The sequence below is a fragment of the Orcinus orca genome, chromosome X, assembly GCF_937001465.1.
Source record: "Orcinus orca chromosome X, mOrcOrc1.1, whole genome shotgun sequence".
Lineage (NCBI taxonomy): Eukaryota > Metazoa > Chordata > Mammalia > Artiodactyla > Delphinidae > Orcinus > Orcinus orca.
The window spans coordinates 1,807,545-1,870,496 of NC_064580.1; the positions used below are offsets into that span (position 1 = coordinate 1,807,545).

At 47.6% G+C, this 62,952-nt stretch overlaps 1 protein-coding gene and 1 long non-coding RNA gene across 5 annotated transcripts in view; both read right to left on the bottom strand.

Moving 5' to 3' along the window:
* Positions 1-10,416, bottom strand: part of LOC117199740 (uncharacterized) — a 17,350-nt gene extending 6,934 nt beyond the window's left edge. Inside the window, exons 1-3 of the long non-coding RNA XR_007474877.1 lie at positions 9,917-10,416; positions 7,341-7,455; positions 4,049-4,171 (exon numbers count right to left, since the gene is read on the bottom strand). This is a non-coding gene — a long non-coding RNA (uncharacterized LOC117199740). The remainder of the gene's footprint in view (positions 1-4,048; positions 4,172-7,340; positions 7,456-9,916) is intronic.
* Positions 10,417-30,984: 20,568 nt separating this feature from the next.
* Positions 30,985-60,455, bottom strand: MXRA5 (matrix remodeling associated 5). Of its 4 annotated transcripts, none has more exons than XM_049704875.1 (7): positions 59,809-60,455; positions 57,140-57,355; positions 51,937-52,066; positions 51,306-51,696; positions 42,644-47,635; positions 38,377-39,322; positions 30,985-34,688 (listed from the first exon to the last, which is right to left on the bottom strand). In XM_049704875.1, the coding sequence occupies exons 1-7, from the start codon at positions 59,853-59,855 to the stop codon at positions 32,780-32,782; spliced, it is 8,631 nt and encodes a 2,876-aa protein (XP_049560832.1). In that variant the 5' UTR covers positions 59,856-60,455; the 3' UTR covers positions 30,985-32,779. The 4 variants fall into 4 exon arrangements, with proteins under 4 accessions (XP_049560832.1, XP_004265480.3, XP_049560833.1 ...); XM_004265432.3 differs by having other exon boundaries at positions 38,377-39,277; positions 59,809-60,454; XM_049704876.1 differs by lacking the exon at positions 59,809-60,455 and adding an exon at positions 58,501-59,767.
* Positions 60,456-62,952: the final 2,497 nt, after the last annotated feature.

Sequence of the window (62,952 nt, forward strand, 5' to 3'; positions counted from 1 at the left end):
AAATAGAAGTCTAGGGTGGGACCCTGTTCCCTGCCTGAGTTTCACCGTCTAGTCCATAACGGATACTAAACTATGTGTGAAGTGAAAGAACGTTTAATTCAGGGAGGGATCTGGTGTGTCGCTCATCATAAACCCACCCATTTTCATGGTTTAGGTTTTTCCCAAGGCCGATATGGCTCCGTTGGCTTGTGTTAAAGCTGCCTTTACGATATGCGTTCTGACCTTCATATACTTTCAACGATTGGAGGGAAGAAAGAGGACGTGTGTCTGTGACATCTCTGTGAGTGTGGCCACGTGTCAGCTCCCTGCTCGGAGGTACCATGGGGCCAGCATCCCGCCAGGGATAAAATGACCCCTGGAAGCAGGGCGTGAGTGTCTGATTCAATGGGAATGACAACAGTTTTTCCTCTCTGCTTCGTGCTAAATTTAGCGATTGTGTTGTTTCACGTTGCCCCCCAGGGAAGCGAAGTCATGTTTATTTTGGATTCACACCTCCGAGCAATGACCTTTCCAATCCTTTCCAATCCAGTTGCTAATGTTTCTGACCTAATGACATTGTCCTACCCCCAGAGAAAAGCCAGTGAACGCCAGAATACGTGTACATGACAAGGCACAGATTCAAAGCAAGAATACGATGGTGACAGCGGAGGTCCTGAAGAGAAGAAAGGACCCTTATTCTTCAGTGTCTTAGAATCTAGCTGGAAAAAGAGGCATTTCTGCAACCGGCAAGTAATCAAAGAACACAAGTGCGGTAAGAGAGGTTATAAACATTCACCGTGGGAGTTAGGAGGACAGAGAAGTTCATCCTGATGTGGGGGGATTACCAGACATTTCAAGGAAGAGCTTGCACTAACTAAGCCTCTACGGTTGGGTTTTAAAATTTCAATAATATGAGAAGGCTGGAGATTCTTCAAACTGGGACTAGAGAGGGGAGATGCAGAGGCCAGCGTGGTGGATTCGAGACCAAGCAGAGACGGAACTGACGTGAGGAACCGGGGCTGGTTTGCAGGACGTGAAATGTCTGCTCAGATCGGGGATGCCTCTCTTTAGGGACAGGGGGTTATTGGGTGAGATGAGGGCTTTGGGTCATTTCTCTGCTGTGGAGGCTGCAGCTGATATAGAGAAGAGACCTGACCTGGTGAGGACGTGGTCCCCTGTCCTGTTTGGTCTACGGGTCCCGGTTGAAAACTGCGCGTGCGCTACTTGAAAACATTGCCTTTGATGGTCAGGAAACTTGCTGTTAGTTGACGCTCGGCTGGTTGCTCATGGACGTGGCCAGAAAACTCCTGTCTAGGTTTTGTTTGCACGTAAATCCCTGAAGGCTGCGTGGAGTCAGGCTCTTGCACGTGCCTCGAAAGAATGAAACATGATCGGAAGTGGACCATGGAATCCTTTCACCTCTTCCCCGCCGAGTTCCGGAACCCATTAAAAAAGCAACAACTCAAGTTCTTTGCTTTGAAATATTTTGTTCCACGACCCATAACCGATGGTGAAAAGGATTCCGGCACCAAGAGCACTAGAATCTTCTATACCACGTGGCTGCCCTTGGGGGGATCCCCCTTTAACCGTTTTCCCCGTCCGTGGCATTCTACCAGCGCTCTGAGACCCTGGGCTGCGGGATTTTATCGTTCTGTTCAAGCCATGTGAGAGAGCCGGGTGGGAACTGCGGTTTCTCCCTCCCCGGAATCTCAGGGGAGAGCGAATTGCAAACTTCTCCAGAAAGGAAAGAGCAAGGCCCTGGGACACATCACGAAAATCTGGTTCCAAAGACAAACCGATGTTAATGGGGTCCTCACTGGGGAGGTTAATCCTCCCTCCTCTGTCCCAGATAAAAATCAGTGAAGTCGGGCAAAAATCGTTCTTGGTCCTGTGCCTTCTTTTTTCCTGTGAAATGTAGGGGAGCCAGAAACGTCTTAAATTAGCACAATATGTGTGCCTCTCTGCCTCGGCGGGGTTTCAGCAGCCTGCATTCCTACTGATGCAGTGATAAGGAACTCTCTCTCTAGGGTAAGAGCAAGCAGTGTGTTCGGTGAGGTCCCACAAACGAGGCCATACCAAGTATGCTTCAAGAACTGGCAATAAGTGTCTTTAGACATATGACTGTATTTATGTTTCTTAGTAATTTTAGGCTTTTCGCTTTTTTTTTTTTGTCTCGGGCTCCAGGCACTCCTTGACTTGCGGCCACAGAGGGATTCTAAATCTCTGCCTCCGTCTTCCCGGGGCTTCTCCTCTGTGTCTGTGTCTCTCCTCTTCTGTGTCTTAGAAGGACCTTGTCATTGGATGTAGGGCCGCCTTCCTCCAGGAGGACCTCATCTCAGACCCTTCACTTCAGCACCTCTGCAGAGACTCTGGTTCCTAAAAAGGTCCCTCCCGTTCCCAGGTCCCTGGTGTCAGGGTGTTCATTTGTCTCTCTGTGGCCACCATTCAACCCACTGTACTCTGGTTGCTCACTAAGGGAGGTGCATACCGGCTGCCCGGTGCTTTGACAGGTTGCGAGCTTTGGGGATACGAGGGCATCTTCCCATTCAAAGCTCCACCCGTTCTAAGGAACTTAGCTCTTACTGAACTCTCTCCTTTGATCTTCTCCCAAGGATGTGTTTAAATGACGTGAAGTCTTACTATTTCTGCTTTCTTTCCTTTTTCTCACACTGGGGCGTCTACGCTACTGCTGATTCCCCGAGGAGTAGGTCACACATTGTCAGAGTCGATTATATCACCACCAGCACTGTTTTTTCACCAATGCCCTTGTACTGAAACCAAACAATAATAACAGCAGCACAAGCAACGATGACATGTCAGCTTGTCTTAAATCTAGATGACGTTCCCCACTTGCCAAAATCATCCACTTACGGTCACTGCAAGGTTAGAGTAGGAAATGGGTGTCTAAGAGTTTTTTATAAAGATTTGCACCTTGGTAGCACTAGATATTTGCCCAGAGTATAAAGTAATTCAACTGAAGGACCATAGGTCTAAATTTCAGAGCTGGGAAGGCCCAAATAATTGCCCAGTTCTTATACGGAGTCCTAGCTCTTCCTAAGGTGGCGGAAGAGGGAGACGTTTTCGCCAATCTGGACGCTGTTCAGGAGAGGAATTTCCCCCAGAAAACACAGGAGCGTTACCACGTGCTCCTCCAGCAACACCTCTGCCTGCGGTGGGGCTGCGTAGGGCCGTGGCACGTTCCGCGAGCCCTTGTGTTTCTCCGTGCGTGGTCTCTGGGTGGTTGTCCAATTCTGTGCTTAGAAATGATTCTACCCTCTATAAGTTGGTGCAGCCAGTATGGAGAACAGTATGAGGTTCCTTAAAAAAACGAAAACTAGAACTACCATACGACCCAGCAATTCCACTCCTGGACATATACCCTGAGAAAACCATAATTCAAAAAGAGTCATGCACCCCTATGTTCACTGCAGCACCATTTACAATAGCCAGGTCGTGGAAGCAACCTAAGTGTCCATCGACAGATGAATGGATAAAGAAGATGTGGTGCATATATACAATGGAATATTACTCGGCCATAAAGAAGAATGAAACAATGCCATTTGTAGCAACATGGGTGGACCTAGAGATGATCATACTAAGTGAAGTAAGTCAGACAGAGAAAGACAAATACCACATGCTATCACTTGTATGTGGAATCTAAAATATGACACAAATGAACTTATCTACAAAACAGAAATAGAGCTACAGATGTAGAAAACAAACTTATTATTACCGGGGGAAGGGGTGTGGAGGGATAAATTGGGAGATTGGGACTGACATATACACACTACTATATATAAAATAGATAACTAATAAGGACCTACCGTATTGCACAGGGAGCTCTATTCAATGCTCTGTAATGACCTCTATGGGAAAAGAATCTAAGAAAGAGTGGATCTGTGTGTATGTATAACTGACTCACTTTGCCGCACACCTGAAACTAACACAGCATTGTAAGCCCACTCTACTCCAATAAAAACTTTTAAAAAATAGTAAAAAATTAAAATTAAAAAAATGATTCTACCCTCATCCATCCCCTGGAGGACAGAAGGTCAAGGAGTCCATGTACCTTGGATGGAGCGCAGAGTTAAGACTTAGTTGATCTGGGCATGGAACTCTTTCGTGGTGTTTATCCATGTCTCTCTGAGCTGTCCAGCATGATGCTGGTGTATCTGACATACTCCAGGAGCTCCTATAAAATGAGTCAAACCAACAACGAATGAATGCATTTGGCATCACATAACCCAAACCCTTCAAGGCATTGCAGACAGTTCCAAACAGGGCGTTCAGCGTTCACACACGTCAACCCAATGTGTAAACATGTTCCTTGCCAGAAACCAAACATGTGAAAGTGATCACCAGGCACTCTCTCTAAATATATCGACAGTTCCCACCCCTGAGGACAAGTCCAGATTTTACCTTTATCCTTTCCAGACCCTTCTGGCTTGTCGTCTTCACTTTGTGTTAGCTGGGCTTCTACATTTATTGTCTTCGAGAAAAAGGACGGGATTTATGCACGCCGTCTGTCTGCCACGATTCTGAAACGCCGATGATAAGAACGGGTCCGCATGTGTTTCTGGTATAGTTTCCACTGAATGCAGATTTCTACATTCCACCGCGTTCCTTTTCGCTCTAACACACTGCCGTTGAATGAGTTTTTGTGGAATGAATGCCGTTGTAACTAGATTCTGGGAACACACGAGGGTAGGAATTTGGTACGGTACTGCAATGGGATCCTCCCATGTTGCCTGCTGGAAGGGCTTGGGTTTATTTTCTTTTACTTCTCTGGGCATTTGTGTGGCTGTTCTCTCTACTCTTGGGTTGAATCATAAACATCAACTGCACATACAAATTTCAAATCATCCGTTGTACACCAGAAACTCATACAATGTTTTATGTCAATTGTATCTCAGCTTTAAAAAGAGAAATGTCATCTGCTTAATGTTTTGTGTCAACGTATCTCAATTTAAAAAAACCAATACATGTTATGTGCTCCTTTCCTATAATTTTGTGTTTCTCTGCATAGGGGGTGTAGTGGGTTGAATGACGGTCCCTAAAAGGATGTTTCTCTCCTAATCCCCGGAACTCATGAATGGGACCTTAGGACAAAACAGTCTTTGCAGGTGTAATTCAGCTAAAGCTCTTTAGACAAACAAATCATTGTGGATTTTCCAGGTGGCTCTAAATTCAATGACAAACGTCTTTATATGACAGGCACAGAGGACAAGACAGACGGGACAAGGCCATGTGGCCGTGAAGGCAGATGGTGGAGTGACACGGTCACAAGTCAAAAAACATGCCAGCAGGTCTCAGAAGCTGTAGGAGGCAAAGAAGACATTCTACTTCTGGGGTCCCTAGGGGCCGGTGCATTCCTACCCACAGCTTGATTGAAGACGTCTCGCCCCCAGAGCTGTGAGTGGATAAATTCCTGCTGTCTTACATCACCCTGTTTGTGGTCATTTGTTACCACAGCAGCAGGAAACTAACACAGGAGGTGACTGCATTCTTTAGGTTGTGATGATGTCATGCATTCTTCTGTCTGAAACAGACGTTTGGTGAAAGTCAATAGGAATAACGTGACTGCTTCCCTCAAGCATCGTTTGTCATGATGTCGGTGCACGAAGGACCATTCTTTTCCTGTCATGGCTAGTTCACGTGATATTCAGCCATGATTTAGTACAGAAATTCCATGCATTTTGTTTCTCTGCATCCCGCTTCTTCAACAAATGCGACGCCTTTTGCATGCTAGTAAATGCTTCTTGTAAGACTGCATGTAGACCATTAATTTGACTGTGTCACCCAATATTTAACAAGTGCCTACAACGAGCCCAGCTTGGGCACCGGAATTGCAAGGATGTGCAGAATCCGCACGGCCCATGTTGGAGGTCACCGTTCAGGAGAAAGAAAAACTGGGATTTCAGTCAATTCTTGTTATTTGCAGTAGTTAAGTCCTATAAAGCTACCACCGGTGTCCTTAAGGGAAATGCAAGATTAGGTTCCTACAGCCTCTGATTTCATTTTCATCAATGATCAATACCTAACTTTTTTTTTTTTTTTTTTTTTAAATTTTGTCTGTGGGGTTGTGGGATCTCAGTTCCCCGACCAGGGATTGAACCCAGGCCACGGCAGTGAAAGTGCTGAGTCCTAACCACTGGACCGCCAGGGAACGCCCCAATACCTAACCTTGTTTGACGTGTGTTTTTGTTTAAAGACAGCGTATTGAATAGATATTAGTGATTCATCCATGTTGCTTTCACGGCCAACAGTGCTAGATAATCACTCAAGCCCGAACCAAGCTTATGCAACGTGTGGATTTTCTCCATTGGGCACATGGCAGCCTTCTTGTGCTTAGAAACAACAGACAGCTCTTCAACACGATGCGCGGGGCAGTCTTACACAGCAAAATCATAAACAGAAGGCACCCCACTGAGAAAAACATGGCGCTCAGGAGCCCCTGAAAAGGAGACCTGTTTACAATCTAAGAGCTGAAACAAGAAGGTAGAAGTTACCCTCTTCAACCTCAGCCGGAAATGTGTGTATCAGGAGACTCTCTCTCTTTTTTTTTTTTTGGGCTGCCCTCTGTGTGTCGGCCAAGGACAGCAAAAGCACCAGGGGTATTGATCTGGGGATTACAAATCCACTTTAACAAGTAGGTGAATTCACGAACATGGGATCTGTGAATAATAAGGATGCGTTGTGTTTGGAAAGCAACTAGAGAATAGCCATAAAGCTCAGGTCCGTCAACTTTTTTTTTTAATACACATCATTAACTGTTTGGGCCGTTAGTCAATTCTACGCCTTAGGAGTTTTGCTGTGTTGAGCTATTTTGTGAAAAGTGTGTTGTGTGAGAGCCATGGTGTTAAGCGTTTTACATGCCATTTTTTGTTTGTTTGCTTGTTTTTATTTGCTCCACACAAACTCTGTGAAATAGTCGCTACTGGTTTTTTTTGGTTTTTAAAGATGACACCGGAAGGAATTAGGAAACTTGGCTAACCTTGAAAGCGGTTGCTCTGGGACTCGATCCCAGGTCAGACAAACACCCAGAAGTTACTATTAGGGATGAAAGGGTCCCCGACCTCCGTCTGCTTTTCTAGGTTTCCTGTCGGTTTTCCCCCAGTCTCACTTCTGCAAGCCCTCCTGGCGTCCATTTGCTTTGCCCATTCCCTGCCCCTTCTCTCGGACAACACCCTCTTCTCTCGAAGACCGACTCCTACAATTGGAAGTCCCAGCTTCCAAAAATCATTTTGCCCCTGAAACCTTACCAAGTTCCTCCACCCCAGATAAACTTGTCCTCTTTCCTTCTTCCACACGCTTCACTCACACGTTACACGGTCCTCCCCAGTCTCCCTTGTGTCAGTTACCTGTCTGCAGGTGACTCCATTGCAGAGGCAACGATTGTGTTGTGCATGCTTGGATAAGCTCTTCACATATCACAATATACGTGCAGTCCCGCATACTTGTTGCACCGATTGAAACCTAACATCGTAAAGACAGAAACATGCAACATGGGCTCAAAACACTTAATTGCAGGTTTCACATATGTGAAGTCACCTAATCTACGAGTAAGAAGGGTATGATTATGCATCCTGGGAAAACGCCACCAAAGGACTGTTTTTCCACCTGGAGTCATGAAGGCCAGGATGTTGCTGGAGTTGTTACAGACCCTGGGATGGAACACGAGCTCCTTGCGTTGGAATTCTGATGGCACATTTCCTGACTGGGTGACTCGGGGCTACTTAGAACAGTCTCAGAACCAAAAAAGAGAGGTAGCGAGAACCCCTACCTCACCGTTGACCGTAAGGCTTAAAGAGAACAGGTAAGCATCACATGCCTACATTGCCTTTTGTATTACGAGCACTCTGCCCATGTTGGCTGACGCAGCTGTGAGTATCATATTAACAGTGATCGTTTGCCTGGGGGGCACGTATTTTAAAGCTGTCTTATCTTATCTGAAAGGAGGCTCTGATTTCAACTGCTAGGCTAAAAGAAATGAATGTGGTTTTCAAAATTGGCTTTTCATTGGAGTCTCTCAAATGGAACATCTATGTGCTCAGGTAAGTGAGATCCAGGTGTCTCTGCTGGTTCTGACCCGTGACACACACCTGCGTTGATCACCGTCTCCTTGGCTCTGATAGAAGCACGGGATTGTTTTCTCTGTCTCTCGCTGAACCAGAAAAGGGGGATTTAAAGCATTTGGTGGGCGATCTTCCAAGGGGTGTCGAGAGCAAAATGCACACAGCAACATATATCTGCTATTATCTTGTGTGTGGGGGAGCCAGAGGGAGGATATTTTTAGTTTAGTTTAGTTTTGTTGCAATGTGTCATGTTTTTTCAGGGTTGCCCATTTTTTAAATTGTGGTAAAACACACACAACGTACAATGTACCCTCTGAACCATTTTTATATGTACTGTTCAGTATTGTACTGTTAACGCCCAATCCATACATGTGTCCTCTTGCAAACATGAAACTCTATACCCACACATGCCATTTGCTTTCATTTTCACATTTTTTTCATTTTAATTTTTTTAATTGAAGTATAGTTGATTTACAATGTTGTGTTAGTTTCAGCCGTACAGCAAAGTGAGTCAGATGTATATATCTGTACCTATACGTAGATATATTCTTTTTCAGATTCTTTTCAATTCTACGTTATTACAAGATATTGAATGTAGTTGCCTGTGCTCTACAGTAGGTCCTTGTTGCTTATTTATTTTACATATAGTAGTGTGTATATGTTAATCTCAAGCTCCTAATCTATCCCTCCTCCCCCTTTGCAATTTACTTCTAAATGTATGCTTGCTCCTTAAAAAGTGAAAAGAATTATTTTTAATAACTTTTCAGAAAGAAGCGTTTGCTCCTTAGACACGCGGTATATACCGCTCAGAGTATAAATGTGGGCATTGCCGGTAAGGGCTGCGTACTCTAAAATGCCACACACGTCCACCAAATTCTGTGTTAAAATACTGGTCTACCTCACGTGTGACATTCCACAAAGATTCAAAAGCAGAAGATGGCATAGTCACCCCTGTCAAGGAGGAGATGTGGGTGTGTATCTGTAGGCTACAAGGAAGACAAGTTGCTTATTAAACTCTAATTCAAGAACGGGGTGATGGCTAGGACAAGGCAGGGAAGAGGAAGGGCGAAAAAGGGTTGGACCAAGGGATGAATCATATTCTCTGAGTCAGTCTAATTCTGTACACGCCAACGTGAAAATATTTATGGACATTCTCCTGACCTTCTAGCTGGAAACCTTGTATAACCTTTACCCTTAACCTAGCAGAAGTTACAAAAGCCAGCTACCCACCAAAATTACCTCAAATAGACACCCCCTAAGCTCTGATGGAGAGAAAAAAATTCAAATGCTTGTTCAAGCTCTCATCCCCCTTGGTATATAGCGAGGTCTCAGAGAAGTGGAAGATAGGACCGATATTCTTGATAATCTATAAAAAAATGCTGAGGTTCCCAAAATATCTAAGCATACAATAGATCAAGAGGGTTTTTTAAAAAATAGTACATAATTGTATAAAATAAGACTGCAGAAACACACCATATAAGTAAAGCACATTTCCAGAGTTCCAGAAAAACATTCTCAGATCACTCCAACATTTGATTATTGGGTCTGATTACAAAAAGAGTGTAAAAGTTTGTGTAAATTGTTGAAGATTGTAAAGGGCATGAAAACACACAGATATACATGTGCGCACACGTACATAACAATGTTCATAACACATTGTTCGTAACACATAACACGTACATAACGATGTTCATAACACGTTGTTCGTAACACATGTACATAACGATGTTCATAACACGTTGTTCGTAACACATAACACACGTACATAACGATGTTCATAACACGTTGTTCGTAACACATAACACACGTTCATAACAATGTTCATCCTTTAGAGGCCTATTAGGGGAAGGAAAAACACTTACCCTACCTTCTTAGGTTCTATTTCTGGGACCCTGTAAATGAAACTGACAAAAGGCAGATTAGCAGGAGAAAAGGCATACCCATTTCATTTGATATTAATATTCTTAGGTGGCATGGAGACCTTTCTAGAAAGAAGTGAGAACCCCAGAGAAGCAGTTAGGCTTGAGAGATAATATACCTTTTTGACAAAGAACCATACATTTGTAGAGAAGTCACAAGGCGAAAGGAAAGAAGCTTAGAGCTTTAGGGGCGGCAAGATGTGGGAAGGTAAGTATACGGGGGACATGAATAGGAGATAAGGGTTATCTTAGTAAGGTTTGTTATACAGATTCCTTTCGGTGCTGTCTCTGGGGGTGATGAAAGTCTATAATCTTCTCATTCTGCTCTAACACAAAGGGAAATTAATGCCCTCCTTTTTGGCCTACAGGGGGAAGGCAGACAGTTGTTTTATTGTTTTTTTTTTGTTTTGGTTTGTTTTTGTTTGTCTGTCTTGCATCTGCTGTTTCTCAATTGTTTTCAGCTCAAAATAATCCTTAAACTAAACTGGCCTGTTTTGGGGTGGTGTATTCTGGTGGCTTAGAGGTTGGCCTAGGATATAAGATCCAAACACACGAAACGTCTTGTAATGTGAAAAATGGTCAACACGGACTACGAAGGCCGTGTGATTCACAAGGGAAGCAAAGTTACTGGAATTTGGGCCTCGTCCGAAGACATTTCAAATACAGTTTCCTTAACACACCCACTGTCTTAGGTCCCAGATGGTGTACATTCGACGTGATGTGATACATTTGGTGACACAGTACTTTTTCCTGGTCTTACCTTACACTCCTACGTATAGCATTTTATATTTTCCCCAAAGACCTTGTCTTTGATTTTAGTAAAACAGGTGATGTGGTCCCGTAATAGGACCATTGCTGGTACCATATTCTGGGGACTCTCTTGGGTCTTAGACCCTTGAAAGCAACCTTTGCGATGTGTGCTTCATAGCCGGTCCAAGAAGAGACGACAATAAATGTACCTGGAATCAGTGTGGCCATAAAATACCTAGAGGGAACTCTGCGAAGTGCTGGGAACACAACAGTGGGGGAACAGCAGGAACCCTTGACTTGTTTACACAGGTAAGAGGGACATCGTCAAGGGGAAACCGAGCAGGGTGGGTGTGATGCGAGCTTACGGAAGAGGCCCTGCTGCTACCAGACCTCAGAGGATGAACTGGAGCTTACGAGATGGAGTCATGGGGCGAGAAGGTCCGGGACAGAGGAACGTGTGAGATATGCAGCTGGGAGTGACCCTGAGCTGTTCAGAACACAGGGCGAGCTGCAGTGTGCTCGGGGCAGTGGGCAGACACGAGGCAGCTGGGAGGACGAGAAGAGATGAGCTGGGGGCCAGGGCGTGCCAGCCCCAGGGGTGAGCGCTGGGAACTTGTCCTTAGTCAGCAGGGGGCCACCCAAGATGTGACGGTTGTGTTATTGTTACAAAATCGGGAGACATGTCAGCGGGGAATGGCTGTGAAGATCACGATCACGGTGGGGCTTCAGAGCCGTTCATCTGTGTATGGAATGGTGTGTGCATATACATACATGTAAGAATATACATGAGCCTATAGCATCAGCATATATATATGAGAATATGTATAAGAATGTATGAGGAAATATATATGAGAATATATGACAATATATGCAAGAATATATGAGAAAATACATATGAGAATATGTATAAGAATATATGAGGAAATATATACGCGAATATGTATGAGAATATATGACAATATATACAAGAATATATGAGAATATGTATAAGAATATATGAGGAAATATATACGAGAATATGTATGAGAATATATGACAATATATACAAGAATATATGATAAAATACATACGAGAATATATAACAATATATTAGAAAAGCATATGAGCATATATATAGGAATATGGATAAAATATATATGAGAGTATATACACGAGCATATATTTGACAAATATATATATAAGAATATGGGAGAAATGTATATGAGAATATGTATATGACAATATATATAACAATATATATAAAATATATATGAGAATATATATAAAATATGTATGAGAATATATACATGAATATATATATGAGAAAGCTATAAAAGAATATGTGAGGGCTTCCCTGGTGGTGCAGTGGTTGAGAGTCCGCCTGCCGATGCAGGGGACACGGGTTTGTGCCCCGGTCCGGGAAGATCCCACATGCCGCGGAGCGGCTGGGCCCGTGAGCCATGGCCTTTGAGCCTGTGCGTCCAGAGCCTGTGCCCCACAACGGGACAGGCCACAACAGTGAGAGGCCCACATACCGCAAAAAAAAAAAAAAAAAAAAAAAAGAATATGTGAGAAAATATATATGAGAACATGTATGACAACATATAATTTAAAACACATATATGAGAATATATATTACAACATATACATGAGCATATATATGAGAATATAAATGAGAGAATATGTATATTTTTTCTCATTATTCACAGTAGTTATGTTCAGTGAGATCACTGCAGACTCTGAATTAGGGCATACTAAACCATGGCTTCTGGGGAAATACAGACTTAGGGTCTTGTGAGTCTCCAGTTACAATATTTTCATCAGCCGATCCGTAACACACCCTGGTTTTATGTGTTTTTCTTTTTAAAGACACTGTATAGAGTACGTATTTTCATTCATTCATATTGGACTCACAGCCAACAGCGCTGAAACTTCTGCCTGAAGGAAGCTTTTCTAACACAAGCATTTTTTTCCCTAAGACACATCACGACCTTCTCATGCTTCATGAACGCTGGGCAGGTATTTAGTGCTATGCTTGGGGCCCACTTTAAACAGCAAAACTCACCCCAAAAAAAGCACCAAAACATGGGAAAAACAATGCACTCCATAGGCTGCAACAGGGACACTTGTTTTCGGTAAGAGAGATGACACAAGAAGACAGTGTCATCATTTACCCTCAGCTTTGGCCACGCAAGCTTTTCACTACACAGCATGTGGCCACAAACAGCTGTGCAATCAATAGTATTGATCTGGGCATTACAAATGGATGTTAGAGAATAAGTGAACGCACAAATATTGATTTCTTTTTTACTGTAGAGCACAGAGAACAATATTCAATAGCTTGTAATAACCTGTAATGGAAAATAATCTGAAAAATATATATATATCCGAATCACTTTACTATACACTGGAAACTAACACAACATTGTAAATCAACTACACTTCAATGAAAACAAAAGAAGGATAGCTAGGTCTAAATAGTCAATCAGGGGAATAATTGTATATTCTTTTCAATATAAACTTTTATATTTCTCTTCTTAAAATTTGCAAATGTTCCTGTGAACCTCTGTGGGAATAAATAAGGTTAAGTATGTTTATTTCTTAAAAAAAAAAAAAAAAAGAGTCTACCCCAGGAATTCCCTGGCAGTCCAGTGGTTAGGATTCTGCACTCTCACTGCGGTAGACCTGGGTTCAATCCCTGGTTGGGGAAGTAAGACCCCACAAGCTGCATGGTGTGACCAAAAAAAAATGTCTCCCCCCTACAAAAAAAAAAACCAAATATGGAATCCATGAATAATGAGGATGGACTGTGTGTGTGTGTGTGTGTGCGTGTATCTGTGTGAGTTTTGCAGAGAACTAATAGTGAGTTTCAACTTGGACTCTCCCTCCCAAGGACTGTCTTGCCTAGTTTGGGAGTTTCCAGAGGACGATGCAGAAGAGACAGGTAAAAGTGAGGGAAGAAGGATTGAGAACCTACTTGAATTACCTACTGATCTGTCAAGACCAAATTTAAATAGTCCTCCCAGTGTCCTGTGTTTCCCAAGAAGACTCACGTATAGACTGTTCTCTACACAGTGAAAAGAATCTTGACGTTGGCAGGTGTATTCATGGGATTGGTGAAGGGATTTCTGTGTCTGAGTATAGCCCCAGAGTCCTGCAAAGGGCAGGTAGACCAGTTCTACGGGAACAAAGAACTGTCCTCACTCAAAATATCAGATTAAAAGTTAAGCTTCAGGCGAGGTTGGGAGGGTTTGGGCTCATAGCTCCCCTTTTCTGTTTGTCCAAGAGGGTGGGGTTCGGGCGCCTTCCGGGGAATAGTGGTCTTTGCAACAGAGCACTTTTCTCTTCAGGATGGAAATTCCTCCTTGGAGCTCATAGCCTCCTTCCTCCAGGTGACCGAACCCATAGAAGAAGCATTGTCAGGATACCGTATAATATAGTTAGGGTTAAGGCTGGGGTATCGTATGGTATCCCCACTCACTAAACTGAGTCTTTTGCCCGAAAGTGAATGGATTGATTGACTAATCAATTAAGGTGCCTTATTTCTAGCATACTAAACATCTGGATAAGGTAAAAACTTAAAATTTTGTTCTTATAATCTTACCGAAAGTCGGGTCTGGCTGGTTGCCACTCCAAAGCCAATAAAAGGCCAGGTTGGGGGAAAGGAAAGGTTGCTTTATTTTGGAGGCCGGCGATCGGGGGGGGGGGGCAGCGTGGACGCCAGTCCAGAGGCCGATTCCCCCTCTCCTCCACGACAATCAGGGGGCAAGGGCTTTTATAGGCGGACGGAGGGGGCCCCAGGCAGAAACAGCACAGTCAGCTCTGACCGTCGTCTTGAAATTGGCCCTGCGGTGGTCTGACCTGCGACATCTTGACTGTTTTAAGTACAGCTAATCTTCAGTTCCAGGGTTAGTTTGTTTCCACTTCTTTGAGGCCAGTTCTCGGAATTGTGGCAGGTTATATCATGGCTACAGCCTGGTCATCATGCAGTTCACTTCTTCCACGTGGTGGGTGTTTCGGTGTCTACAAGACAGCTCACAGGATGTGGCTCAGAACATGATCTATAGCCCTTGAGGAGGAACTAAAGGTCCTTGACTGACTAAACTGTTACTATTTTGTCCTGTTGGACTGTTTTCCTTTGTCCCTGCATTTTCTCGCTTCTCTGATTAAACCTTTTCTTTGGCTAAAATTTTTTCCACAGACAGAAGGCAGGCCAAGGACATGGGGGGCAAGGACCACAGGGTCCTGCTCTGTTTCAATAAGTATGACAGTTGTACCATCTTATTAGTAAAGAAAGTACACATAAGCTGTACCTTTCCAAACCGATCTCAGTCTGTGCAGTGTCAATACCATACAGCTGCAACTACCTCATTCTTTTTTATGTGCTTAACATATTTTATTGGTCTTCGCCTTCTTTTTTAACATCTTTATTGGAGTATAACTGCTTTACAATGGTGTGTTAGTTTCTTTTTTTTTTTAACATCTTTATTGGAGTATAATTGCTTTACAATGGTGTGTTAGTTTCTTTTTTTTTTAACATCTTTATTGGAGTATAATTGCTTTACAGTGGTGTGTTAGTTTTTTTTTTTTTAACATCTTTATTGGAGTATAATTGCTTTACAATGGTGTGTTAGTATCAGCTATACATATACATATATCCCCATATCCCCTCCTTCTTGCGTCTCCCTCCCTCCCACCCTCCCTATCCCACCCCTCCAGGTGGTCACAGAGCACCAAGCTGATCTCCCTGTGCTATTGGCTTTTGTTTTTGTTTTGATACACGCCCTGTCTGTTGTCTGTCTCCCCAAGTGGGTGTTGTTGTTCCCAGTTGAGTTTGAATGGGGTGACACCCTACCTTCTTGTATCAGGTCTCCTACTGAAAACAAGTGTCCTATTTGCAGCCTTTTTTGTGCCATGTTTTTCCCAGCGTGCGAACCCAGTGTCATCCTGTTTGTAATTAGAACTTTCCTGTTGAAACTAGACCGTTCGTAAGTTGGACGCTGTCACTTAGAACCTGCTCGAGTAACACAGTCAAACCCCGAGATGAATTATAGGTCCAGTCACAAGCCTGGTGTTCGTGCCCCGCCCTAGTGGGTGAAGATGGGAAGCTGACATTGTCAGCACCTTCCTACAGGCATCCCTGGACAGGTTTGCTTCTTTTTTTAATTAGTTTTTTTTATTGGAGTATCGTTGATTTACAATGTTGTGTTAGTTTCTGCTGTACAACAAAGTGAATCAGTTATATATACACATATATCTATTCTTTTTTTAGTTTCCGTTCCCATATAGGTCATTACAGAGTATTGAGTAGAGCTGTCTGTGCTATTCAGTAGGTCCTTATTAGTGATCTATTTCATATATAGTAGTGTGTATATGTCAGTCCCCATCTCCCAGTTTATCCCTCCCCCACCCCCTTTCCCCTTTGGTAACGGTAAGTTTGTTTTCTCCATCTGCGACTCTATTTCTATCTTGCAAACAGGTTCATTTGTACCCTTTTTTTAGATTCCACATAGAAGTGATATCCTATGATATTTGCCTTTGTCTGTCAGGCTTACTTCACTCAGTGTGACAATCTCTAGGTCTATCCGTGTTGTTGCAAGTGGCATTATTCCATTCTTTTTTATGGCTGAGTAATATTCCATTGCGTATATGTACCACATCTTTCTCCATTCCTCTGTCGATGGACGCTGACGTTGCTTCCCTGTCCTGGTTATTGTGAGTAGTGTTGCTGTGAACACCGGGGTGCATGCATCCTTTTGAATTATGGTTTTCTCCAGATACATGCTTCTTCTTGAGGCTTTCCCCAACATCTCTGGCAATGTCTTTAATTCGCTGTCCCTTTGGTTTGCTAGAGAAGCCCCGAGTTCTGCCCATTAGCTGGTGTTAGAGCCATGCAAGAAGGATGCTTAACTGAATGGTGACACAGCCCTTCCCAGTGTGCCCTCACCCAGATAATCCCTGAAGGAACGTTCATTCTAAGGTGACCTTCTGTCTTCCCGTGGTGTCTCTTCAGCGGCCCTGAATCACCGCACAATCAAACGTCCCCGCGGTAAAATCAGCCCCTGAACTGACAGCGCCCTGCGTGTTGAAGCTTGTCATCCCTGCCATCTGGCTGAAGTAGCCCGGGGTTTATATTTTGAGCAGAAGAAGAGGTTACGTGGGACGCAGCAAATAAAGACCACAGAGCAGCTGTGCCTGTGGGGATTTGTGTAGTCAGGGATTCATGGGAGCTCTCCTGGCTACTTAGTGAAAAGGCAACCCTGGGGAAGGTGAGCTGAAGCTGGACAGTTTATAAGAAATGCCTGTGTGGTTCTCTGGACAGGCGGTACATAGGTCAGTTCTACGTACATTTTCCATAGTGAATGACCGTATGTGCAGGCAAGGAGTGGAGCTGCAGTGAGAAGTTGGAATAATATTGTAGGACTGTAAATCCTTCCTAAAAATATACAGAGGGAGAGAAGGAGGGAGAGAGAGGGAAAGAGAGAGAGGGAATTAAGGAAAACTGCAGAATGTGGCCATTCTATTTCATCGGCAAGGGTTAGAAGCCTTCTTTATGCTTTAAGTCTTGGGAAACCCGGTAGGCATTGATGGTAGATGGCACTAAAATGCAGAGGTACGTACAGACCTTAACTCTCCCGTTTCCATTTCAGACCCTCTGCAGGGACATCACGGTACAGTGGACAGAGCAGAGTGTCTGCACTTGGTGTGACCTCATTTCTGATTCAAGATCTGCAGCTCACGGCTGTGCACGTTCCTCGACAATGGACCATGTCACCGACGTGGGGAGTGGCAGAGCTTAGGTGTCCCAGCTCTGACTCCAGAGGTCCAGGTTTGACCGTTATGAGTATCACCTGGGCTCTGAAAGCCCCAGTCCCCACCTGGCAAACAGGGAAATAATCTCTCTTGTACCAGGCGTTCCTGAGAATCTAGAGAAAGGGTGAGCCTGGGGTTGAGCCAGCCTTGGCCCCTCCGGACACCTGAGTTACCTTTGACTGTCTTAATCTGACGACCCTGCTTTTCCTGTGAATATTGTAGTCGTTTTTTTAATGACCTCTGACCAAAAGCACTCCATGGTGCGGCACCATCTTTTGTTGTCAATGCCCCTTATAAATTACACAATTTACAAATGAAGAAAAGCTTCACCCCTTTGTTGTCCAAAGAATATATTGATGATTTGATTTGTGGTAAAACGTCACAGCATTCACCTAGGTTTCAAACATTTTGTTAATGTCAGCCATGTCCACGGCCATTCAAGCCTCTCATTAGTCAGCTATGCACACGGCAATCTTAGCTTCATGAAGGTAACGATTTGCAGTATTTACAGGTATGATTCTGATGAAAGTTTTTGTCTGAATAATGCCGGTCTATCCCCTAATCACAGCGTTCCCTGCTGTCGCTCGGAACGCACGTCTCCTTTCTCCTGGGTTACTGACGTCTCCCCGTGCTCTGTTGCACGACTTCTGTTTACTTGTTTCTGTATCCCTGGTGTCTGTGGCTTCTGAAATTATGCATCGTTTTACTCTCGTAGTAAGATAAGAAAATTATAATGGAGGGTTTTCCAAAACGTATGGCAGTATTCGTTGTTCCGCCTGACCCTTCCTTTGTGATCCCATGGGGACAGTCCCCGAAAAATAAAATAAAAATCTGCCAGGCCCGCCACTGCCCACGCATGTAAGTCATCCTGTTTCCTGGTCTGCTGGCGCGTTTACTGCGGGTTTGGCTTCAGCCTGATTCATCCTATAGGCATGTGGACCGAGCTTTAATGAGCTCTTGGTAGAAGCCCAAGCTTTCCTAGGTACCACCCTTAGGACGAAAGCCATTCACCAAACCTGGACGGGCCCAGCCTGCTTTATTTATCCTGGCAAATTGGTTGGCAGTTGGCTGTTTAGTTGGCACGGAGACCATATCAGGTCACTTCGGCGTTTAGCCTAATGAGAATTCCATTCATTGACCATGGATGGAATTCATGGTCCTTTGTGATTCTTAAACCTGTACCTACTGGGTCTTCTCTCTTTTGCTCGCGTCCCTGGCTTGGCAAAGGAAACTTGTGATCCGCCCCCCTCCCCGCGTGTTTTCTCGTGCTGGCTTCTGTGGCTGGGGGCAGTGGCGGCAGCAGTCAGCACATGGCTGCCATGTGCTGAGAGGGAAGTCCGAGCTCCAGAGCTGTCTTTGTGCGTCTGCGATTCCTTCTTGCCGACAGGAAAAGAAAGAATGGGGAGGGGGTCTGCGTCTGGGCCTCCTGGTGGAGAGCCGGTCCCACCCGCCAGCCCCATATGCAACCAATCACCCTGGGTCCTCTACGTCCAGGCACACAGCCCTGCAGGCCAGCTGGGACTGTGCTCTGAGTGGATTTTACTGGGCTTTGCAGCAACTTTGCATAGGTTTTCTGGGTTGGGTCTTTATTGCCCCCACTTGGGCCAAGTAACAGAGGCTTTATAGGAGGCTAAGAAACTTTTCACCAATCTCCGACCGGCACGCACTTGGGGGTATGACGCTGCAGCTTTAAATCAAAATCTCCAGTGTACCCCCTTGTATGCCTCGGGCTGACGCTCCGCATTCCTACCGTGCCAGCTAGGGTTGGATTTTTGCCCCAATACCTCTATGTTCCTTCTTTTGGTATATATATATATATATTTAATTGAATTATACTTGATTTACAATGCTATGTTAACTACCGCTGTACAGCAAAGTGACTCAGTTGTGCATGTATATATATATATACACACACACACACACATTCTTTTTTTTTATCTTATTTTCCATTATGGTTTATCATAGGATACTGAATATAGTTCTCTGTGCTGTGCAGTAGGTCCTGTTGTTTCTCCATTCTTCTTTTGGTATCTTTAGCTCAGATCCTACCAATGAGCGTCTAACAGTCAAAAACGTTAAACTTCGAAATAATGGGATACATTTTAAAAAATGTAATTATTTCTGAATCTGGTGATATTGAATAGAATCTAGTTAATTTCTAATTATTGGCCAGATAACTTCAATTCACCATCTGGAAAAAGGCAGCTTCACCTTTGGACTTACCACTTCTTGCTGAAGGAGATACATTCCTGTTAGTCACTCATCCAACTATTTCTAGGTGGGGATATTTCCTCTTTGACATGCAAGCAATCACCACATCTTAGAGAATCTTCCTGTCGTATTTCACAACCACCTTCTCTCCTTTCTCTTTTTGGTCGACCCCCTTCAATCAAGCCTTCATTAATTCTTGTCTGGATGATGACAATCACATCCCAATGAATCTTACCAGGAGCCCCATTAATTTTTCCCAATGGGAATCATGCCAATTTACCATGTCCCCATTAACTTTCTTGAAGTTTCTCAGCAGTCAAAGAATCTATGGTATGTCGTCAAAAAACAAAACCCCTAGAACTGTTCCATATCGACTGTGCCATTCATCTTATCACGGACAATTCGTCATAACACAGCACAACGGGCATCCTCAGCTTCCTCTTATACCCCACACTCCGTGAACCGCAGCCCTAAGCTAAACCGAGCCATTCACTGTTTCTCAGAGACCCAGGAATCCACATCCTTGTGTCTTCCTCAAGGTCATTTTCTTCCAAGGATGTTTGTCTGCCATCTGTGCTTGATCAAATCGTAACCCTCCTTGACTGACGCTTCTTCTAAGACCCTTTTCCCATCCAATTGTATACCCTCTTTAAAACTCTTTCAACTACCCCTGTTAATGAGCGTTTAGTTGGTGGTCCATTCTGTCCTTGGGGTCATTGGGTTATCTCACTCATTTTTCTCCACCGAATTGTGAATCGATGATCAATAGTAGGTCTTCACTGAATATGAGAAGACGTAAAGCAATGTCACGGATACATACGTAAGGACATGGAATTATCATCTCTCTCTCAGAAGTCCACGTGAATCTGACTGCCCGTGGACCTCTACAGCTAAGAATAAAGGTTGGATCTCAAAAGGAAACTCAATTCATAAACAAGTTGGCATGCCATTTTATCAGCTATTTTAATAGCAAACACAATACAAATGGCACTTCTGTCACATAAAGCTAACGTAAACAACATTCGATAGGGCGAAACCTATTGCCACCTTGTACTGCTTATAAACCCAAGACACAGAGTCAGGGGGGAAAGAAACGTTTCCAAGTTCCTAAACACAGACACATGCAGAATTTGGGCAGTAAGTGAGAGAATATGAAGTATTCCAAGTTATGCTTTTATTATTTTGCTTCTTTTCAAACCATGTGGAACTCATTAGATTTCTTTTCCATGCAGCACTCTGCTACACAGAGACAATAATGTAACTGGGAACCAAAAGGACCAGAATTGGTGGTAGGTTGATGTGTGAGAATTAGACCTGGGAAGCTTTGACCTGGAGAATCTTTCAGGAAACATGGTGGGTTCTGAGGATCTCCTGTAGAGTCCACTATAAATGCTCTGTCCCGTCCTTTGATCTCAGATCTCTCCCATATGAGTGAATCTTTATTATTCAATTCTGAGGCTTGGATTGCATACTGAGGCGGGTTCTGTTTATTGTGGTGAGCTGTTTTTTAAAAAAGTTGTCTCTCTGTGTTTGATGTAGGGAATTCCAGTCAGAAAAGAACTGTTTATATATTTATAAGGTCCCGAGTCCTGGTGAGTAACTCGGTCAAAGCCGAGGCGTCATGTCCTCGGGGAACACTTGGGAGCTCAGTTTTGGCGAGATACCTGCTTTCCAAACTCTGATCGCGTCCTGTTCTTCTTTATGAGATGTATCACGACTGTGTTTATCCATGGATTACTGTGTATTCATTAAATTTTCGCCTCCCTTTTTGACGTTTTTATTACGCTCTTTTCACCTTGTTTGGCACATAGGATATGCTCAAAAATATGCAGTTAATGAATGCATGAAGGAGATAAGCTATATAATAAGTGGTGTGTGAAGTGGACTGTCTTTCAAACACATGCACTCAGATTTGTAGAGCTTGACAATTTCCATGGTGTAAATACTCCACTAGAGTTGAGGCCAAGCTATCCATGGTTGACCAGATGGCTCTCAGAATTCCTGGCTGTTTGACTTGGCTTCTTAGAGCCAAGGTGAGCCACTGCATACGCAGTTCATCCACAGTGTGTGAGAAAGGTCTTTGGGGCATGGAAACACCCCTTCTCAACAAAAGAACATGGTTAGTAACTTAGGGTCAGAAGGATTCTTCTCGATTTAATTTTTTTATTGAAGTATAGTAGATTTACAATGTTGTGTTAATTTCTGCTGTAGAGCAAGGTGATTCAGGTATACATATATAAGCATTCTTTTAAAAAATATTCTTTTCCATTATGGTTTATCACAGGATATTGAATATAGTTCCCTGTGCTCCACAGTAGGACCTTGCTGTTTATCCATCCTATAGATACTTTGCATCTGCTAACCCCAAACTCCCAATCCATCCCTCCCTTCCCCCTCCCCCTTGGCAACCACAAGTCTGTTCTCTATGTCTTTGAGTCTGTTTCTCTTTCGTAGATCAGTTCCTTTGTGTCATGTTTTAGATTCCACGTACAAGTTATATCATATAATATTTATCTTTCTCTTTCTGACTTACTTCACTCAATACGATAATCTCTAGTTGCATCATGTTGCTGCAAATGACATGATTTCATTCATTTTTATGACTGAGTAATATTCCATTATATATATATATATCTCACATGTTCTTTATCCATTTATCTGTGGATGGACATTTAGGTGGCTTCCATGTCTTGGCTATTGTAAATAATGCTGCTATGAAAATAGGGGTGCATTTATCTTTTTGAATTAGTGTTTTGTCTGGATATATGCCCAGGAGTGGGAGTGCTGGATTATATGGTAGTTATATTTTTAGTTTTTTGAGGACCCTTTATACTGTTCTCCACCAGCTTACATTCCCAAGAACTGTGCAGGAGGTTCCATTTTATCCACACCCTCTCCGGCATTTGTTATCTGTAGACTTTTTAAGGATGGCCATTCTGACCGGTGTGAGGTGACACCTCATTGTGGTTTTGACTTGCATTTCTCTAATAATTAGTGATGTTGAGCATCTTTTCATGTGCCTATTGGCCATTTGTATCTCTAGAAAGATTCTTCTTAAATAAATATTTGCTTTGTGTTGCCTGATGCAGATTTTCTCAAGTAGAAAAGCCCTTGTTTCTTTTTTAGGGCATCTGTCAGAACCAGAGTTTTGAGCTCTACCTAAGAAATGCTGCTCCAGACACATTGTCCTTCTGTTAACAATCAGAAATGTTGTCAACCGGTGGCTTTAGGACGTAGAGTCAATAGAACAGCACAAGAAACATAAATACGAGATCTAACAATTGGGGAAGAGAATAAGCTATATTTTTTCACAGACAATGAGATCAATTAAGTAGCTCTGCTGCAAATGATGTATGTAAAAAAGACCTCCATGAGAAGATTTAGCAAAAGGATTCAAGACTTCCATGAAAAAAAGATCACAGCGTTTCTGGCAGATATAAAATCAGCTTATTAATAGGAACAATTCATGTCCTTGTGTGGGAAGACTCAATCTCATAAAATGCAAATATTGCAAAACTACTTCATATTTTCTAAAAATTCCAACTGAAATATTGATGACTTTTTGTTATGAAATCTTGGAAAATAAAATTTATCTCAAGGCAAAATTGAGCCAGAATGCAGATGGCAATAAGGGAAATACTGGGCTTCCCAGGTGGCGCAGTGGTTGAGAGTCTGCCTGCCGATGCAGGGGACACGGGTTCGTGCCCCGGTCCGGGAAGATCCCACATGCCGCGGAGCGGCTGGGCCCGTGAGCCATGGCCGCTGCGCCTGCGCGTCCGGAGCCTGTGTTCCTCAACGGGAGAGGCCACAGCAGTGAGAGGCCCACGTACCGAAAAAAAAAAAAAAAAAAGGGAAATACTAAGAAACTTGCCCTGTCATGTTAAAATATGATATAAAATACCCTCCAATAAGCGAGAGAACCAAAACCCGCAGGGGTATTTAATGTGAGGGAAACTTCTGATTACTGGGAAAATAACACATCAATACATGGCGTTAGAAAAACTGGCTTAATGAGTCAAAAAAGTTAGTTTTTTCCACCTCATACCGTAGAGCCAAGTGAGTTACAAATGTCTTGAGTTTTGATATTTAAAAATGAGAAATATTTTTAAAGTATGTATGAGAATACCTAATCTCAGAAAGAAGAAGGACTTTCTAAACATACAAAAGGATTAAAAAAAATAGAGGGAAAAAAAGAGAGATACAGCTACAAACAATTTCAAAAGGCCTGTACTTCCAATGATTGCAGTTCTCCAAACAACTGAAAAAAAAAATGAGTGGAAAAAAAACATGTGCTATATTTAGAACAAGTATTGATGCCTTGTGTATTTGCTGCACTTAGGGTGCGTTAAGGCCTTGTTATGTAAATTATTCCATTGCTCAAGCAAGAAGGCATAAACAGCTCAAAAACTAATAAACTAATTCCTCCATGAAATGGCCAACTTATGTATTTTGACCATTAATTCGAAAGTATGAAAGACGGAAAACACAGAGCCACCTTTGAGTATAAAATTAGGATTGTTAAAGCGAGAGCAGTTCTGAGGCATAAAGGTGGAAAGGTAGCATCCTTACATGCCAGTTCGGTGGCCGTGGGAAGGGGAAAGCCTTTTAAGGTTTTCGACAGCACTTCCAAAACGGTTTGCAAGAGCCTTCACTGTTGCAATGATATGTCTCAGAATTCAGAGATTTATGGGACAGTCTTTGCAGAGACAGCCCAAAATGGAAAACAATGTAGATCTCCACCAAGATAGGAGGAGATACTTAACGGCACATCCGTTGAATGGGGTATTAGCCTGACTAATGACATGGGGAGATGCAAATCATATTGTTACGTGGAAAATAAATGGACTTAAAACCATATGGTTAAGCTTATAAATATATATATATATATATAATATATATATGTATATATTTTCACAAAATCTGAACATGTTCAGAGAGTTTATCCTTGGGTAATGGGATTGTGAATTTTTGTGTATGAATATTTTCCATTTGTTCCTATATTTCTTTTTTTTTTTTTTTTGGGCGGTACGCGGGCCTCTCACTGTTGTGGCCTCTCCCGTTGTGGAGCACAGGCTCCGGACGCGCAGGCTCAGCGGCCATGGCTCACGGGCCCAGCCGCTCCGCGGCATGTGGGATCTTCCTGGACCGGGGCACGCACCCGCGTCCCCTGCATCAGCAGGCGGACTCGCAACCACTGCGCCACCAGGGAAGCCCTGTTCCTATATTTCTATATTATTTTTAGTTATTTATAAAATGTATACTGTAAAATAAGGGTTTAAATCTCAGTGGAGTACAAGCTTGCTATGTGACAACATTAGAAACTTGGTCTTTTCCTCCCCAAAGGCCCCCAACTCCCAGATCCACCTTCCTTCCGGCCAATTCCTTCTGTCCCTTGAGCAACCTGGCCTCATGGTGGGTGGTCTTGTGTGCACTTTTCTGGTTTCTGCTGGAAAGATGTCAAGAAAGATGATTTTCCTCCATTTTGAAATGTACTCAATGTGGTATTTTCTGCAGGAAAAATCTCAGTGGTTATTTTTTTTTAATTATTAGCTTAAATCCCAGCTTTGACAAAATGTCTCACTTTCCAGAATCAACAATAAGAAAATGAAAAGGCAGTGGATACTAATCCAGTTCTCTGAAAACTGTGTTTTTAGTCTCTTCCTTTAACTATTGATTTAAAATAGACCTCCAGCTCCTGCCATCGTTCAGAAAGAAAATAGAAAGAGAGCTTTTATTCGAATCTATTTTTATAATTATTCAGAGTCAAGGAAGTCCATAAACTCCAGTTCTTCACCCAGACCCAGAAAATGTATCACTGAATTGTTTTGACATATTTCATAGATGCTATACAACACAAAATAGTAAAAAGAGACTGCAGGAACCTCCATGGTACACATGAGTTCTCTTAGATGTGCTTGTTGGTGTTTTTTTTGTCATTGTTTTTCAATGCACGTCGCCAGACATTAATGGAAAATAGTCTTGTTTTTTCCTTCCAAAAGCAGCACGTCCACACTTTTTTTTTAATAACAAAAAGCTGAATTGGGTTTTTCACTAACAATGCATCATGACTCCCAATCTTTCTAGGACTTTGTAAGAATTAAAATATACTTTACTCGTTCTGTCTCTTAAATGATAAAGGGGTCCTCAGAGTCCAGATGTCTTCACTGCAACATTGTACAAAATTTTAACGTATGCCACGTTTAATAATACAACTGAAATGTTGAGCTGGACTTCAGACAGTCTTTCTCTGCCGCTCGCAGACGGCAAGAATTGGGGCTGGCCACGGAATCCCATGAACTAGAATAAAGACATAATAGTGGAAGTTCCGTTGCTAAAGTCACAGTGTATATGAAAGATTTTGAAAATTGCCACTCTTGTGCCAATTTGAGTTCCACTATCAATCCATCAAGATGATAATAACAATAATACTAATGACTTTTTAAAAAACAATTTCCATGGCACGCCCTTGAGAAATGTTATCTTATTTAAACATCACAGCGTTTTTATGGCTTAATGTGTCACGTGGGACAATGCTATAGGTAAGATAAATGGCTTAATGTTTCACGTGGGACGATGGTACGGCTGAGATAAACCCCAGGCTTGCAGACGCGTAACACAATAAGCACGGTTTTCCACTTTCAAGAGCAAGGATGGTCCTCGAGAGCCATGGTGGCCATAAGAGGAAAGATGATGGAGACCAGAGCCCAACAGAACCCACAGGGCAGCCCATGCCAGGTGTTTGTGCCCATGGTGATTCAGGAACTCAGATCCTTCCTATCTTGTGGCTCCTCCATTCCCTGGTCCCTTGTAACCCCTTTACTCAGTTGGGGGATGGGAAAAGAGCCAGAAGGGCATCTCTGCATCTTCACCTTCTCAGCCTGGAAGGGACACACGTCATTGGTGAGAATTAGTCACGTGACCCCACCTCCAAGCAAGGGATCCTGGGAAATATAGACTCTGCCTGGGATGCTGTACTCCCACCAACATTCTGCCATCCGGCAGCTGGTGCTTGAGGCTTGGGGGACGGGTAACCAAGCACCTCTGCCTCAGGGAGCTTGCATTGCTCTTAACATTTTAGCAGTGAAGGAATTGAGATAATTAGGAGCCAGATTTAGACCCAGGCTACAATGTGGTAGGATTGCTTCTGAAAAATATGTCTTCTGGGCACTAAAATGTGAGCGGCATACCAAAAAAATTGGACCAAGATTTTTAAAATTCATTTTTTGGGGTTGAAAATGTCCCCTAAGTTATGTGTTCCCTCCTCTGTGTGACTTTTTGGGTTATCCGACCCTACAGTTGGAATCCCATCTGTTTACTTCTCCAGGTGTCACTACAGACACTCCAAAGACAAAGAGAAAAGACATTTAAAATAAGAAATAACTTTTAAGGTGATGTTAGGACGTGAGAAAGGACCTGGATACCATGAAGGATTGTGACATTCTCTTCTATGGATGGAAGAGTTTTTGTAAACAGATGAGAAGCTGTAACTGGGACAAATGGATCCTGTATGATATTTTTATGGTGTGTGGACCAGGCCCAGGCGGGCAGTGGTGAGCAGAGTGTGAGATTTATGTAAATATTTTGTGTAGTAAACAATTCGGCCAGTCATTTAAAATTGATTGTATAGCATGCTTACATGTGAGTCCTTGAACTCCAATACATATTCACATATACAATTTTATATTAATTTGTATACATTTATATATTATATACTATACCTGTCTATCTATATCTATCTATCTGTCACCTATCTATCAATGTATCTATCTGTGTCTATGTATGTACGTACGTATCTGTGTAACTATCTCTATCTATGTATCTATCGTCTATTATCTATCAATGTAACGATCATCTATCTATTTATCGTCTATCTATCTCTATCTATTCTGATTTCCCGTTTGTGTCCTCACTACTTTGCCCTCTATCTCAACTTCCTTCTGACAGTTCAGCCATGGGAAACTTTTTACATAATCTAAAAGTGTCCTAGCGAGTTTTCTAAAACAAAAACATATCTTTCCGATGATTTATGCTACCCTACTTGGGGGGGGCACAACTGTTGGATTTTTAAAAATACGACTTTTGACCTTTGTTCCACCATCCATATGTTATCTCAGTGGTTTTCCCAGTAATCCTATAAAGTGAGTGGTATCAGTGCCATCGGACACATACAGAAACGGAAGTTGATGTAGATGACACCAAGGTTCCCACGGCTGTTAAGGGGCAGAACCTCAATTCCAGCCCACTTCTCAGCTACTCAAGCCTTCGTTGGTTCTGCCATAAACTTCTAATCAGCCTCATGGTTGAGCGGAGCCCAGCACAGTACGCAGGTTGGTTCTGATTCTGATTCTGGTTCTGCAACATGGCTTTGGATGGACAAGTCACAGCCAATGTCGCATGGTGTAGGATCGAACCATATCATCTCTATGCACCCTTCCCCAGAAATCACCTCTTCCAAGAGCAGTGGGGAAGCTGCAGTGGAATACAGTGTGTGAACGTGTTCTGGAAACCATAGTTATATATTTTAAACCCTGGAGAAAAGTAGCAAGGATCATGGAAATAGCACCAGGAACTCACCACGCTGCCCATCCTTAGTCTGGTCCTACACGATTAGAAGTGCCGCAAAGTCTCCTGCAGGGCTCGGCATCTTGCAGTGTGAATTCAGTAGCAGGTCACCCCTCACGAGGACTAAAGTCCTGTCCAGGTTCTTCAGAATGAGAGCTGCATCTGCAATTACACACCAAATCTTAAAGAGCGGATTTAAAAGCCTGGTTTGGGTTTTGTTTTTCAGTGAGGACCTGGGAGCAGTCGAAGAGTGACCGTTGACTGCTAAGCGAGGATGTGTGCTTGGGCACACAGATTTACAAGCACATATACCAGATGTGAGACGTTTGGGAGGAAAAAAAACCTCCTATCTTTTAGTTAGTATATTATTTACAAATCACAACAGAACCGTATGTGATTGCAATGAATGATCTCAAACCACATACACCCCCATTCTGAGCAAACTATTTTAAAAGACTCAGGATGACTAAATCTCAAAGTACTCGAGTACCTGTCATTGTGACTGTCTCCACCAGAGAATTCTTAAGATTTGTGTTTGTTTTCCACGGATGCTATAACCAATTATATCAAACGGGTTGTCTTAAAACAAAAGGGATTCATTCTCTCTCAGTCCTGGAGACCAAAAGTCTAAGATCAAGGAGTCATCAGGGTCGGTTCCTTCCGGAGGCTCCAGGGGAGGGTCCTTCCCGCCTCTTCCAGCTTCTGGGGGCTCCGGGCGTCCCTGGGCTTGTGGCCTCATCCCTCCCGTCTCTGCCTCTGTCTTCACAGGGCTTCTCCTCTGTGTATCTCTCCTCTTCTGTGTCTTATAAGGACCCTGTCACTGGATGTAGGGTCACCCTCATCCAGGAGGACCTCATCTCAGATCCTTCACTTCATCACGTCTGCAAAGACCCTATTTCCATGTAAGGTCCCATTCTGACATTCCAGGTAGACATGGATTTTTGGAGAACATTATTCAACCAACTATGATGTCATAGCATTTTCACCCAAAAAGTAAACACTTATTTAAACTCTAGTCCAAATACGCCTATTACTTTTTATCTGTTGCTCGACCCGAGGTCACCTTGCTGGAGGCTACAACTTTCTTAGAAATGTTTTTGCTGCAGGGAGAGCCGTGCTTCCCTCCTATGCATGTTATCCTGCCCAGACATCCCTCTTTCTTAGCCCAGTAAAAATGGCTTCTCCACAAATAACTAGCCCTTAGACTTCCATATGACGTGGCCTTTGAGTCCCCTGGGACAGGAACACCCCCCTAGAACCACCATTAATGCTTCTCAGTGTCTCAGCCTTGTAGCAACCTGACTTGTAGTCTTATGTCTTTTGAGAAGATGGAGAGTGTAGACCACCATATACCTCTTCATGTCATGCTACCTCACCTACATCAGGACAAGGCAAGCCCTTAAGAATGTATGTTGAAGGAAATCCCTGGCAGTCCAGTGGTTAGAACTTCGTGCTTCCACCGCAGGGGGCACAGGTTCCATCCCTGGTTGGGGAACTAAGATCTCGCCAGCCACACAGCGTGGCCAAAAAAAAAAAAAAAAAAAAAGAATGTATGTTGAGTTCACCCACAGAAGTTTACCACCAGTTCTTAACCTTACATGAACCCAGAATGATGGGACAGTGAGACGCTTTACCATGTTTTTCTAGGTGACGTGTATGTAGCAGCCTATGTCTTGGTTTCTGTACCATCCTGGGTCTCATTTTCTGAGGCAGTCAGTCCAAATGAGTCTGTTCCTAAAATGCCTTGCTGCATTTATTTCTCTAGCACAGTGGTTTCCAACCAGGAGTGATTCTGCAACTCAGAGGGCATCTGGCAATGTCTGGAGACATTTTTGGTTGTCCAACTGGGGGAGAGGAGGGTGGAATGTGATATTGGCACATAGTGGGTGGAAGCCAGGGATGCTGTCCACAGTCCACAGTGAAGGATGGTCCCCACCATGGAGGGTGACTCAGTCCCAGAAAGAGTGACGAGACTGCCTTCGCATGAGAGACTCAATCTGTTGGTCTCTCTCTCTGTCTCTCTCTACGCACCTATCCATCCATCCATTTGTCATCTACCTTCCCTGTGTATATATCTATCATCTATCTAATCTATCATCACCACCATCATCATCTAGCTATTATCTATCTACTATCTACTGATGTATCTGTCAGTCACCTACCTACCTATCATCCATCTATGTATCATGTATGTCATGTATCTGTCTACAATCTACCTTCATCATCTAGCTAGCTATTATCTATCTACTATATATTTACGTATCAATCATCTCTATCCATCCGTCCATCCACATATATATCATCTATTTATCTCTATCATCTATCTCATGTATCTTATCTATCATCTATTGTCTACCTATCAATCATATCATCTATATTTATGTACATAGCTATCAATCATCTATCCATCCATCCACACACCTATTTATCTATCTCATCTATCATTCATCTGTCTTATCTATCATATCATCTACCTATTTTCTTCCTATCTATCTATCAAATTGTATCTAGATCTACGGTGGTGGTTCTCAACTAAGGGTGATGAGGGGACATTGAAAATATCCGGAGCCATTCTTTGATTGTCAGCCCTGGAGAGGAGGATGCTAGTGGCATCTCGTGGATACAGCCTACAGATGCCACTAAAAACGCTACAGTGCACAGGACAGCCCTCACCCCAGAAAATGATCCAGCCCCAAATGTCTGTAGTCCTACTGTTGAGAAACCCTGTCCTGGATGAAGGGTTTGTCTATGGAGGATGAACTCTTCAAGCAGGATGTGTTTCCTACACATCAGGGTACCCTGATGCCCATCCCGGTACCTGGCACACCCCAAGGGGCTGTGTAGTTACTCTTAAGCAAATAAATGGATTCATGAGTGAGACGGTGTCCGTGCTTCCCACAGTCTTGAAAAGTCAAGCTCTCTTTCCCTTCAGTGACTGCCACTCTTTCCAGATTGGCAGCACGGACAAAAGTCACATGCTTCCCCAATATTTATCTTGCATTTGCTTTTTTCCTTCCTCTCGCGGGAAGCCAAAGAGTGCATATTTGAGGAATACTGCTATAGGCACCCGAGATGTCTCCTCCCTAAAGAAAACTGGCTGCAGGACTGCTGTGGCACTCTTTCTTCAGCCTCCAGTAATCCTCATTCACACTGGAGCTGGTCCCACCTTACCTTCCTGTCAGAGACTCTGCTGGAGCTGCCAGCTTGGACTTAGTTTCCTTGCTGGTGAAATACTCACAGAGAAGAGAATAATTCCAACGTGGTGGATAAAAGCAGTTTTTCAACCAATCTTATCTAAGCGCAGACTCGCTTGAAGTGGCTTTTGCCCTTGAAAATATCACTGTCATGACTGCCTGGTTCTTTGGAAAATATTATTTTATTATCCAATGTACATTATTTTGACCTTAAAAATACAGCAAAGCAGTCGTGGAAGTAACAGATCTATTTTTCGAGGACACAAATTGACAGGAGGAAAGATATTTCTGGGCTCCTCTGGAAGGCTCTGGGTTTATTCCGTGCGGTCACAACTTCGCTCTGTCCTCCCTCTCCTGTGGTCTCCCCGGTCCCGCATGGCTCTCTCCGGATGTATTTTATTATCAACAGGGAAATCCAATATCTCAGCATCCCCTACCGGAGGGTCGCTGGGAAAGGTAATATAACAGTGGTTTATGAATTTGAAGGAAGTCGGGAAGGAAACTGGTTTTAATTGCATTTCCGTGCCTGCTCTAACGTATACAAACCTTGTAAAGACCAATAATTTATTATTTTTAATGAGACAGAAAGGATGTCTTTCTCTTTCTACTCTCATCGTCTGATTAGAAAGAAAATATATATATATATATATAAAACACTATATAAAAAGTGAGTTCCAGGGAGAAAGCGTCCTTTCCTATAAAATGGGAGCTGTACTGTAGGACACTTGTACATGAGACACAAACAAACAATCCCTCTGGTTCTCAGCCCTTGTCGGGCACACTGGAGTTCTGAAGTGACAGAAGGAGTAACGGAAAGACGGATACTCATTCTAGAACGTTCTATCATGTTAAAACGGCAGCGGGTTAACTAGGTAATGCATCTTCCGCGGGGGTAGCAAGGCACTGTGAACCTCGACAGCTTCTCTGCAGTGAATGCTCCTTAGATATCCTACAGACGCCCGTTCAAGCATCAGGATGGTACCAGCAACGCAGAATTTGTAATTTGCGCCCAAGTCCTGTGAAATGGAAGGCAAGAGCATACAGCATCCTGTAAACATGAAAGGAAGTCCCCCAGAGAGGCTGACACCTGCTTCCCGTGTCTGCATTGCTTCCTTTCGTCAACGAGCACAGGTCAAGGTCGACAGTGGGCCTCGAACCCAAGCCGGAGGGGGCCACCGTGCCCCGGGACAAATCCTCTTAGAGCCCTGACTCTCCGGCCCCCGCTGTGAACCCAGAGGAGGCTTTGTTCTAACTTCGGAAGCAGCGGCCGTGGAGTCCAGGGTGTGCTCCCGGGATTTCAGTAGACGTGGACGTAGGTTGTTTTTGAGTCACGGCCCAGGAGGTTTTTGGCGGTGCACTTGTAGAAGCCCGCGTCCCTCTGGGTGGCCTGTTGGATGATTAACGACCCCTGTGGGTGAAGAAACCTGTTCCCGTAGAGACGGGGCTGCGTCCCCGCGGTCAGGTGCGATTTGTCCGGCAGCTCCCAGCTTATCTCGGCTTTGGGAATGCCCACGGCCAAGCAGTTCATCTTCACGGTGCTCCCGGGCCGGGTGTAGATGACAGGTGTGGGTTCACTGGTGATCCGGGGAGGATAGGCAATCACGATCACCGGGACGTTCACGACGGAGGGTCCGTACTCCGTGTCCGCCTTGCACACGTAGGTGCCCCTGTCGAAGACGGACGCGTCGCGCACGGTGAGGGTACCGTTTTCCCAAAGGGTGAAGCGTCCTCGGACCTGGGGACCCTCCAACACCATGCCGTTGGGCAGCGTCCAGGAGGAGTGGGTCTGCCGGGCCCCCGGGAGGATGCAGGGCAGCTGCAGAGTCTCCCCGTTGATGATGCTGACCAGGTTGTGGTACTGGTTGCTCGTTTCGGGTTTCAGCCCCACCTTCAGAGACACCAGCCTCTCCGTGTAGCCCGCCGAGTTCCTGGCCACGCAGCGGTACGCCCCGGCGTCCACGGAGGAAAGGCCGCTGATGTGGAGCATCCCGTCGCCCTTGTGGTAGAACCTCTGCAGCTGGTGGCCGCTCTGCAGCTCCGTCCCGTTGGGAAGGACCCACAGCAGGGTGGGCGTCGGGGTCCCGACTGCCGAGCAGTTGAGACTGATGGTGTGGCCGGCCATGGCGGTGATCTTCTCGCTGACCGGGTCGTGGAAGATGGGCTTCTCCACGGGCTCCAAGACTGTAAGTTGCACGATGAGTCTGGCTTCCCCGCCCTCGTTACGCCCAATGCACGCCAGCTGGACAGAGTCGCTCTTCCTCAGACTCTTGATGTCCAGGGTACCATTGCGATGGATGGTGATGCGGTTGCCATAGTAAGGGGCCGGCAGGACCACGCCCTCGGGAAAGGCCCACAGCACTCTCGGCGTGGGGATGCCTTCCGCCTTGCAGTCGATGAGTTTGCGACTCCCTCCCGGGGCAATCTCCCGCACCGTGGTGATGGCATTGGGGTGCCCGTTGATCTTGGGCGACTGGACGTTGACGTGAATCCAGACCGTCTTCCTGTCCTCCCCGGCGCTGTTCCTGACCACGCAGGTGTAGTTGCCGCTGTCCGAGCGCTGGGCTTTCTGGATAAGGAGAGTGCCGTCCTGATATATCTGGTACTTGTCGGAGGAGGTGGGGATCTGCCTGCTGGTTGGAGAAAGCCAGGTCACCCTGGGCGTGGGTTCCCCTTTGGCCTCACAAGCCACGGTGACCACGTCCCCGTAGGGGACCTGGACCACGGAGTACGTCTTATTCCGGATGACGGCGGGCTCGGTCACCACCTTGACGCGCACCCTCATCTCATCCTTGCCAACCTGATTTTCGGCAAAGCAGGTATAGTCACCTTCCTCTCGCAACCCGACCTCGTTGAAGTAGAGGGTTCCGTTGTTGAAAACGACGTAGCGCTTGGTCCGTCCACCGCTGTCGTCGGACTGCATGAAAGAGTTGACCAGGCTGCCGTCCGGGAGGCCCCAGGAGATCTCGGGGTTGGGGAGCCCGGTGGCCATGCAGTCCACTTTGAGGTCGCCCCCATAGAAGACCCTGTGGTCGTTCTCCTCCTTGTGCTGGATCTTGGCTGCTTTCATGACCACGTTGACCTTAAGCATGACGAAGTCATCGCCCACCTTATTCCGGGCGACGCACAGGTAATCCCCCGCATCTTTGTCCGTGACGGATTTCACCACCAGGGTCCCGTTGGCAAACGCCTTGATCCTGGTGTCAAAGCTGACCGAGAGAAAGAAAACAGAATGAGATGTCAGTCTCCCGAACGCTGTCTCTCCCGGCTTGAGGTCACCGGAACGAAACAAAAACGTGTGGATCTCAGAACTCTGGGCGCACAGGGCTGCCGCTCAAAAACGTTGGATGGATTTTGCAGCCCGGAGGGGACGGCCATCCAAACGCAGAAGTGATTTATTTACCAGTTAAGAACTCCCCGGTGGAGCCTGACCTTTGGCTGGCCTGGCCTCTGATTCGAAGATGTGAAACGCAGTCTAAGACATCAGCCTGGTTTGTGTGGGCGTGTGTGGATCAAATATTTGCCTGTTGTCAGCGTGGAGCTTGTTGTAATGATAAAAGCAGATAAAATTCTAGCGTCCTGGACAGAATGAATGTGCATTAACCTTAGGAAGAGGTGACATTTTTCCTAAAAGTTTTAGAGACGATGTTTACTCTTGACAATTTTTATGATGTTGTATCCCATTATGAGGCAAACAGGCAGCAAAGCAGCTACAGTATGGATCGCGTAGTTGTGGTTATACCCAGAGTTTCGAGGCTACGATTGGATTCTTCAGAACTTGGTGCTACTGGTGTACAAGCTTCTTCCCTAGAATCTGTAACGAAAGCGTCATGACCCTCACCAGCTCGTACCCTCCTGCTGACTTTCCGTTTCTCCACGTGGCAGACCTAAACTCACACACTGCTGAGTTAGTATTCGAGAAAGAATTTTCAGTTTAAAAAGGCAACATGGAAAGAAAGACAGAAATATCTTCACTAGGCGTGTGACCTTTTTATAAATATACATCGGTATGTCCTCCAGCAACGCAGAACTAATGTTTTGAATAATGGGGCGAAGAGATTTGGGAGGTTCCTACTTTAAACGTGTCCAGATTGAAAATCTCAATTACTTATAATTCTGGCATCTGCAGGGAGAGCTTGACTATTATCCCTAAATATTTCCTGCACACTGTGTCATTCTAATAGCACGTCTGGAACCGTGTCACTGATTTAAAAAAAGAGAAGTGTCTGCCTATGATGGAATTCAAGCCTGATTATCGTTCATCAAAGCACCTACCAACAAGGACCACGTAACGTGTTTTGTTGGCCACGAGCGAGAGTCCAGTCAACCTGAATCAGTAGGTCGTTCGATAGGCGTGGAGCAGACAGAGGTATTATAATGAGTCTTGGAGTTAGAATCCAAAAATGTATACAGTAGCACATGTCTGTAAACATTTAGAAACTTCTATAGCAGCAAATCCTAACCTTGGTCATTATCTGAATCAGCAGAGCGACTCTGAAAAAGATGCATGGCTACACATTACAGGAGACTTAGCTTCGAGACAGGAAAGTCCAGTATCCCTGTTTTACAACAGTCCCAGTGTGTAGGCAGGGCAAACAGCCCGTTCTTTTAAAAAACTCACATGGGCTGTTTCATTACACTTTTCTGAGAATGTCATTAGCCAGAAGCTCGGAATAATGAAGCTACAGAGACTGTGGCTTATGGTTTATAGCGAGATGCCAGTAGCATGGCCCCAATGCACACCGGAACTACATTCTTTCCCTTCAGTGTTCAGTCAGCACTGCCTCAGCCTCGCCAGTGTCGATGGAAAACAACCCTCTGCGTGGCAGGACACCGGCTCAGCTGGAAGATACTGCGGGGAAAATCGGGCATGTGGTATTCCGGATCGACGGTGCAGGGCTCACTAGGCACCACCCAGCCATCTGAAGTTAAAATACGGCGACTTGGCCCTTCTCCTGCGCTGGAAGGAGACTGGGCAGACCAGACACAGCTGCGCAGAGCCTTGGGCGCTGCTTTGGGTCACAGCCCAGGGAGGAACCCGCGCCGAGGTGGGTTCCTGTCTGAGCTGCCAGGCTGTGTGGGCTGGAGACGCACCACAAGCCAGGGGGTTTCCAACATGACGCCACGGATGTGTCTTTGCTTCCTGTTGCCAATCACTGTCTCTTTCCTCTGCATCTTGAAACACTTATTAAAGAGACAGTGGCTTTTGGGGTCTACCTCAGGGTTTCTCAGCCTCGGCACTACTGATAGCAGGGGCTGGATGACTCTCCGTGGTGAGGCGTCCTGTGCATGGTGGGGTTTCGAGCAGCCTCCTGGGTCTCCACTAATCAAAGAGTATCAACCCTTCCCCACGAGCTGTGACTACTGAAAATGTGTCCAGACATGGATGAGTGCAGGCCTGGTAGACAGAACCGTCTAGTTGAGAACCACTTCCATAGACAGACAGGCGACAGAGGGTTAGAGATAGAGAAAGATCACAGAAGAGATAAATGACAGATGATATACAGAGAATACATGATAGAGACACATGGAAAGATACTATAGAGGTAAATAATACATATCACATAGGTGATGACAGATAGATAAAAATAAATGATAGACAGATAGACACAGATGATAGAGAGAGAGGTAAGATGGATGGCTAGGTAGGTAGATAGAGCTAGAGACAGATGGAGATAGATGATAAGATAAATGACAGATGATATATATAGATACATAGAATAGATGACAAGCAGATGCAAAGATACTAGATAAACGATAGATATCAGATAGGTGATGTTAGATATATAAAAATAGATGATTGGTAAATAGGTAAAGGGTTTGAGCTAGATATGGAAAGGTGAGGGATGCCAGATAGATACATAGAATAGAGGATAGATAGGCAGATGGAAAGGTACCAGATAGATAAACGATAGATATCAGATAGGTGATGACAGATAAAAATAAATGATAGATAGATAAATAGATAGATGATAGTTTTCCTTGCTAAGACAGCATTTCTCAGCCTCAGCACTACTGATATTTGGGGCTAGACGACTCTCTGACGTGGGGCTGTGCTGTGCACTGTGGGGTGTTCAGCAGCATCTCTGGTCTGTACACACACCGTGCCAGCAGCATCCCCTCCTTGCTCCCCAAGTCTCATCAACCAAAAATGTCTCCAAACACGGCTCAGTGTCCCCGGGGGACAAAATCCCGCCTGGTTGAGACCCACTGCTCTAGAGTCACACATCTGCGAATTGAAGACGGGGCAGGGCAAGGTGCTTTTTTTCCTAGCCAAGATGAACTCTTAGAATTGCAGATGTGCTACCTTTGTGCTGCCATTTGCCTTTAATTTCTTTGTTTTATCTCCTTTCCCTCTATTGCTAACACATTTTGAGATACGATCTGAAGCTCCGATGTGTTTTGTTGAGATTAGAATAAGACAAGAAATTGTTTTATCTAATTATTTAAATACAGTTAAAACTACGAGCATGGAAAGAAAAGCTATTGCTTTACCTTTCTTTGGAGGCGGGGAGTAGAAAAGCGGGGCTAAGGGCTAGGTGTTTGCTCTGCGTCTCAACTGATAAAGACAAGATTGGGACTTCCCTGGCGGTCCAGTGGTCAACACTCTGCGCTCCCAGTGCCGGGGGCAAGGGTTCGATCCCCGGGCGGGGAAGGAAGATCCCACATGCCGCCCCCGGGCGGGGCGGGAAACAAAGAAAAAAGACAAGATTGCATCGTGTGAGAAAGAAATGCCCCCGACCCGGCCCACACAGGAAGCAACATCTGCGCGTCAGCACTGCCGACAAGGAGTCATTCCTTTTTCTGCCCGACCCCATGAGGAGGTTTCCCCAGCACCCAGAGGGGAGACAGGCTCAGGAGCCCCGGGACTGCTGGCGAGGCAGGAGCGCCACGTACCTGAAGAGCGCGTCTATCATCCTCTTGGACGGCAGCCTCCAGAGGATGCGCGGCCAGGGGTCTCCGGAGGCGCTGCAGTCCAGCCGGAGGGTCCCCCCGTAGCGGACGTCGGTCCTCTGCGGGGAGGTGCCCGTGATGCGCGCGTTGGCGGCGGCGCGCTGCACGGTGAGCTGCACAGTCCTGCGCGCCGAGCCCACCAGGTTGGCGGCCACGCACTCGTAGCGTCCGCTGTCCTTGGGCGCCAGGTTGCGGATGTAGAGGGTCCCGTTGGGGAAGACGAAGAGGTTGTCGTGGATGAACTGCGAAGGGCGGATCTGCGTCCCGTCCCCCAGCGCCCAGCGCACGCTGGGCAGGGGCGCGGCCTTGGCGGTGCAGTGGATGTGAATGCTGAGGCCAGGGGGCAGCGAGATGTTCTCCAGCTCCTCCTGGTGGATGACGGGTGGGAGGGCCGCCACGTGCAGGCGGATGGCGAGGCTGTCCGCGCCGGCGGCGTTGCTGGCCACGCACTTGTACACGCCTCTGTCTGAGAAGGACGCCTCCTTGATGGACAGGGTCCGGTTTTCGTGCAGCGTGATCCTGCCCTCGACGGGGGAGACGGTCTGCCACACCCTCCTGTCGGGGAAGATCCAGGAGATCTGGGGAGCCGGGGTCCCCTTGGCCAGGCACTCCATGGCGATGGTGTCGCCCAGGTAGACGGTGACATCCTTGTAGTGGGCGGCTAGGATCTGAGGCTGCTGCACCGTGACTGAGAGCAGGACCACCATCCTGTCCGCTCCGTGCAGGTTTGTGGCCGTGCACAGGTACTGGCCGCGGTCCTGCACCTGTACGTTTCGGATGACGAACGTGCCGTTCTTCAGGACTTCAAACCGCTGCACTCTGGTGTTGGGGGTCATGAGAGCCCCTGGAAACCAAACACAGGCACCGTCAGGTTCAGGGCAAACACGGTCTTGCCAAAGGGACGAAACAAGGATTATGAGTTAATCTGATTCTCCTCTTTATGTCCAGGCAGTGAACGCAAAAAAGGACCCGCCCCCCAGTGCCTCTGATATGCGTCTTGGATGTTATACTGATCCCCAGATCAGGGCATACGCCACCTTCAGGCCAAGGCAGCAGGCATGGTTTTCAGAGAGGGTTCTGGAAGCCGCCAGAACCCATCATGAACCCCAGGGTCTCCCAGGGTGGCCTCTTCATTTACTTTAGGTACTGGAGAGGCAGCCCCACTTCGCTCAGCCTCTGCCTCGCTGCGTGGACGCTGTCCTCCTGAGGTCCCAGGTCGGCTGCAGGGATGCCCCAGGTTCTCAGTCACCGCCCGCCTCTGTCCGGCCAGGGTCCTGAGCGCGACATGGGGCTGGTCGTGCTGTGCCCCGCCTGGTTGAGTTGCAGGCTGACGCAGGCTTCCTGACGGTGCCCGACAGCCCCACCTCTACAGACAGAGGGCACACACCCGTCCTCCTCCCCACTGCCTACACTCCCTGTATTTCATAGCCCATCCCTCAGGACTCTGCCACGGTCGGGGTCTGTAATAATCAAGAGTTTCTGATGTTTTGACGTGTTGGGGCCTTGCTGACCTTCCAGGGACGGCCAATTCCTAGAGATATAGCAGAGGACCCCCCTTCCAAATGCAAACTCACCCATCCAGAGCCTGCCCCCCACTCCCTGCTCTGAGAGGCTCCCATACTCTGGACCACCATCCACCTGCCCTCATCCCCCCAGGACAGGTACCAGACAACTAGGGCAGCCCGTGCACCCAGGACCTGCTGGAATTATTCACACCAGGCCGTCCTAAACCCGCTCGCCCTGCCTCACCTGTTCCTTCCTGCGAAAATCACAGTAAAGGCTCTCGTCTGGTTTCCCCCTTTCCCTCTGCCTCCTGACCGACCCTGGTGCTTCCCCGTGTAACCCTGCTTGGTGTGCTGTGCCCCTTCCTCTTGGCAACCGTGAGCGACCAAGTGTCTCTTCAGTGGCAGTCACCTCCTGACCTGTTAGCCTCGCTATACCTGAATAATAACAAATCCTATATTGAAAGACTGGGAAAAGCCCCAGCAAACCCTGAGTTTCAATCCTCCCACCCTATCCCACGCTGCTCGGTTCCCAGGTCCACGCGCCCGTCAGTGGGCTATTCACTTTAGTTTTGACAAACTCCTCTGCTTCTTTTCCTAGTGATTTTCTCTAAGCTGGGAGTCCTGCCTTTGCATGGAACCCTGGAACCCTGGACGCTGTCCCCAGCCCTAGTGCTGCGGATTCGTGTCCTCGACCTCCTAAGTTACCTGAAACTTCCCACGACAAGGCTTTCCGCCGTGCACGGGGTATGGCAGGTGAGTCTTCCCAGCCCACCTGCTCATAGGGAAACAGGTGTTGGTTGACGACAGTATAACCTCCCTGCCTTCGAGGAGATGCAGGTCCTTCTGGTCTGGGTCCAAGCCCTCCTGGATGACAGGTGACCGTGGGCGTGGAAGGCCTCCTGCTGCCCCTCAACCACTTCCCCATTGAGGGATTTTATGATGCAGAGACCCCCAAGCGCTTGTCTATTTCACTGGGTTTCAGGTGGGAGGGAAGGCCCACTAAAACCGCCTGCAGATCACGATGGGCAGGTAGAAGGTGGCCTCCTGTTAGCACTCGATGAGCTGATTTGGTTTACTGGGTAGAAAAGGTTCAATACAATAAGAGACATTGTGCAGCTCCAGAAAACAACGCTGGCTGGATGGGAGACTGTCTGGTTTGGGCATGAAATGAGGAAGAACTTTCTGAAAACTGGAGCTAGCTAACAAAGGAGAAGCCAGCAGTAGAAACAGATTCCTGGTCAGGTAGAGGAAGGTGCATGACTGTCTAGGGAGGGGGCATGGTCCAGGGATGCTCTAAATGGCACAGGGTACAGTAGACCCTAAGGATGAATGCAAATGGGATCTCCCAGGGGAGGAATATGCCTTCCTTCGAAGGCACAGTCCTTCTAGAATGAAAACCCCGTGGTGTTCCCCATTTGCTATTTCAAGCAAGTTCCTTATTAGATCATTACGAAAGCGTTTGCTGTCAAATGCGGAGCTGATCAAGATGCTGGTAAGTTCCCCGTGCTCAGTGCTCTCTGCTCACCACTGGGACATATCCAACATGTGTGAGATAAGCAGGGAATGTACAGTTCTCTCTAGTGATAGCAGCACTTGTCATTTCCTGGATTATCTAAATGGCAACCGAAGAAAACCCAACCCTCTGAACAGGATGCGAGCCTGACGGACTCAGCCATGTTGAGAGAGAAGGGAAGAGAAAGGGGAAAAGGGAGGTCCGTTCGTGGAGGCTGTAGGCCCTCCGCTATTACTTTCTCCCGTCTCCTAGAATCTCTTTCGCCATCGGGAAAGCCGACGGTCATTTTATGAAGCAAAGTGGTCTTTGGGCATCCCAGCCTGCTAAGTAGAGACCACGGTATAGAGCCTTGTTACGGACTGAACTGTGTTCCCACCACAATTCATATGTGAACGCCCTGACCCCCCAGGACCTCAGAATGTGGCTGTATTTGGAGTTGGGGGTCTTTAAAGAGGGGATGGAGGTACAATGAAGTCATTAGGGTGGGTCCTGATCCCACAGGACTGGTGTCCTTGTAAGAAGAGGGGATTAGGACACAGACGCACACAGAGGGGCGACCCTATGAGGACACAGGGAGGAGATGGCTGTCTACACACCAAGGAGGGAGGCCTCGGGAGGAACTAGCCTTAGTGACACCTTGATCTTGGATTTCAACCTCCCCAAACTGAAAGGAAATACATGCGCTGTTCTAGCCGCACCATCTGTTCCAGCGCTTTGCGACGGCAGCCCGAGCGGACTCATACGATCCTATCTCTAGGTTCAAGTCAAAGCAATGCCTGATGAGCTCACACCAAGCTTCACTGACCTTTCAAGCCAGCGCGAGGACAAGAGGGGTTTGCACAGTTCCCCTCACGCCCCTCTGCACCCCGACATGGCTCGTGGAGGACTTCTGTGCTGGACCTCACTGGGAGGAGGCAAGAGTGGCACGGCCCTGAGCCTCGGTTAGGAATGCCCTACCCAGAGAAGCTCGTACGTGTTTCCATGACTCCATTAAAACCCGACACCCATTTTAATTCCCCACTTCCCGTGCCCGTAAAGGAATACACCTGTCAGCGGATTCTCAGATGTCCTTTGCCATCCCATCTGCCTGTCCCTCTGCCCGGAATCTCTGGTTCTACCTGCACTCACGGACTCCAGTAAGCCCCTCCCCTACACAAGCCCTGGTTACAATGCAGGTGTTTAAACACCCTACCTGTGGACGGCTTTGTCCAAGTCACGAAAGGCTTGGGTTTCCCCATAGCCTCACACGGGAACATGACATCTGTCTCGGCAGTGACGGACACAGTCTGGGGGGATTTGGTGACAATCTGGGGCTTTTCCCCGAGCGTCCAGAATTTGGATGCAGGTGGTCCTCTGGAAGAGAAGAGCTTTGAGCTGCTCTGATGGAAGCTTCTGGAAGGCTGGGCAGAAGATGTCATGAAAGGGATGGAGCTCCGGGTGGAGTAGACCAGAGGGATGTTTCTTAAGTTTGTGGAGGGTGGTGTCACGGTCCGGGGAAGGTGCAGTACAGGAGGTGCTGGGGGACCAAAGTCCACATGGGTGACGCTCTGAGAATGTATCCTGTTGTAGGGACCCGGGTTGACTTTTCTCCCTCTCGTCCCTGGGGCAGGAGAGGTGGGGACCTGAGGCTTCGGAGTAACTGTCAACTGTGGAAAAGAGAGGGTCCTGTTGAAAAAGAAAGGGACTCTTCCATCGGGATAATACGGGACTCTCGAATCTGGAAGCTTGCCAGCTGGGTCTCTTGAGTCAGGGATGCTGTTGTCTCCAAACGATGTGGGGCTGCTGTTGAATGGGTCAGTTCCCCGGTCAGTCGACTTACTAGGAATGCTAGGATTGGACCTCGGCAACGGAACCACAGGAGTTGTTGAACTTGGTAATACTGGAGCCGTAAAGTGCCTATTCTCCGGCGGATCCCTGGACGGATATGCAGTGATTTCCGGTCTGCTGGTCAGGTGGGGCTGGCGAGTGACCACGTATCTAAAGGAGCTTTCTGTGGCCGTGTGTGGCCGCCTCACGGTTCCTCTCTGGGGGACCGCTGTGGCAGCGACTCTGGCTGGTTGCTGGAAACCTTGGACCCTCCCAGCCTCGTGGTGAGTATCTGGACGCCCTGGAAGGCCGTTTTTGGTCGTACCGTCCAAGGCTTCCTTTCGCAACTCCTGCTTTGGAGTGAAGGTAAATTTGTCCTGGTGGGAAGAGGGAGTGGATAATTCGTTTGGCTTCGATCCATGCTGAGTTCCTTCGTTATTCACTGAAGGTGTTCCGGTGGCTGGGGTCCCCCCAGCATAATGGAAGAAAATGTTTTGTTTGGAAGCGTCTGACGTTGGCAGTGTTTCTGACGTAAGAGGTGTGGGCTTTGCGGTGGTTTCAGCCAGAGACACACGAGTTGTGGGTGGGAGTGGGGTTGCTGGTTCCCCCACCAGGGCACGTGTGGAGACTTCATTCCGGTGTCTAATTTCAGAACGGAGAGTGGCTGGAGTGGTTTCACGATGACTCTGACCACTGATGGTGGTTTCCACCTGACCTGAAGATGCCTCTACTTTTAGGATGGCGAGAGTAGTTGAAGGGACCACTTCTTCCTGTTGCGAGAGCACAGAGACTGCGGCAGAAGGTGAAAACTCAGAAGGAAAACCTAGGTCCGCCGACTCTTTTAAAAAGGGTGAGTCTGTAAGAGCTTCTGAAGAGCTGGTAACAGGTGGGTCTGTCTGTAGCCGCCCAGGCTGGGCTGCCCTTGGAGGAGTCCACCTTGCACTTCCTGGAAAGCCAGAAGGAGGGGATGCCTCCTTAAACACTCCCACACTGGAGACCTCGGCCCCAGAAGGTGAGGCCACATGAGTAACTGACTCGCCAGGGACCAGACCGTTGGTTTTAGAGTCCTTGATGTTTGTGACATTGTAATTCTTAATTTCCTTTCCGTCCGATACAGGCTCGTCTGTGACTGGAATTGTCTCTTGGAATTTATCATGAGATAAATGTGCTTTGGTGGCGGCTGTCCTGTCATCTTCCACTCTGGTTATCTCACGTGGGTCTCCAGTTGTGAGAGAAACGGTGGTGGGTGAAAGTACAACTTCTGAACTGGGGGTAACAGTGTTTGTATGTGTATTTTCTGGGGAAGGGCTGGGCTTGGACACAGACGCTATAGAGCTCATGGTAGAGGTGAGGTATCGATGTTTCTTTGGCCTCTTCCCATGTTTCCTGCGTGGGGCGCCCCTGGATACCGGTTCTGCATGCTTCTCCACGTCCATCAGTTTTGGGGTACCAACGGTGCTGTCAACCCAAGAGGTAGGAACCAGCAAGCTTTCCGCTTGGCCTGGAGTCTTCACTTCGGGTGCCTGAGTCAGTGGTGCCAAAAAAGTGGCCGCTGGGGCGAACGTCGTGGGCGGGGTTTGTTTATGCCGGTGCCGGAATCGGTGGGGGCGCAATCGCCTCCTCCCGCTGGGTCTCCTTCGGGAAGGATGAGTGGTCAGCGCTGACGGGGACGTGGCCTTTGGGGTTGGCCTCATCATGGCTACCGTGCTGGTGTCCCTGTCGAGCAGAACGCCAAGCGTGGTTCCCTTGGGGTGCTTCACGGCAGTGATGCTCGTCACGGCTTCCAGGGCTGAGGCCAGCAGCGTGGTGGATTCGATGCCTTGCCTCTTACTCTCAGGAATTCTGGAGCGTCTGGGGTCTCTCTCTCGCAGACCTCCTTCCTGCAGTGTCTGAGAATTCTCCTCTGTGCCCTTGGGAATCCGTGGGTGGCCCTGAGTGCCTAAACCACTTTTCACAAGCTCGGGGCTCTCGGTTTGCTCTTGCAGAGCTGTGTGTGCTGGGACTTCGGGGTCCCCTAAAATGGGATCTTCAAATGCCTCAGAGGTCCTGGTCTTAGCAACCCACGAGGCAGGCACTGGAGTAACGTGTGCGGAGGTGTGTCCTTTCGTCGTACTTTCACCTGGTTGTGAATTTGTCTCCAGATCTTGGTAAAAGTATGGCAGGGTCTCGGACTCCGCCAGGGAGATGGCATCCAGTGGAGACTCATACTCACTGGACGGAGCCCCCGGCATGGACTCAGCGTCTAGTGTAGACCAGCCCTCTGTGGCCATGTTTCTGTCAGTGGGCTCTTCGCGGACCATATCCAGGGTCTGTAGAGTAGAAGATTTGTAAGGCACAGGGAGCGGTGTCGTGGCCGTAGCCCAATTCGAGTCAACTGCAGTGGGAGCTGCAGGCTTGGTCTTCTCAGAAAACTCTTCATCAATCAGTTCTTCCAGGTGTGCGCTTGTCACTTCGGGGTCAGCAAGAATCACTCCATCGTGGCCAGACTGGACCAGAGCCATCCTGGTGGAAGAAACAGTGCCAGAAACCTGCTCTTCCTTGCCAAATAAAGAGACATCTCCTGAGGATTCTTCTGCACTGGTTGTGGTCTGCACAGGTGATACTGAGCGGGGAGCAGCTGCAGGTAAAAGGGGTGTCACTCCTAGGCTCTCCGATGGAGGAGTGCTGGTTCTAACGACCTGGGGGACTTCTGTTCCCTTAGGGAGATTTCTCCCACGCACTCTGGCGAGAATATCTGCCCACTGCTCTGGACTGATCTGTTTGTTTGCCACGTTTATCCTTCGTCTGGACTCAAACACTCTGCGACCTTCTGCGATGTTTGTGTCTGGTTCCTTTTCGGAAGTCTTCCAGTGTTTCAGTTTTCTGCGCCCTTTCTTGGTTTTCTGACCTCCAGCGATGGCATCGTCCTTTGCTTTGATGAACATCTCTTGGTCCTTTGGATGGAGAACTCTCCTCATTGTGTTACCTTCATCTCCTAGGCCAGATCCCCCTTCATCCTCCACGACATCTCCTCTTCCTCTGGAAAGGGTCTTCCCACCTGGGCGTCTGCCTCTTTTCGATGACCTGGCAGATCCCTTCTTACTCACCGTGATCCCCACCGTAAAATGATCTGCCCCTTGCTGGTTGACAGCCACGCATCTGTAGTAACCACTGTTGCTTCCTTGGACCTTTGGGATGTAAAGAGTTCCATCGGCCAACATGTATGTGTGTGACGTGTTAGCCATAGCGTTAATTATCCTTCTGTTTGGAAGGATCCAGCTGATCTCGGCTTCAGGTATGGCCAGAGCATTGCAAGGCAGCGTCACCGGCTCCCCTGGGCTCTTCTGAATGGTCACGGTATGTCCGTCAGGGGGCTGAGTGACAGGTGGTTGCACAAGGACCCTATAGACCATTCGATCCATTTCATCCCTCACCTGCGCGATGCACTGGTACAAACCAGCGTCTGACTGCTCCGTGGATTTGATCTTCAGCCAGCCGCTGGTGAGGATGGAGAATCTCCCGTCCTCGTCTTCCATGGGTGCCTTCAGGACAGAGCCATCTGGGAGCACCCAGGAGATGGATGGGCTCTCAGAAGCCTTCACGTTGCAGCTCAGCTGGCATGGACTCCCTTCCAAGACGGTCTGGGCTCTCTGCACCGCTCTGCTAGGCTCAATCATTACCCAGCTTCTGCTCCGAGACGGCCTCGCGTCTTTGGCAGACACGGTGACAGCATGTTGAGAGGAATAGGACAGCAGCACTGTTTGGGCCGTGCTCTGACGCCGGTTGAGCTGGAGGTGTATGGACGGCTGCGTAACCCACTCTGGCTCTGCCAGGATGTGGGCTCTGACGCCCGTGTAGTAGAGGGTCTCGTCGGCGGCGTCTTGCCTGTACTGGTAGCCGAGTCTGGGGTCTCTGCTGAGCGTGAGCTCCCGGTGTAGCGTCACAGGGACCTCGCTGTAATAGGCAATCAGCTTCCAGAGTTTCTCATAGTTTTCTCGCGTCATCGGACACTCGAAATCCAAGGCGACCGTGGCATTTATCTCTATCTCTTGAGGGTCTGTCTGGTTCAAGTGTAGCTGGTACACGTCCACGGGCTTCTTGATGTCACAGACCAAGTTCACCGTGTTCCCGTGTTCGTCACTCATATTCAGAGAGACGTTCCATACAGGATACTGGAAGCCCTGCAGGGAGGACGGGCTGTCGCCGTCCTGCTCTTGACTCTGATTTTCCTCGCTACTCCCGCTCCCGTTCTGTCTCAGAGGGGACTCGATAGAAGGCTTCTCACAGGCGATGTCCTGCAGCCTCTGAATCTCTTGTTTGTGCAGCTTCCTGGGACTGAAGCACGTGGAGCACAGCTGACCCCCTTCGTACGCTTTGTCCTTCTTACATTTCAGAATCCCTGAAACACGCAATCACACACAAACATGCTGTAAGTCAGTGACTCAAAGAACGGCCAGAGGGTTAAAGCTTTTGCATCTTTATCACCCGGACGCACTCCCACCACGACTTAGGACCTCACCCACCTCGCTCTGTGACGTCACCCCTGACTTGAAGTCAGTTTAGCACAGTGCGTGGTACCTCACCGGGGTTTTGGAACTTCTGGACGGTGAGTGATGAGTACTTTTCTAAAAGGTATTTTTAAGTTAAAAAAGAATGGCTATTCATACGTATTAGACAAGTAACCTTTTATGAGGGCCCAGGAGAATCTACGTGAAGTCACTGCAACCCACGAATATATTTCCAGGTTATAGGATCGACAGCTGGCATGGATCGTATCGTGTCTACCTTTTATAATTATGTTTTCTCTTGCTAGAATTATTCATTTCAGGCAGTGTTTACTTTTTGGATTCACATTCTACTCTTGGCTTCCCGGACATTAAATCCTCCAGAATTTTCTCCTTCTCTGGCCAACACTGACTCTTTCACTGTTTCCTCCTTCTCTGCCCAACTCGTTACGGATGATGTGCTCCTTGAGTTGCGCTCGGCCCTTTCCCTTCTTGTGCCGAGGTCTCAGATGGCCTCGCCCACGTGCATAGTTTCAGTTACCGTTCACTCGCCAGTGATGAGTTCCAGCTGTGCTTCTCCCGCCCAGACTCATTCTTATGAGTCCCACACCCAATGCCCTACTTGACACGTCTATTAAAGGGCACAAAGGTTCCTCGAACTGACACCTATAGAACCACATTATGTTTTCTCCCTGCTAGACGTCTCGGGGCTTTTCTGTAGTCGTAACTGGGGAGACTAGAAAACTAGGATGCTTTTTGACAGTCTTCGTGGCACGTGTCCACTTCTTTCCATCCGCGCTAGGAATAAAACAGCCAAACTGCCGTCACCCGGAGTATTATAAACCTTCCAACCAATGTCACTATGTCTACTTTTGCTTCTCTGAATGCAGTTCTCTATTCGAGTTTCAAAATAAACATCTTGAGATGCAAATAGGATGGTTTCACATACCCCCCCCCAAACACACATACACACAAATACAAGACATACCACACAGACACACATATGGACACACTCAAACATATGCAGACATAATGCATACATATGGGCACACAAAGGCACAGGCGTGTATCTCCAGAATGGCTGCGACGGCTCTCTACCCCCCGAAGCTTCATGATTCCACCACCAGCGTGTAGTGTTCCTGCTGGGACATGACGGTTTTCAGCCTGTCCTGGACCCAGAGGGGTTTGGGCACTGAAATACGAACAGAGGTGACGTGTGTCTTTTCTGATTAAGAAAATTAAGAGGTCAGTATACCTGTCCTTCCTCATCCTTTGCCTGATTTAGCAAATCTGGCATCAAATGTAAAGTGGAGCCATCCATGAAAGAACCTGAATCTCAGCATCTCCACGTGGAGGAAAGACACCTGGCCGCTGCATGCGCCTAAAGGGAACTGTGGCCCATGAAACCAAAATGACAGGGAGGCACCAACTCACACCCGTCAGAACGGCCATCGTTAAAAAGCCTACCAACAATAAACGCTGGAGAGGGTGTGCAGAAAAGGGAACCCTCCTGTCCTGCTGGTGGGAATGTAAATTGATACAGCCTCTGTGGAGAACAGGATGGAGGTTCCTCAAAAAACTAAAAAGAGAGCTACTATATGACCCAGCAATCCTGCTTCTGGGCATATATCTGGAGAAAACCATAATTCAAAAAGACACATGCACCCCAGTGTTCACTGCAGCACTATTTACAGTAGCCAAGACATGGAAACAACCCAAAGGCCCATCAACAGATGAATGGATAAAGAAGATGTGACACATATATACAATGGAATATTACTCGGCCATGAAAAAGAATGAAATAATGCCATTTGCAGCAACATGGAGGGACCTAGAGATGATCATACTGAGTGAAGCAAGTCAGAAGGAGAAAGACAAATATCACATGATATCGCTTGTATACGGAGTCTAAAAAAATGATACAAGAGAACTTATTTATAAAACAGAAACAGACTCACAGACATAGAGAACAAACTTACGGTTACCAAAGGGGAAAGCGGGGAGAGGGTACATTAGGAGTTTGGGATTAACAGATGCACAGGACCATATATAAAATAGATAAATAGCAAGGACCTACTGTATAGCACAGGGAACTCTACTCAGTAAATAACCTACAACGGAAAAGAATCTGAAAAAGAATATATATACATACATGTAATATATATATATATATATATATATATGTGAAAACAAAATTGTGACATATATAAATGAAAACAAAATTGCGACCTAAGGTGTGTGTGTGGGCTGGAAGTTCCTGGATGGCCACAGGCTGAGAGGCTAAGCTGAAATTAAGGGTAGCAAGACCTCTCAGAGGAGGAGAGCTTTCAGTGAAAATCTGAACGCTGAAAAGAAGCCAGACCCTTGAACATCCAACAGAAGAGTTTTCTTGGTAGATGATGACCAGGTCCAATGACGCTGAGCTACAAATCGGTTCAGATGGTGCCTGGAACAGAAAGCAGCGCAGTGTGGCTAGAGCAGAGTGAGTACAGGGAACAGTGGGACCAGCCCATCGCAGGAGGGTAGGCACTGCGCTAGCCTGCACTCTAGAGCCCACGCGCCACAACTACTGAGCCCACGAGCCACAACTACTGAGCCTGCGCTCTAGAGCCCACGCGCCACAACTACTGAGCCCGCGAGCCACAACTACTGAGCCTGCGCTCTAGAGCCCACGCGCCACAACTACTGAAGCCTGCACGGCTAGGGTCCGTGCTCCACAACAAGAGAAGCCACCGCAATGAGAAGCCCGCGCACCGCAACGAAGAGTAGCCCCCACTCATCACAACTAGAGAAAAGCCCACGCGCAGCAACAAAGACCCAACACAGCCAAACATAAATAAATAAATAAAATAATAAAGTAAGAAATGTTTTTAAAAAAAGAAAAGAAAAAGACCTACTCAGAGCACTCCATTTGCCTCCTTAGAGATAGGAGAAAGGAGTTAGACCCAGGCTGGTGGCTGTGAGGTTGGAGATGAGCCACGAGACTCAGGTAGGATAAGCTCAACGGGCTCTGAGGATGGGTTCCAACGTGGGGCTTGGGGAAGGGGGTGTAAAAGAAGAAGGAAAAAAAATCTTTCTTATTTTGATGCAAAATCTACTTTCTTGCAACTTCTACCTATCAATCCTGGGTTTCTTTTCCCCCCTCTGGTTCAGTACAGAACAGCTGTATCCCCCATCACAGAAGAATAATCACATAGCCAGCCCAGCGTTCTCTTTTCCGAGCATCCTTGAACACTTCCTGTAGGACGAGGACGCACGGAAAATCCAACCTTTAGCTGTAGCCCAAGGTCGAAAAGAATCCTCCGAACGTGCTTGCTATGCCAACCAGAGTCAACTGTCGATCACTCATTAAATGATAATCGCTCTACATTTCGATAAAGGATCCATGCGTTTGAATTATGCCACGGAGCCGTCTTGACATTTCAGTTATATCATTTCCTGCCTCACTGGTTTGAGGACGTGATTTCACCCGACCTAAGATGAAGCAATAGCGCAGAAAGTAATCTGTCCAGAGAGGTGAAGGTTGGACAGCTAAGGGTCACGCAGCCGCTCTCCTGTCCTTACCTCTCGACTTTGCATCCCATTCCAGAAACCACTTCATCTCACAACCACAGGACCACGGATTCCCGTGCAGGTAAAGGTTCTCCAGAAGCGGCATGCTCTGAAGCACGCCGGGGGGAAGGGTTGTAATCATGTTCTCGGCTAAGTAGAGGTGTCTCACGGTGGAGAGTCTGAAATAATCCAGAAACGTGAACGTGGAGAACGTGGCGGGGTGCAGCTGGTGAAGCATGTTTCCCTCTAAGTGGAGTAGCCTTAGGGACGTTAAGCCACTGAACGCTTGCGGGTGGATAAACTCGATCTTGTTGTGGTCCATGTGTAGCCTTATTAGGTTCCAGAGCCCCCGCAGGGTCTCTCCTGTGATCACTCGAAGCTTATTGTAGCTGAACTTGAAAACCTACAAAGACAGGAAATCCTGTCTAAGATTAAATAAGAAACCAGAAAACCAACCAACCCACAACCAGGAAGAGAAACCAGAACAAAGGGCAGGAAAGTAATGACATTAAGCTCGTCTCTTATGTTAAAAAAAAAAAAAAAGGCCATTTAAATCATTGTTAGGGAACATTCTACAGCTTCCCCTCTTCACGACTGGTCCTAGAGGTTGCTAGTCGCGCTGTTCATAAATGCCCGGGTTTACCTGGAGAGAAATGAGGTCTCTCAAAGCCCCGTCGGGGATGCTGGGAATGTCATTGCCGTGAATCATAAGCAGCTCCAACTTGGTGAGTCCCGCAAACGAGGTTTCCGACAAAGCCTGGATGCTATTAAACCTGGAAAATAAGTAACTGGAATGAGGAGCAGTGAAGTTAAATCCCAGCTGGGGAGGAGTTCCCAGCCCACCCAGGGGCAACTGAGCAAAATGTTGATTCTAAGGTTGTACTGGTGCCACTCGCAAAGCATAATCCTCTCTCTCCGTGTCCTTGTCTATTTCTAAGGTTGCAAAGAAACCCACGCATTTTTATTAGCCTTCGTTCAGTGAAGGCGTGATCGCTGGGAATTCTGACTGGGAGTACACTTACGTGGTCACAGGCTATTTGGGGAGATACCTAAGATTTAGACCTTTAAACGCAGCTGGTCGAAAGGGCCCCTCATTGGAAATCATAACAAAGACACGTGGCCAGCACGCATGGAAACCAAAAAACCAAAAGACAGCTTTGGAAGTGGCTTTGCATATAGTAAGACAAGGACGTTCTCTGAAATAAAGGACCAAATGAAACAGACACCCTTATTTCGCAAAGACAAGCTCCCATTTCTGATGGGTGATGGAAGTTATCTGTAAACATTCTGGTGCATTTGGGGTGTTGTTTTTGCAGAGAGATTGGTAAAGACGCTTCCTCGACCGGTCTGGAAATCCCTCACTGCTCCGTGGTTAGTGACACCAGGGAATCCCCAAAGTGAATCCCTGGAGAACCAATTATAAGACGAACAGAGAATCCTGTACCTTGCTGTGTCGTAGGGCAGGAACCTGGGGTCAGGGCTTCTGTGGAAATCCAACACATCTATCCTGACATGATTTCTGTACTTCCCCTTATCACCTCAACAAAAGGAAATGCGTCTGTAGAGGAGGCCGGTAACAGCTCAGCGCTAACTCGGCAGGTGATGGCCAGGTCCAGTTTCCTCCTGAGACACATACGTGCCCCACACCTCGGTGATCACAGCCTCTACGGAGGTGAGGTCCACCCCAGAGCTCAACATCCTGCAATGCACTGGCCAGCCCCCATGACAAGGAACCGTGGTAAGTGGGCCCCAAACGTCATGTGCTGAAGTGGAGAGTCCCTGCCTTAACCCAGGCTGGGATAGGATGGGGGTTTGGTGTGCTGCCTCATTTGTTCATCATTATTTGGACTCTACCAAGAAACCTGCCCGAGACAGTGAACACCCAAGAAGGGATGAGTATCAGCCCGTAAACTCTTTTCCATTCCTTGTTGCCTGACGCTCGTCTGGAAACAGTTTGTGGGAGAATATTATCAGGGAAAGTTGGTGAGGCTGGCAGGGACCAGGTAATCTCAGAATTGGGAGGATGTAGAGAGGAAAGAGCTTCCTTTGTTCCAAGTCCACCGGGAAGTCACTAGAGGGTTTTCAGGAAGGCTGTGGCAGGAAGAAAGTCACGTGGTCAGACAACACAGCTCCACTCTGTGCAGAATGGGTCAGAGACAGACAAGAGGGGAAGGAGGAGACCACGTGCATCCCGGGGAGGGACGCCGGTGTCCGCGGGCAGGGTGGCCGCCGTGGAGATCAACGTACGTGGGAAGTTTCCAGACGTGCTTAGAGCAAGAGGCCACAGGCATGGCTGAGGGATGGAACTGCAGATAAGGAAGAGCTTGCGGGGGAAACACTTGCAAGTTGTATTTGCCACGGGATGTTGAAGAGGCTTGTCAGACGCCACGGTGAGCGTGGGACCCAGGAGGCAAGTGAAGACCTGAGACGTGCACATGCAGGAAGCATTCCCGAATGGACGCATGCACTAAGGGCTTGGGGGGAGGTGACGCCACCTGCGAAGACCCCAGAGGTAAAGAAGAGTAGAGAGGCCAGAGGGAAGAGGCAGGTCTGGACTCGGAGGCAGGCGGTGGTGCAAGTCAAAGGCTCCATCTCTCAGGTGGGTCAGAAAGAGTCTGATGTTCCGCAGCACATTTTCGTTCAAGGCTGTGCTATTCCTCTCCTGGAATTTTTTTGTCTCCCCAGAGCCTCACTTCCAACTTGACGTCCAGCTACAACGGTGGGTGCCGCGGCGGGCAGAAGATAAAGGGGAGGAAGATGTTTGGGTGCAGGGGGTCACCTTGTTTGGATTCCCTCCCCACCTGAGTAAATCCCCTCAAAGTCCTGGATGGGGGGCATGTCAGCTCAGGAATCCTCCTTCCTGCATCCCTCTTCCTGGTGCTTCCTTTTAAGAGAGTGACAGATGCAGGAGCTGCTGGTGTCAAGGTTACGAATGCGGGGTGGGGGGGCCGGGGGGGGGACATTTCCAGGACAGACAAAAGACAAGGGAATCACGTGAATGGCAAATGCAGGAAGCATTGTATTCTCTCTGCACACCCAAGGGGTGTGGGTGAATTCTCTCCGCATCTGTCTAAAAGCCGGCAGAGAGACGGGGAAACTCACGTGGCAGTCAGGAAAATAATTTGACCGGCAGACTGAAATGACCTGGTGTACAGCCCCAGCCTTTAACTGGTCAGCTACCCATCCTTCTCTCCAAAGCGTCTTCCTCATCTGTTGACGGGCAATAACTGACTACATAACCAGCTAACTGGAATGATTTTTATATCAGAAACATAGAACCGTTTTGCAATATATACACATATCAAATCATCATGTTCTACACCCGAAACTCATATAATGGTGTCAATGATGTCGCCAATAAAAAAGAAAAAAACAAATATATGTAAAATTGCTTCACGGATACCCGTTAGGATCCCAAGCAAAATTTAAAATGAAAAAGAGCTGATGGGCGTGGGAGAAATTTCAGAAAGATGTCATCAAAACGCATCTTTCAATCAAAGGGGGGAAATCTTTAAAGGTCTATAAATCAGACATTTAACTGCATGATATGTTCTTACTCAGGAATATTTGGAAAGTGATTTCTGAAAAAGCTTTGGGGCTGTCCAAACAGGAAACAGCAGATCTTTCTTTCAGTGCTGAGTGAGAACCCTAAAAACATCTGTGTGGGAATGAAAATTTTTCATTACTGCTCTGCCAATAATCCCTCATTCCTTGAGAGTTTTAAACCCTTTCCAGACCGCGAACAGACAACTCAGACCCTGAGTTCTATCTGTATTAGACGTTGCTATTGTTTTTTTGTTTTTTGTTTTTTTTTTCCCCAACAAAAGGCACAATGCCAGCCTCCTTATCTGCTTCGAGACTGGTTTCCAGAAATAGTGCTGTGATATTGTAAGAGTGATTTTTAAAATGTGGCACATTGAATAATGTTACAAATTAAGCCAGATGGAAGTAATATATGTGGGTGCAGTGAAGCTATTCCTTTTTTTTCCCCTTTATCTTTAATATCACACAAAACCATCTCAGGATCTTATTGGAGATGGTAGGAAAAAGAATAATTTTGATATCTGTCTTTCATTCTAGTGGCAAAGCCTTTAGGACACTGTAATTCACTGACTTCAGCATTAATTGTTTAAAATGAAACCACCAAGAACTATGTTCTCATTGAGACGTGACATAGGTTCCACGCTTACAAAACACGTCATTTTAAAGATGGGCGGAAGAGAACCCTCCTGGAAACTGTGAGATGCAAACAGCTCCACAGAAAAATAGTTTATAGGTCTTGCAAGTCTCAAGCTATCACACAGCTAACTTTTGGGAGAGGATGCATGCGGCTTCTTCCCCAACCCCCCAGCCAACGTGACAGCCCAGACCCTCAACACACAGCAGGTGAGGCATTCGGGGCTCCTACACAGGAAACACAGCAGAAGACAGTCCCCCTGCACCTTCAATCCCACACTGTCTAGGGGGCTCCCCTAAGGCCTAACAGTAGCCCCGATTCTGCGCCCTGACAAGGGGTCAGCCTTGAGGGATTAGGTGGTTAACCCGCAAGAGGGACACTATGCTGAAAATGGCTCATGAAAGGGGCGACCCCTAGAGACAGAGCTCTTTTGCACCCCAGGAGGTGTAAGAAGGAAGAGAAATCATAGATAAGCTCTATTTTCCTTTCCACAAACTAGCACAGCCCATCCTAGCCTGACTCAAAGCAGCCCCAGTTCCCCTTCTGAATGAACTGTAAGATTGTGAAAAGGAAACTGGTTTTAAAATTGTAAAATGATTTAAAGATGGCAACAAGGAAACTGTGACTGTTCTCTCTGCTGGCAAAGCCAAACTGTTTTCCCCACGGAACCATCATCACTGTGTTAGGTTTTTCAGAGTGTCAAATCGTAAAGTTTGCCAAACGTTTTTGGAGAAGGCTATTTAATGGTCTATTGCTACGGGTTCAGTGTTTTTTCTTATTGTCTTAACTTCCCGTTCTTTTATTCTACTACTGGACTTTATAATCGACAAATGCGAGAACGGTTGAAGCTCTGTACTCAGAGATGTCTAGGCAGGTTTACAATTTTTTGTTTCATCTTATGAAAATGTCCCCACAGTGGCTATTCATCAAACCCTAAATAATTTCGTTGTTTTATGGGTGGTAGAAAGTAGCGAATAGGTTTTGTTGAAGAAGTCCAAATGATTGTTTACTATTGAAGTTGTACATTGCTTAATATGAAAATTGCACACGAGTACCTGTAATTCATAGCAATGTACACTAATGTACAGAAAGCATATATGGGCACAAAAGGAAACTAAAAATACAAAAATTCTACCTTGAAATGCTGCATTAAAATATCTGTTTAAAAGATACTAGTATTTTAAATAGGCAAAATCTGAAAGAACTCTTATTTCCTCAATGTCACAACTGCGTCACGCAGATAACCTACAAAATGTCACAGGTGTCTCACTTATTCCTCTTATTATTATGTAATAGTTCCTGAAGTCTATTTAGAATAGTATTAGTATATTTATGTGTGTGTCATATGCTTTCATATCTGCATTAAAGAACTGTTATCAACGGACACTTAGCAAGGAACTGAAGCTGTCCGAGACGGTTCGTTATTCAGCCTTGTGATAGAAGCTTCCGGTGACGGATCAATTCAGGTAACAGCCCCCAAAGGACCACATTTAGTATAGTTACAAACGCCCCCTCGATTCAGCCCATATAGGAGCACATAACGCAAGACACAGTGACACATAAAGGAACATATATTCGCAGTGACGTAAACGCACACACACATAACGAAACACCAAATCAACACGCATGCGAGGAGGCTGCGATGGCTCAGAAAGAACGTGGTACAAACCCCAGATTGATTCTTTCCACATGTTTAGAAATCCCAGCGGGCACGGAAGCCAAGGAGCGAAACGTGCAGTGGACCTCGCTGGGAACATAGCAGGCGCAAGGATACGGACAGGCCAGCGCGGCGCGCGGATGTCCCCACAGCAGAATCAGCACCACGGAGAGTGCTCGCCACTGCGCCCGCGTTGGCATCTTGTCGGGGTGGGTCATCCCAGGACACCTGTCGTGGAACCACAAAACCAGATGTCAGGTAGCGCTTCCGTATTTCCAGCGGATCTTACTTGAATGTGCACCATGGGGGTAAGCTTCGCAAGACATCACACAGTGTATGTCAGTGACACAAAACACGTGCATCAAGAAACAAAATTTATTTTTTAAAATCCTTCGCCATTCACTTTAATCGTTACTATAGAGTATAACCTTCCCTCCTGACTTTGGGATGACTTGGAGATCTCCCTATGCTGTGTAGGAGGGTACGGAATACACGTGCCCACATACACGCCCATAAATGTACTTACATACATATGTGCGTGTATAAAGGTATACATACACAGACATATATATTTGTATAAATGTGTATATATGTGTGTGCTTATAGATACAGAGAGAGGACAGATACATTCATGTTTCTATAATAAAATAAATAATAAAAGGAAATGTTATGCGTCCGCCTCCAACGTTATTGCCGAGCCGTTGCTTATTGTACATATCGGAATAAAAAGCTTCTCAGAAAGGCCGTTATTATCAGAAGGGTTTCCTTCTTTTAATGACATTCCTTCAAGTTTTAATTATATCTTCTTCAAGGGCTTACAGAGGCATTCACTAAAGCGAAATATGTTCCATTATATGTGGTTTTGTTTATGACCCTTAATTGTTTTTTCCTTGGAAGAGCCCAAATGTTGAGATGGTGCAGCACCATAGTTACCGGAGAGGAAATCTGGGGCAAACCTCTGAAAAATCTGCCACTAGAGAAAGAGGAAAGGAATTATTTCCTGATGAAGAATCTTGAGGCAAACAAAAAAGATCAGTAAGACAAAAGAAAAAAAAAAGAGGAAGGAGGAGAAAGAGAAGGAAGGAAGCAAGGAAGCGAGGGAAGGAAAGAAACGGTCAGATAAATATTAGGTTGTGGGCTTCCCTGGTGGCGCAGTGGTTGAGAGTCCGCCTGCTGATGCAGGGGACGCGGGTTCGTGCCCCGGTCCGGGAAGATCCCACGTGCCGCGGAGCGGCTGCGCCCCTGAGCCATGGCCCCTGAGCCACGGCCGCTGAGCCTGCGCGTCCGGAGCCTGTGCTCCGCAACGGGAGAGGCCACAACAGTGAGAGGCCCGCGTACCGGGGGGGAAAAAAAAAAAAGGTTGCATCAGCTACCTCATTTAGAATGTCCGTGATTATTTTTTCATGCATCGGTCATGCCTTCCTTCATCGACTCATATTTCTGTCAACTCTTGCATGAAGTTTATTTGCAGATAAGTAACACACATGGAGAGTAAAGGGCACAGAAGAGAAACGCGCCTGTCGGTTCGTCCCTGCTCTGGGCAAGCCCTCACTTCTGATCATAAACTCTCCCTCCGCTGACACGCGGCAGGGACACCCCGAGGCCGTAGCCCTTCCATCCGTTACAGGGCCTCCAAAGAGATGCTCTCTAAAATCCGGACGCGCCTCGCCTTTCAGCTGCCCCTCCGGAGCTGACGGTGCAGGCGGCCGCGGAACAGGCGAGCGCAGCTTCCTCCGCGCCGCTTTGCGGAGAGCAGCCGGCTGGCTCTGCTGAGCCCAGGCCTCCCCCGCTCCCGCCTGCGCGCTTGACCTCCGCCCTGGCTTTCTGCCGACGGCCTCCCGATGCCCCCTCCCCAGCCGCGCTCCGCATCCTGCCTTCCACCCGGCTCCCCCCGGAAGACCGCAGGAACGCTCCCCCGGGAACCCTGGTCCCGAGGTCTCGAGGGAAAGCGCCCTGAGCCTGCAGGACCTCCTGGCACGCCCGGAGAACCCTGGGAGGCTGGCCTCGGGACACCAGGCGATAGACGACCTGGAGGGGCCGGGCGCGCGGCCCTGCGCCCCTGGCCGGCTTCCAGCGCCCGCGCTCACGCGGCGGGCAGGCGGCGCGGTGAACGCCGAGCCTTCCCCGAGCGCGGCTCGGGTGGCCCCGCGGGTCTCTGAGGCCTGGCACCCGGGCAGCGGAGGACGTCTCTCCCAGACGGTGACTTCCCCAGCTCCCGCGCGGCTCAGCCCCCGGCTGAGGGGGGCTTCGCGTCTTCCCCTTTCCAGGGGAAGACGAAGGGGGAGGAGGACGAGCGTCTCAGCCCCCGGAGCGAGGCGGCCCTGCAGCGGCGGTGTCCCCCGCCAACGCAAGAGCGCAATCGCTTACGCTGGGGGATCCCCTTGGTGACGCCCTGGAAACCAGGGAGGGATGAGTGAGAGGTCGCGAGGGGGAGGGAGGAGAGAAGAAAGGCTCGGGGGTTCCTTAGACCTACTCAGCGCATCTTCCCGGAGGATTCCGTCAGCCTCTCGCCTGGACGGAAGCCGGCCCCTCGGCCCCTCCACTGTAGTGCCAGGAAACAGTTCAACACGTCTGCTTGCCCTCGCCCCCCGCGGCACAGGTCCGTCCCGCACTCTCGTCACCCGCCCCTGGCAGACAGAGCCGGCTCCCCGCCGCGCGCCCCGGCCGCCCTCGGTCCTCACCTGTCCTTCGGAAGCCGCGGCGCACGGGAGCGCTGCGCCCAGAGCATCCGCGGGGCCGGCGCGCGCGCGTCACCGCCGGGGGTCCGCCGGGGCCATGCCCTTCCCGGGGCCGGGGGCGAGGCGGCGCGGCTTCCCAGCGCGGCGCGGCGAGCCGGCGCCCTTTTATGCGCGTCGCCCAGAGACTTCCCCGAGTGCACGCCTCGGCCCACCCCCGCCCTGCCCCACCCCGGGGAGACGGGGCGCGGGCCCCGGCGCAGGGACCCTGGCCGCGCCGCTCTGCGCTCAGCCCTCCTCTCGGCTCTTCATGGCGCCGCGTCCCGAGTGGGCACGCCTCGTCCACTCCGCCGGGAGGACCGGCAGGGGCCAAGCGCACACGGCTTTGGGAAGGAGGGCTGCGGGTCCAAGACGAACTCTGGGGACCCGCGGGAGGGGCAGAGGCCCGGAGCGCGGTGCGAACTGCTGCCCGAAGTCCGCACCCGGAGCGCCCTTCCCAGCAGAGTTGGAGAGGGTCTCCTTCTTTCCGCGGAGGAGAGAGGGAACAGGGTTTGCACTCCTCCGGGCGGGTCGGAGTGTTCTCTGGCCGCGCCTCCGAACCCCGGGGTTGGCAAGAGCCGGCTGCGCCCGCCGGCATCCCACCGCCCCCCCGACCCGGAGGGGCAGGCGCGGCTGCCACGTGAGCCCCGCGGCCACGCCCTCCCGCCTCTGCTGTGGCTCCTGGCCGCCAACCTCCCTCCCCCTGCCAGGATCTTCCTGCCAAAAAGGTGGAATGCTCTCGTCCCGTTTGGAGAGCCCGAGGGGGGCTGGGCCGCTGCCGGCATTCTGGGGAGCCCGGTGGTACTTGCTGGGGCAAGTGAGAACCGCTTGTGGACAGGGCGAAATAACAGAGGTTGGCGAGGACCCTGCGTCCCCAACGCAGAAGGGAAAGGGAGAGAAGGAGGTATCCTGGTTCCCAGGAGGAATCAGATCTGGGCAAGGGGACCAAGGGGTCAGGTGAGGACTTTCATCAGCAGAGCCCCCCTGGGCAGAGCTAGGAAGAGCACCCATTGTGAAGAGAAAGAAACAGGGGTGTCCCAGGGCCGGCATCCAGGAGGGGAACATGCCAGGTGTCCTGAGTGAGCCTGCGGCATGCCTGGTACCTGTCCGAGAGCTGCTAGGAGGTGTCCAGAAATGAACCTTCAGATGAGCTGCTTCTGATGCACCCAGTATGGACTGGCCTGGTTTCTCCTGAAAAGTGTGTAGGAGGGACTTCCCTGGTGGCACCGTGGATAAGACTCTGTGGTCCCAGGGCAAGGGGCCTGGGTTAGATTCCACACGCATGCCGCCACTAAGACCCACTGCAACCAGAAACAACAACAAAAAAGTGTCTAGGAATTCCTCACTGCCCCTTGCCCAAGGTGGCGGGCATCCACCAGGTAGATCAGGGGCCGGTTCATAGGTGGGTCCATTCACTGCGTCCATAGCAATAATGTGTGTTGACATATTTCCAGGGACTGGTTTTAGGGATCCTCTTTCTTGAAATGCCCCAAACCCTTTAATTACATTTATTAAAAACCTGTCCCCAGAACATCTCCTTAGCTTTCTTGCGTGGCTTTGCCATCCACCTGCTCAGCTAAACTGGAAACCCAAGTCACGGTCCCCATGTGCCTCTCCTCTAGGACCTTGAAGCCAACTGGTGGCCAAGTCTAGTGGATTGCGACTCCTGAGAATTGCTGAGCCCAACGGCCTTGCCCGCTCAGTACGGTAGTCTGGTGCTCAAGTCTTAGCTTCTGCCTGCCTCTTCCTTCATCCATTGTTTCTTTGTCCCACACCAACCTGGAGGGCTGCCCCATTCTCAAAACAAGTTCTGAAGTTGTCCACGGTGACACATGACATGGCAGGGTCTTGCCAGCCTGTCCAGGGACCTTGTATCTGCTGATGTTCCGGCTTTGAAGAAATGGTAGCAGACCCCTCCCTTCTTCTCTTCCTCCTTCTTGTGACGCCCATGCATGTTCTCATCTTGAGGTACGTATTTCAGTCCATCGTGTGTCCCTTCCCTGCCGCTGCCTGATGATCTCTTCTTCAGCCTCCATCTCATAGCACTTTCCAACATTCCTGCCCATCCATGTGGCCCTTTGCTTGTCTTATGGCCAGTTACTTGCCCTTGTCTAATTATATGGTTACGTTTCGAAACCCGGAAACTAGCACAGAGCTTAGCACACCCTAGGTGCTCGATCAAATGCATGAATAAGTGAGTGAGGGAATGAATGAGGTTCAATCCTACTAAGAAATGTGTAGATTTAAAAAGTCACAGTGCATAACGGATATGACAAATCCATGAATATAGCCTTATGGATTTTCCATGATTCCATAATTTTTTTAAAAAAATCAACAGCTTGGTGTATTTATTCCTTTTGTTTCGACATTTATTCTGCTCCCTCGGTGGTTAGCTCCGGAGGCCATGTTTGATTTACTGTTGGATCCCCAGAAATGCCAAGAAAATTCCTTGAATACGGAGGGTTTTAAATACATATCGGTTGAATTAAATTTACCTGTTTCCCCACAATTCCACAAGGTGGAGGCTGAGGAGGGTAGAGGGGACAAGGGCCAGGTCGGTAAGTTAGGACAGCGCGGAACGTGCTTTCTGAGGCAAGGAGTGATTTGACCTCCAAAGTGACAAGAGGTTGGAGTCCTCCAGAGTCACCAAACGCCATGTGATTTGGGGGATGGCAGCCCCTTGCACGGCGCACCCCACGATTTTATCAGCAATTGCTTCTCCATCTTTCTCATGCTAGCGGCATCTGTCTTCTTGAAGAATTTTGTCTGCATCACCGTAAGAGCCCTCCCATCCACTCTTCTCATTGGACCCCCTTAACAGCAGAGCCACTGGTAAAGAGTACAGACAGCTGGGCTTACGCCCCCCTTTCCTCCTTCCCACTCTTTCTTGGCTGGGCAGAAACCTTCCCTAAAATCAGCTTCCCCAAATGTAACATAAAAACAATGATGCCCATCTTTCAGGGCTGCTGTGACCACGGGATGCAATCCTGTAGACAAAGACCTGAACACAGGACCTGTGTCGTACCCGTGGTTAATACACAGGATCTGTGGAACCTACACTCCTTTATGTTTTACTCCTTTCTTATATCCTTCGTCCTCTTACCTGATTTC

What these genes read in the sequence shown, in the direction of transcription:
- MXRA5 (XM_049704875.1), bottom strand. Translation starts at nt 59,855, where the DNA reads ATGCTCTGGGCGCAGCGCTCCCGTGCGCCGCGGCTTCCGAAGGACAG. An exon ending in GAGACCTCATTTCTCTCCAG is followed by an intron (nt 51,697 to 51,936) that starts GTAAACCCGGGC and finishes CTGTCTTTGTAG; the next exon opens with GTTTTCAAGTTCAGCTACAA. An exon ending in TTGGACAAAGCCGTCCACAG is followed by an intron (nt 39,323 to 42,643) that starts GTAGGGTGTTTA and finishes CCCTTTGGCAAG; the next exon opens with ACCGTGTTTGCCCTGAACCT.